The 64,862-nt window shown below is 41.6% G+C and overlaps 1 protein-coding gene across 1 annotated transcript; it reads left to right on the plus strand.

Annotated features, from left to right (window-relative positions):
* The first annotated feature begins 433 nt into the window (after positions 1–433).
* Positions 434–23,380, plus strand: ZBTB8B (zinc finger and BTB domain containing 8B). Its single transcript, XM_043995389.1, has 4 exons — positions 434–609; positions 2,039–3,090; positions 16,521–16,699; positions 19,607–23,380. The coding sequence occupies exons 1-4, from the start codon at positions 545–547 to the stop codon at positions 19,913–19,915; spliced, it is 1,605 nt and encodes a 534-aa protein (XP_043851324.1). The 5' UTR covers positions 434–544; the 3' UTR covers positions 19,916–23,380.
* The last annotated feature ends 41,482 nt before the right edge of the window (positions 23,381–64,862 follow it).

Consider the following 64,862-nt stretch of genomic DNA (forward strand, 5'->3'; position numbering starts at 1 on the left):
TTGTGGTGGAATTGTGAGCTCTTACAGGTTAGGTCTTAGGCTTCCTTTCCTTCATAAGGAGATAAGCATACGACAGATGTGGAATGAATTTTTTTTAATTGGACAGAAAGTTGCTGTGTCTCTGCGCTGAGATGTGTACACTGTAGTTAGTTTATAGGCCTGCTTGAATGAATACTGATAATATAATTTTGTGCTGTCCAGTCCAAGATGAAGGCCAGCCACGTTACAGGTTGTGCATGTGAGATATTAGGCATGGAGACACATAGGAGCATCATTTCGTCCCTAGCCCTGGTTCTTAACCTCACTGCATCCTGGGATTTGTAGTCCGGTCCTCGAACTTCTATCCCGAAAACGAATGTTGAAACCACAACTCCCAGCAGCCCTCTCGCCTGGGGCAGTTTCAGAGCGCATCTTCTTCGCGGGAGGCCAAGAAAGGGACAGCGACCTAGGCGAACAGACTGGCCAGAGGACCCGCCTCCCGGAGCCTAACGGCGCTGCGTGATTGGCTAGAGCCTCAGGATTGGGGGGAGGAGAGGGAGCCCCGATGGCCGGAGGGGGGCGTGTCTGCGCCTGCGGTTCGGTGGTGGCGCGGCCGGGGCCGGCTGCTAGGTGAGAATCGGGGATGCTGCTGAGGGCCCCCTTTTTGCGGGGCTGAGGGCGGGCTGGTCTGTGGGACATCCCGAGGGCTGGGGGTCGGGCTCTCATCCCCGCTTGTCTCCTCGCGCGGTGCTGCGCCAGTGGAGCGAGGCTGGGATACGCCCCTCTCCTGCCCCCTGCGGGCGGGTCCGGCCTTGGCCGAGGCTGGCGCGGAGCCTGGGGATGAAGATGAGGATAAGGATGAGCATTGGTCTGGGGATGAGAACCTAGAGGCGAGCGCTGGGGCGCGTGCTGCTTGCCAGAGAACCTGGGGGCGGGGCTCAGACACCTGTCCTTTTACTCCCCTCCCTCCCATCCCACACAAGATCCTTTCAGCTATACCAGGGGCTCTCTCCGCCCCGTCCAGCCCGAGTCCAGAAGCCTCACCAGTACCCGAATCCTGAAGCTAGTAACTTGGAGTTACTAGCCTCACGTACCTCCTTGCACCTTCGCACACCTTTAACATGGTTCCCCGGGTGTGAAGACGCGGGCTGGTCTATGGGATGTCTTCATACCTCTTCCCAGGTCCCTTTCTACACCGTATAAAGGGTAGGCTTGGCTTCTGGGGTTTTATCCTTTTAACAGTACCACAGATGTGGGGTGGGAGGGGCTGGGGGCCTGGACCATAGGATAAAGGAGGATTGAACTAGAAAGTGTATCTGCTTGCAGGGAACCAGTGTAATCCTCTGAAGCACCTAAACGTTTTACTCGGACCATTTTGGAATAATAACTGGCATTTCTATCTTTTGAACAATATGAGAAGTATGGATAGAGAGCTGATCTTGGAGCCAGCACAACCAGGGTTCAGATTTCCCATCTGACACGTGGCTGTGTGACCCTGAGCAAGTCATTTAATCTCTTAGTGCTCTAGGCAATTCTCTCAGCAATAAATTGCAAAGGAGGTATTGACCTGCTTTAGTAGAAGGAGTTTCCTTAGTGGGGGAATTCTTTACTCCAATGAAATCACAAGTCCAATCTCTATCACCTATTTCCTGGCACAGTTTATGAATTTGTTTTATTTGATTTTCACAACTCTGGGAGCTTATTAGAAATTATTCCATTTTTTTATGAATGAAGAAACTGAGATTTTGAGAAGGTAAGTGATTTACTCAGAGTCCTAAAGCTAGTAAATAATTCAGGATTCCATCCAAGTAGGGGGGTATTTCTGCTTCACAGAAGCACATCAGGAGACTGTGGGGGCCTCAGAGGAGTGGTGGGACTAGGCAGCCTGTCAGATGACTTCAAAGGTCCTTTCCAGTTCTAAAACATATATCTCCACAGAACCTCTGGCCCTTTGAATGAGGTGCTTTTTAAAGGTTACTGTACATCAAATCATAGGAGGAAATGCTTTAAGAAACAACTTTTATAAGGTAGAGTAACTTTTCTGTCACCTTTTAAAAAGTTTTGACAGGGATCACACACAGGCAGCTTCCTTAGCAGCAGCAGCAACAGCTGTAGCTGTGGCTATAGCAGAGATGGAAATGCAATCCTATTACGCGAAGCTTTTGGGAGAGCTGAATGAGCAACGCAAGAGGGACTTCTTCTGTGACTGTAGCATCATCGTGGAAGGAAGGATCTTCAAAGCCCATAGGAACATTCTCTTTGCCAACAGCGGATACTTCCGAGCTCTGCTGATCCACTATATTCAGGACAGCGGGAGGCATAGCACAGCCTCTTTGGACATTGTTACTTCCGAAGCCTTCTCTACTATCCTGGACTTCCTCTATTCAGGGAAACTGGATCTGTGTGGGGAGAATGTGATTGAAGTCATGTCAGCCGCCAGCTACCTACAGATGACAGACGTGGTAAACTTCTGCAAGACCTATATCCGCTCCTCACTTGACATCTGCCGGAAGATGGAGAAGGAAGCGGCAGCGGCAGTGGCTGCAGCCGCAGCGGCAGTAGCTGCTCACCAGGCTGATGGAGGGAGTTCTGCATCTGTCCGGGAGATGACTGCTTGTGGTCCCAAAAGTCAGTGCCCCATCTTGGTGCCCTTAGCAGAGGAAAGAGAAGAGGTTGGGGACTGCCCCCAAGATACCCCTTGTGAGGATTGTACCAGTTGTCACCCGCTGGAGCTAGTGGGGAAAGGCCCCCCAGGTAGTGATTCTGTGGATGACTTCCCTTCTCTGCCCAAAGGGACAGAACCCAAAGTAGAGTTTGACCCCGATGAAGCAGAGGTTGAAATTGACGTTGGTGACCGGTTGCAGCAGTATTCAGCCCCACTGGCCCTGGAACCCATGGAGGGAGGCCTGCCTGGGAGCCAGGCCTTGGACCTGGCCTGTAATAATTACCACATGAAGCAGTTTTTGGAGGCCCTCTTGCGCAACAGTACAACCCAGAGCAAAGAGGATGCTGCCCCCTTTTCTCGAGGTTTTGAGAGTAGACCAGAGGATGCAGGAATGGCAGTGAGCTCTGTGATGGACATCCCAAGTGACTGGTATGGAGAAGATGCAGGTGAGATCATCATCTACTTCTGCTAGCCTACCATCTGTACCTCTCATCTGGCACTTACCACACATAGCCATGTGTTCTTCATCACCCACATTTACTGAGTGCCTGTGAGAGCCCTAGAGTCCTAGGTTCAACTTTATAAATGTTTATTGAGTGCCTGCTATGGGCAAGGCACTGTGGTAGGCACTGGGAATACAGAGATACCCTCAAGGAGCTTACATTCTAGTAGGCAGAAGCAACATGTATACAGATAAGTAAACATTAAGAGTAAAAAAAAAAATAAGGGAGGGCAGATTGGGGGAGGGGCAGTCAGAAGCAAAACACTTTTGAGGAGGGATAGGGTAAAAGAAGATTTTTAAAAGAATAAGAAAAGTAACAGTTCTAGATTATTAAGAACTTGGGGGCAACTAGGTGGCGCAGTGGATAGAGCACCGGCCTTGGATTCAGGAGGACCTGAGTTCAAATCTGGCTTCAGACCCTTGACACTTACTAGCTGTGTGACCCTGGGCAAGTCACTTAACCCCAATTGCCTTACCAAAAAAAAAAAAGATTATTAAGAACTCGAAGGGGTCTTAAAGATCATTTAGTTCAACCCTTTCATTAGACAGATGAGGTAAGTAAATTGAGGCTAAGGGAGGGGAAGTGACTTACTTAAGACCACTGAATGCCAAAGCTGGGACCAGAGGCTAAAGTCACCAGACTGCTAGTCCTGAGCTTCTGGAACTGTACCACATTAGCTCCGTCTTCTCCAGGAGCATTTGCTTACATACCCTCCATATTATTCTTTTTTAAAAAATACATTTTTATTTATTTCATTATTTTCCAATTACATGTAAACAAATTTTTAACAATCATTTAAAAAAATTTCAGTTCCAAAATTCTCTTCCTCCTTCCTGCCCCTTTCTCCTCCTTGAGAAAGCAAGCAATTTGATAGTGATTATACATGTGAAGTTATGCAAAAACATATTTCCATTTTAGCCATGTTGCAAAAGAAAACACAAACTAAAACAATCAAAACAAAGAGTCAAAAAAAGTATGTTTCAGTCTGCATTCAGAGTTCATCAGTTTTCTCTCTGGAGGTGGAGAGCATTTTTCATCATGAGTCCTTTGGAATGGGCTTGGGTCATTGTCTTGATCAGAGGACCTAAATCTTTCATAGTTGATCAGTCTCACAATATTGCTGTTATTGTGCTTAATGTTCTCTGGGTTGCACTCACTTCACTTTGCATCATCAGTTCATATCATGGTTTTTCTGAAATCATCCTGCTCGCCATTTCTTATAGCACAATAGTAATCCATCATAATAATCCATCACAATTTATTCATCCATTCCCCAATTGATGGGCATCCCTTCAATTTCCAATTCTCTGCCACCACCTTATTTTTACCACCTACTGGGACAACTGCAGCAACTGTCAAACAGGTAAGATTCTCTATGCATTCCAGTTCATCCTTCACATGCTGCCAGATGGATGTTTCTTATGTATTGATCTGGTGATAAGATCCTTGATCCATTATACATCTAGAACTAGGAGGGACCCTACAGGTCATTTAATCCAACCCCTTCATATCACAAGCAATCAATGAATAAACAGCTGTGAAGTGCCTTGGCATTGTGCTAAGCACTGAGGCTATTAAAATGAGGCAAGAGAGGGCAGCTAGGTGGTGCAATAGATAAAGCACTGGCCCTGGATTCAGGAGTACCTGAGTTCAAATCCGGCCTCAGACACTTGACACTCACTAGCTAGCTGTGTGACCCTGGGCAAGTCACTTAACCCCCATTGCCCCCCCCCCACAAAAATTTTTTTAAAATGAGGCAAAAATTTAGTCCTTGCCCTCAGGGAGCTTACAGTCTAATGGAGAAGACATGTACAGGATAAATAGGAAATAATTAACATAGGGAAGGCACTAGAATTAAATAGGGTTGGAGAAGGTTTCTTGTAAAATGTGGAATTTTAGTTGGGACTTAAAGTCAGTAGTTGGAATGGAGGAGGAAGAGCATTCCAGGCATGGGGGACAACCAGAGAAAATGCCTAGGGGCAAGAAATGGAATATCTTGTTCATAGAACAGCCAAGAAGCCAGTGTCACTAGATCAAAGAGAATATTGGTGGGGAGGGTGTCACATGTAAGAAGACTGGAAAAGTGTGAGGGGGCTAGGCTAAAAAGGGCTTTGAATGCCAAACAGAGCACTTTGTATTTGATCCCTGAGGCAATGGGAAGCCACTGAAGTTTACTAAATGGGATGTGTGTGTGAGAGAGAGAGCGAGACAGAGAGAGAGAGAGAGAGATAGAAAGAGAGAGAGAGAGAGAAAGAGAGAAAGAGAGAGAGAGAGGCAGCTAGATGGCACAGTGGATAGAGTACAGGCCCTGGAATCAGGAGGACCTGAGTTCAAATCCAGCCTCAGACACTTGACACTTACTAGTTGTGTGACCCTGGGCAAGTCACTTAACTCCAATTGCCTGAGCTCCCCCTGCCCCCCAAAAAGAGAGAAATGCTTTAAGAAACAACTTTTATAAGGTAGAGTAATTTTTCTGTCACCTTTTAAAAAGTTTTGACAGGGATCACACACAGGCAGCTTCCTTAGCAGCAGCAGCAACAGCTGTAGCTGTGGCTATAGCAGAGATGGAAATGCAATCCTATTACATGAAGCTTTTGGGAGAGCTGAATGAGCACATGATTGCACCTGCACTTTAGGAAACTCACTTTAGTGACTGAATGCAGGAGGATGGATTGTGGGAGTGGAGAGAGACTAGAGGCAGGCCGATCCATCAGCAAGTGGAGATGAGGGCCTGTGCTAGAGTGGTGGCTACGTCAGAGGAGAGAAGGAGGAGTATTTCAGAGATGTTGCAGAGGTGAAAGTGACAGGACTTGGCGACGGCTTGGATATACAGGGTTGAAGAGAATGAGGAGTCCAGGATGACTTCTGGGTTCTGAGCTCGAAGGACTGAAAAGATGGTATTGCCTTCCACAGTAACGGGGGATTGGGGGAAAGATAATAAATTTTGTTTTGTACTTATTGAGTTTAAGATGTCCACTGAACATCCAGTTCAAGATGTCTGAAAGGCAGGTGGAGATACAAGATTAGATGTCAGCAGAAAGGCAGGATAGGTAAATTTGAGAATTATTAGTATAGACATGATCATTAAATAAAAAATATGGAATACTTTACAAAATTGCATGTCATAACCCAGTGTTTGATAAGGTGGAAAACATAAATTATCTAGGGAAAAACTTCATATTTATTCAAAACTGTTGAGAAAACCAGAAAGCAGGCAGGCAGAAATTGGGCTTAGACCAACATTTAAAACCACACTCCACAATACATTCTAAATGGATCTGACCTTAATATTAAAGATTGTACTATAAAAATTAAAAGATAAACAGATTACCTCTCACAGCTATGGGTAGGGGATATATTCCTAAACAAACAAGTGATAGAAGCAATTAATTACAAAAGATAAAATGATAACTTCGATTACTTGAAACCGAAAAGCTTCTGCATTTAGGATAAGAAGGGAAGTGACCAAATGGAAGAAAATCTTTATATCAAATTTCTCTGATGAAGGTTTGTTATATAAGGTAGGTAAACAATGACTAACTATATACACACATATATGACTATTAGTGATTCCCCAATAAATATATGGTCAAAGGATATGAACAAATAGTTTACAAAAAAAGAACTTCAAAGAATTCAGAACCACATGAAAAAAATTCTCGAAGTCACTAATAATAAATGAAATGCAAATCAAAACAACCCTGAGGTTTAACAGCACATCCAGCAAATGGGCAAAAATGACAATAAATGGCAACAGTCAATGTTGGAGGGGTTGTGGAAAGATAAATATACTAATACATTGTTGGTGGAGCTGTGAAATGGTACAACCATTTTGGAAATCAGTTTGGAATTATGCAAATAAAGTGACTTTAAAAAGACCCTCTTGTGGCTCTCTATTGCCTCCTGAGTAAAGTCAAAATTCCTTAGTTTGAATTCAGTATTCATAGGCTTATAGATTTAGAGCTGGCAGGGACCTCAGATAGGACCTTAGACAGGATATCTAGCCTGACCCTTCATATTACAGATGAGGAAACTGAGGCCCAAAGTGCTTAGGCAACTTGCTCAAGGTCATGCATGTAGTGACAGAAGCAGGATTTGAACTCATGTCCTCTGACTTGAAAGCCAGTGTTCTTTTCACTTTACTATGTGCTATCCTATTTCTCTAGGCTTATCTCATATTATTTTCTTCTATGTATGTTACAGTCCAGCCAAACTATACTACTTCATGTCTGCCACTTTCTGTGCTTTCCTGTCTCTGTTTTTGCTCATGCAGTTTCCTATGCTGAGGATGCCCGCCTGCTGCACCTCACTCTTTGAAATCCTTTCTATCTTTTAAAGCCCAGCTCAGATTCTTGCACCTCAGTGAAGCCTCTCGATATCCTCCATCCCCAACTCTGCTGATTGATAGTGACCTTTCCCTCCTCAAACCTCACATAATACTTTATACATACTGTTCTTTTCTTTTCTTTTCTTTTTTTTAGTGAGGCAATTGGGGGTTAAGTGACTTGCCCAGGGTCACACAGCTAGTAAGTGTTAAGTGTCTGAGGCCGGATTTGAACTCAGGTCCTCCTGACTCCAGGACTGGTGCTCTATCCACTGCGCCACCTAGCCACCCCTATACATACTGTTCTTAAGGGATGGTCCTTAATGTGTGTGTTTTCCACTAAAGTCCTCTGAAGGTTCACTGAGGCATGGAGGTGAGCCAGCATTAATAAAGACTGTGCTAACCAAAGCACAAGCTCTGGCTGGCTCCAGCTCGGAAGGTTTGATTAGGGGCCTGATCATGGGCTGTGGTTCTGTTATCTGAGGACCAGCCTAGTTAATGTGACAGCAGTTTATCCCCAAATGGTCAGTCTCCAGGTAATAGGTCTTTTTAGCCACAGCCTATCCATCAAGGTTTGCAGGGGTTGTATCAGTAATGGTGCAAGAGTACCCATACCAGTGAATCACAGATCCCTTATGGATCTCTGAGGTATTTGTGATGTATCAAATTCTCCATTAGGTGCCTTATCAAAACTTTGTACATTTCCCAGGGTCTACATGGAGTACTTCACACGGCAGTTGCTGCACTGCTTGTTTGTTGAACTGAATTATTGAGTCAACATGGCCCTCACTTTACATGCTCATGTCTTATCACCACAGCTAGATCATGCCCTCCATAATAGCAGGGACTATGTCTCTGCCTCCTTCACCTAGCAGGTAGCAGTAAAAGGTGGTTGGTTGATTGATAGTTCTCCCCAGTTGAGGGAGTTTCTGAACTTTGCTTTTTTGGCTTTAAGGTAATAACATGTCATTTGATGGGGTTGCAAACATTTCTGATATGACATTTGCAAAGTTTGTCAGTTCATTTCCTGTGAGTGCAAGAGAGGTGGGTGAATACTGCCTCCCTACCTTAGTCACTGAGAACTTAAAGTTAGAAGAGATCCTTGGGGGGCAGCTAGGTGGTGCAGTGGATAAAGCACTGGCCCTGGATTCAATGAGGACCTGAATTCAAATCCAGCCTCAGACATTTAACACTTACTAGCTGTGTGACCCTGGGCAAGTCACTTAACCCCAATTGCCTCACTAAAAAAAAAAGACTTCAAAGGTGGCCTCAGACACTTGACACTAGCTGCATGCAAGTCACTTAACCTTCATTACCCTGCAAAAAACCAAAACAACAACAAAAAAAGAAGAGATCCTTGGCATCATCCAGTCCAATCTCTTCCTTATGGATGGGGAGAGTAAGGTTCAGAGAAGGGCAGGCTCTTTCCCAAGGTCACACTCCAAGTTAGCAGTGGCATTAGGATTTGAACACAGGTCTCCTTGACTGCTAGTCTGATGTTCTTCCCATTACACCAGACTGGATTTGATCTAGCATTGACAGTCATTTGAACAGTGAAGAGTCCCTTTGGCCTTACAGCCTTTAGGCCAAGAAGTCAATGAAATCCATTTCTGAGTCAGTGAAGACAGTCACTTAACCCTTATTGCCCCACCAAAAAACAAACCAAAAAACCCCCAAAACCAGGGGAAGGAGAAAACCGCTTGTGTATATCTAACAAGCTAGAGAGTAACTACAATGAAGGAATACCAAGAACACTTGAGACACTCAGATGTTAACAGCATAAAGAATCAAAGAAAGGAGCCAGTATTAAAACGCATGGCTTTCAACATGTAAATGTAAATGTCCACTTTAACAAACGAATAAAAGGAACTGAAGCTTATAATGTGAGAGCCAAATTTAACCTCAAAGATGTTGCTAATTAGTGTGGTCAAATCCATTTTTGGAGCGTAGCTCTAGATGAGCACACCTGATTCAGAAGACAAGACAGGCTTTGCAGATACTGCTGTTGGGAAGCAAAATTTGTTTGGTCCACTAGACACTGACCCACACTACCATTGCCCCCATCAATGTTTCCAACCCAGCCATCCATGTCCATGACCAACCTCATTTTGTACTTCAACTTCTTGGTTGATAATGAGTTACTAGGCTGAGTTACTTTCCAGCTCTTTGCAGTCAGGTTTCTAAAGGCAGAACATTTTCATGCTCTGAGCAATGAAGAGAAGGCATTTTATTACAAGGGATTCTGCTTTTCCTGAAGCACACTGGTCCTGGCACCTTGTCCATGGCAAATGCTGGGCCCAACACAAATAGCTCCCATTTATGGTAGCCTTGGGGTGCTTTGGATCCCAGGAAAGCAAGAGTTCATGTTATTATTGTTAAACAAAAACCACATTATTAAAAATCTCAAAGAAATGAGACAGAAGAGGTGAACCAGCATCATATAGTAAGAAGTTGTACTCATATGAGGAAATCTGGGAATTTAGGGGAGGAAGCATGGTGGGAACTATTTGGGTAAAGTCCAATGGAGGGTAAAACAGAATTGATTTTCTCTTTGGAGTATACCAGTCAGTCAGTAAACATTAATGTACCCTTGATGTGTTCAGGAAATGGAATTCCCTTATTTGATCACAGTCTTTTAGCATTACAATGATTCCTCTGCCTTTCAATATCAAACCTTTTTCTTTGTCTATATTATGACCTCCAGTCCCCTGACCCCTCAGTTCTCTCAATTAACCATCACATAACTGCTTGTCTCCCCTAACACACACATACATTAGCCACACTCTCTTTCTCAAACTTGACCCCTTGGTGCACCAGTTCTCTTCTTTTTTAAAAAATTTTTTTATTGAATAGAATTTTATTTTCCAAAATATATGTAAAAACAAATTTTAACATCAATTTTAAAAAAATTTGTGTTCCAACTTCTCTTCCTCCTCCATTCCCACCCCCCACCCATTAGAACTCAAGCATTTAAAAATAAGTTATACATGAGTAGTCATGGAAAACATTCCCACATTAGCTAGGTTGTGAGAGAAAACAGTCAACCCCCCCCCCCAAATGACCAGTTCTCTTCTACTTGAGTTTCTTGACTCTTTATCATATCACTAATAGTGCCCTACTAAACCTCAGCCTTGGATCACTCCCATCATCTGAAGCTACCTTTGCCTGCACACCTGCTGCTGAACAAAGGTGGAGAAAATGATGAAATCCTGATGCTTGTGTCCACTACAAAGTTGTTACATAACCTCAACTGGGCTCTCGCTGCTGCTAGGCAATCCTTTTTATACCTCCATAATAAACTCATTATACCACTCTCCACAACAATTCTTCCAAATCTTTTCATTCCTTCTCAAACTTCCCATGGCTCCCCTTCCCCCAACCTTCTCAGCTGAGAGCCTTGTCTCATATTTTACTGAAAAAATTTGGGGCAGCTAGGTGGCGCAGTGGATAGAGCACCAGCCCTGGATTCAGGAGGACCTGAGTTCAAATACAGCCTCAGACAGTTAACACTTACCAGCTGTGTGACCCTGGGCAAATCACTTAACCCCAATTGCCTCACCAAAAAAAAAAAAAATTGAGGCTATTTGCCATTTTTCCTCCTCATCTTCTGCCACTATCTCCTCCTTTACTTCTGTTTCACATGATGAGGTGATCCTTCTCCTTGCCAAGGCAAACTCCTCTACATGCACAAGTAATTCCATTCCATCCCATCTTCTCCCATAAATTGACCCCTCTATTGTCTCTACTCCTTCACTTATCTTCATTCTCTCCATGTCTACTGGATGATTCCCTGCTACTTGCAAACATGCACATGTCTCCCCCTCCTCAAAAAACCTTCACTTGAACCATTCATCCCCACTAGTTATTGTCCCATATTGTCCCTCCCTTTTGTGGCTAAACCCCTAGAGAAGACTGTGTGCAATAGGTGCTTCCACCTCCTTTCCTCCCACTCTTCTTAACTCTTGATGGTCTATTTAACTGAAATTGCTCTCTCCAAAGTTACCAATGATCTTTAAATTGCTCAATCAAATGTCCTTTTCTCTATCCTCATCCTTCTTGAACTTGATACTCTTGTTCACCCTCTTCTTTTTGATGCCCTCTTCTCTCTAGGTTTTCAGGACACTACTCTCTTCTGCTTTTCATCCTACCTTTCTGCTTCTCCTCAGTCTTTTTTGCTGGATCTTCATCTAGATCGTGCCCCAGGATGATGTCCTGAACCCTTTTCTCTTCTCCCTCTGGACTGTTTCTCTTGATGATCTCATCAGTTCTTATGAATTTAAATGACCATCTCAAAATCAATGGTCCTCAAATCTACCTATCCAGTTCTCTGTTGATCTCCAGTCTTACATCTCCATCTGCCTGTTAGACATCCCAAATTAGATGTTTGACATCATAAACTCAACATGTCTAAAACTGGATTCACCTTTTTTTCTTAATTTAATTTTCATTTGGGGGGCAGCTAGGTGGTGCAGTGGAAAAAGTGCCGGCCCTGGATTCAGGAGGAGCTGAGTTCAAATCTTACCTCAGACACTTGACACATACTAGCTGTGTGACCCTGGGCAAGTCACTTAATCCTCATTGCCACCCCCCACAACCCTCACCCCCAATTTTTTTTCAATTACAAATTCTCTCCTCTTACTCATTGAGAAGCAAGAATAACAAAATCCATTACAAATATGAAGTCATGCAAAAGAAATTCCTGCATTAGCCATGCCTCTTCTCCAGCAAAAAAAGAAGAAAAAGAAAAAATATGTTTCAATCTGCACTCTAAATCCTTCAGCATGTTTCATTGGAATTGTCTCTAGTCATTGTGTTACTAAGTTACGAAGTCTTGAACTCATCTTTTCCCTCCAAATCCTTCCACTTCCAAAATTCTCTATTGTTGTTGGGGGTGCCAGCATTCTCCCAGTCACCTAAGGCTCCCAAACTAGGAGTCATCTTGGACTGCTCACAATCTTTCTTTCTTTCTTTTTCTTTTTTTTGCAGGGCAATGAGGGTTAAGTGACTTGCCTAGGGTCGCACAGCTAGTAAGTGTCAAGTGTCTAAGGCCGGATTTGAACTCAAAAGGTCCTCCTGAATCCAGGGCCGGTGTTTTATCCACTGTGCCACCTAGCTGCCCCTCTGCTCACAATCTTTCACCCCTCACTCTATATCCAAACTGTTTCCAAGACCTGTCTGTTGATTTCACCTTTGAAACAGCTTTCAAATAGACTCACTTTTCTCCTCTGATACTGCTGCCTCCCTGGTGCAGGCCCTCATCACTTCACATCTGCATTACCGCACTACCTGCTGGTGGGTTTTGCCTGTCTCAAGTTTCTCCAATCCACTCAGTTATCAAAGTGATTTTTGTAAAATGCAAGTCTGACCATGTCACCCTCCTACTTGACAAACCCTTGTGACTTCCTATCATCTCCAGGATCAAATATAAAATCCTCTGTTTGGCATGCAAAGCTTTTCATAAATAGCCCACCCACCCCTTTCCCATCTTCTTACACCTGTAAGGGGCTAAAATTCTAGCTGGTCAGTCTAAAATATCTAATGAGTGATTGCCAATAAATTATAAGCTTTAGCAAGAGTTAGACTTTTAAGCATTTATTAAGGAGAATAAGAATTTGGTGAAGAGAAAGAGAAAGGCCTAGATTCATCTATCTATCAAAGGAGAGCGCATCTTTAGCTCCGCTCTCCACCAGAGTCCTCGCGCAAGAGAGCCAGCCTCTCCCTTCTTCCTCCCACAAGCAAACATCACTTCCTGACCCAAAAGAAAAGCCACATGTCTTGCCCTCAGACGCCTTCTCCTCATGGCAGAGCTTTCCTACTGTAAGTCTCCAGCAGGTAGCGTCATTCCAATTGTTACACACCTTATGCCTAGCCCTTTCCTCCATCCCTCCACCTCTGGCTCCTGCCCCTGACCAAGCACTTTGCCATCCAGTGACACCAGACTTCTTGTTCCTCAAACAAGACACTCCATCTCCAGATTGAGAGCATTTTCACTGGCTGTCCTCCACATCTGAAATGCTTTCCCTCTTCATCTCTATCTACTGACTTCCTTCAATTTCTTCAAGTTCCAACTAAAATATCTTTTACAAAAGGCCTTTTCCAATCTCTCTTAATTCTAGTGCCTTCCCTCTGCTGACTAGTTATCCTGTGTATAGATTGCTTGTGTGTAGTTTTTTACATGTTGTCTCCCCCATTAGATTTTTCATTTTTCCGGGGCAAGGACTGTACTTTGCCTTTCTTTGTACCCCTAGCATTTAGCACAGTGCCTACCACGTAATAGATGTCAATAAGCAACAAACATTTATTAAACCCCTACAACCATTCACAACCTCCTGGAGCAGTCTGTTCTACTTTTACAAAGCTCTAATTGTTAAGAATTTTTCCTTTCTATCAAACCTCACCCATGCAACTTCACCCATTGCTGTTGATTCTGTCCTTTGTGCCAAGTAGAACAAGTTTAATCCATTTTCTAAATGAAGACACCCATCACTTCTCCTCTAAATCTTCTCAGTCAGTCAATAAACATTTATGAAGTACCTACTATGAGAGCCATGAAGAGTAGTGTCCTGGAAACCTAAAGAAAAGAAGATGTTAGGAAGAGGGTGATCATTGGTGCCAGAGGATGCAAAGAGGTCAAGAAGGGTGAGGACAAAAAAGAGCCAATAGAGTAAGCAATTTAGAGATCATTGGCAGGGGGTAGCTCAGTGGTGCAGTGGATAAAGCACTGGCCCTAGATTCAGGAGGACCTGAGTTCAAATCTGGCCTCTGACACAACACTTACTAGCTGTGTGACCCTGGGCAAGTCACTTAACCCCCATTGCCCTGCAAAAAAAAAAAAAAAAAGCATCCATAAAGATCATTGACAATTTGAAGAGAGCAAGTTCAGTCGAATGATGAGGTCAGAAGCCAGACCATGAAAAGTTAAGAAGAGTGGGAGGAAAGAAAGTGGAGGCCCCTATTGTAGAAAACCTTCTCAAAGGGTTTAGCTACAAAAAGGAGGAGAGCTATGGAACAATAGCTATTGGGGTTGAATGGTTCAAGTAAAGGTTTTTTAAGGAGGAGAGAGACATGTGCATGTTTGCAAGTAGCAGGGAATCAACCAGTAGACATGGAGAGAGTGTATATAAATGAAAGAGTACAGACAATAGAGAGGTCAATTTGTGGGAGAAGATGGGATGGGATGGAATGGAATTACTTGTGCATGTAGAGGAGTTTGCCTTGGCAAGGAGAAGGGTTACTTCATCATGTGAAACAGTAGGGAAGGAGAAGATAGTGGCAGAAGGTGTCAGGGTGTTGGGGTGATACAATTTGGGGAAGACAAAATGATGATAATAATGTTATTATTATAATAATGAAGAAGAGGGGAAGCTAGATGGTGCAGTGGATAAAACACCGGCCCTGGATTCAGGAGTACCTGAGTTCAAATCCGGCCTCAGACACTTGACACTTACTAGCTGGGTGACCCTGGGCAAGTCACTTAACCCCCATTGCCCTGCAAAATATATATATATAATAATGAAGAAGGAGCTCTCAGTGAAAGGCTACAATTTTTTCAGTGAAACACAAGGCAAGGTTCTCAGCTGAGCGAATGGGATGTTATGGAGGATAAAAAGGTTTGGAAGAACTGCTGTGAAGAGTGGGAGACTAAGTTAATCAGGCAGGTGTAAAAGGATCACCTTCCTGCAGTGAGGGCCCAGTTGATAGAGCCTTCATCACAGTCATGGCACGGTACTCTCTGTCTTGTCAATATCCTCCAATTTAATGCTCAGAACTGAACACAATCCTCCAGATGTCATTTGACCTGAGTCCAACAGAGCTGAGCAGAACTCTCCCCTCCCACATTCAAGATCTTATGTGCCCTTTTGTGTGGCAAAGGTTACGTTAGCTTTTTGAACTTTCATTTCATCTTGTGGAGTCGTAAGGAATTTGCAGTTTATTAGAACTCCTAGGTGTCGTTCAGATGAGATTCTATCTGACCATGCCTCTCTAGCTTTTAACCTGCGAAGCTTTTTTTTTTAACCCAAATGTAAGATTTTACATTTATCTTTATTAAGTTTCACCTTATTTACATTCTAACCCATTACAATCTTTTTAGATCCCAATTATTTTATCTAATGTGTAGTCAGAGATTATGACACATACATAGATAACTATAATATATAGGAATTAACAGGGACCATGGTACATTGGAAAGAGAAGTAAGTTTGAATCCCAGCTCTTTCACTTGCTCCCTTTGTGTCCTTCCTCATCTATAAAACGAGGGAGATAAACTAGATAATGTCAACTCTAAGATCATATGTTCCTAAGTGCATTAAGAATGTAAAACAAATTGCTATAACGGGGCCCAAGGTAGAAAAGGCCATAGGTCATATTTCTATTTTTAAATTTTATTTATTTATTTTTTTGGTGTGGGGCAATGAGGGTTAAGTGACTTGCCCAGGGTCACACAGCTAGTGGCAAGTATCTGAGGCTGTATTTGAAATCAGGTCCTCCTGACTCCAGGGCCGGTGCTTTATCCACTGCGCCACCTAGCTGCCCCCTTGGTCATATTTCTATATCACTTCAAGGTTTACAATGTACATTCCTTACAAGAACCTTTGGAGGTTCGTTAATCCAAATATTATTATCGCATGTTACTTATGAGGAAACTGAGGTCTTATTTTCCTGCCTATGGGCAAGCTACTGAAACTCCCTGAGCCTGTTTCCTTATCTGTAAAATGGGGACAATGACACTTGGGATTTTGAGCTGGAAGGGACTTTAAAGATCACTCAGTCCCACCTGTCCATTTTACTGATGAAGAAAAAGTGAAGTGACTTACTCAAGGTCACACCTTTCACAGGTGACAGAGCTGGAATTATACTACCTCCCCCCACCAAGATTTGTCACAAGGAAAGTCCCTTAGAGAGGTCAGAGGGCTACAGAAACATGAGCTATAACTAATTCTTACATCTACAGTTCCCAGCCCTAGATTGGTGCATCTGTGATCATCCAACTGTCTGCTGCTTCTGCTCATCTTATAGAGCAGCTTAAACAACTCCTTTGCTTTTCAAGGTGACGTGCTGGTGGTTCCCATCAAACTCCACAAGTGCCCTTTCTGCCCATACACAGCCAAGCAGAAGGGCATCCTCAAACGGCACATCCGCTCCCACACCGGTGAGAGACCCTACCCCTGCGACACCTGTGGCAAGAGGTTCACCCGACAAGAGCACCTGCGGAGCCATGCCCTGAGTGTGAGTCTGGGAGTACCCCTCCTTCCTGCAGGCATGGGTGGGCCCAGGATCATCTGGTAAAGGGTTACAACATTCTGGGTCTTGCCTTTGGGGCCCCCTCAGTTGTGTATGACTGTTTGATAGCCACAAGTTTCTGGTACTAAGACCCCAGCTTTGAGGAACGCTTTTTTTTCTTCTTCTTTTTTTTAGTGAGGCAATTAGGGTTAAGTGACTTGCCCAGGGTCACACAGCTAGTAAGTATTAAGTGTCTGAGGCCGGATTTGAACTCAGGTACTCCTGACTCCAGGTCCGGTGCTCTATCCACTGCGCCACCTAGCTGCCCCTGAGGAATGCTTTTTAGAAGGGAAATAGATGAGATGGCAAAGAAAAAATAGTCAGTGCTTAATAAATGCTTGCTGACTTTATCTTGTCTAAGATAAAGCTAGAGGTTGTCTAGAACAGGACTTCTTAAACTTTTCACCTGAGAAATTTTTACATGACCCCAGACATATAGGTATATAAAATTAGTATACAAATCAAACATTTACTGTCAAATGTTTGCAACCCCCACATTCAGTTACATGACCCTATATGGGGTCATGACCCACAGTTTATGAAGCTTTGGTCTAGAGCTAGGGGGACCAGGTTGGTAAAGGAACTGGAAATACTATTCTATGGGGATTGGATGAAAGAACCGAGCACATAATGTAGCTTGAAATTTAGAGGAGGCATGGTGGCTACCTTTAAATATATTGGCTGGATTGGTCACTCATTGGGAATATTATAGAGGAGATTCCTACTTCTGGTAGGGATTGGCCTGGATGCCTTCTGAAGTCCCTTCTAGCCTTGAGAGTCTATGGTTCTTCCATCTTTTTTCTCTTGACTCTCAGCTCATCTCATAAGTCCCCCAACTTGTAGAGATCCTAAGGGGCAGCTAGGTGGCACAGTGGATAAAGCACTGGCCCTAGATTCAGGAGGACCCGAGTTCAAATGTGACCTCAGACACTTAACACTTACTAGCTGTGTGACCCTGGGCAAGCCACTTAACCCCCATTACCCACAAAAAAACAAACAAAATAGAGATCCTATTCCCTAATAGATTTAAAATGCAGGTTCTGATGGCATTTGGGTGGAGGTGACTTTCGCTTTAAACATTATAGGATAATAGATCTGGAGTTAGAAAGGACCTCATATGTCATCTATTCAACCCCTTCATTTTTAATTTTTTAATTTTTGTTTGTTTTTTTTGGTGAGGCAATTGGGGTTAAGTGACTTGCCTAGGGTCACACAGCTAGTAAGTGTTAAGTGTCTGAGGCTGGATTTGAACTGGGGTCCTCCTGACTTCAGGGTTGATGCTCTATCCACTGTGCCACCTAGCTGCCCCTCAACCCCTTCATTTTACAAATGAAGAAACCAAGGCACAGAGAAGCTAAATGATTTGATCAGCATCACATAAGTATCAGAGACAAGATCGTAGGTTCCTAGCTTAGCTCAGTGCCTGAGATCTAGTAAGTCTTTAATAAATGCTTGTTGGAGGCAGCTAGGTGGCTCAGTGGATAAAGCATCAGCCCTGGAGTCAGGAGAACCTGAGTTCAAATCCAGCCTCAGACACTTGACACTAGCTGTGTGACCCTGGGCAAGTCACTTAACCCTCATTGCCCCACCAAAAATAAATAAATAAATAAATAAATGCTTGTTGACTTGACTTCTGTTCCCAATATCCTAACCCCATAGTGGCAGAGCCCCAGCTCAGACTTGGACTGGAGGAGAAGGAGACTTGGGGGTGAAGGGAGAGCATGCAGGAGGAAGACTCCTTAACTAAGTCCAAGTAGGAGAATTCTGTCAGCCGGGGCAGGATAGAGCATGTTCTATGGTCCAGGAATGGCTTGAGAATTACACTTCATAACTTCTTCCTTCCAATACCCTTCCCTGTGTTGCTGTCAACTGGTGGTTTTTTGATCCTTCTTTGTAACTTAACTTATCAAAAGATAAACTCCCAAAGAACATAGCTACATTTTCTGACAGTAACATCATCAACAACAATAAGCATGATGTAATAGAGATTTCCTCAGAGGCAGGAAGACCTGGATTCAAGTCCTGCTGCTGACACATCCTGGCTGTGTGACCCCGAGCGAATCACAACCTTTCAGTGCCCCAGACAATTCTCTAAGACTATAAATTGAAGAGAAGGAACCAATCCCGACTAGTGGAGAGAGTTTCCTTATCTTGGAGTTCTCTCACCAATGAAACCATGAGTCCAGTCCCTGTCCTAATAATAGTGATAACAATAGTTCATGGTATCTCACAGTAACCTGGAGGTAGGTGTTATTATTATCCCTGTTTTACAGATGAGGAAACTGAGTCTGAGAGAGGTTAAGTGAGTTGCCCTGGGCCTGAGGTAGGATTTGAAGGCAGGTCTTCCTGGTTCCAAGTCTAATGCTTTCTACTACTCAGACTCTTCAATCACAATATTTATGAATTATAAAATGGATTATCAAAGATCCTCCTTCTTGTCCTCCTCCTAATTATTGTGTCTTGCTTCAGCTCCTCCATCTATATGATGCTTCAATAAGATCAGAGTTCTGTGGGGTATTTTTTGCAGGGCAATGAGGGTTAAGTGACTTGCCCATGGTCACACAGCTAGTAAGTGCCAAGTGTCTGAGGCCAGATTTGAACTCAGGACCTCCTGAATCCAGGGCCGGTGCTTTATCCACTGTACCATCTAACTTCCCCCTATCATGACTCCTTTTGAAGTACTGAGGTCAGAATATTAAATTTTTCTCATGCCCCTGTTCATTTACACTTTGGGGAACTACTTCCTTTGCTCTTGCCATCCCCCAACCCTAGTTCTGCCACCATGTCTAAATACCACTTTCACCACTGAACTCATCCAGTCTCTTCACTGGGAAATTCTGTTCTTTGTTTTAGGTCCATCGCTCCAATAGACCAATCATTTGCAAAGGTTGCCGGAGAACCTTCACAAGCAGCCTATCTCAGGGGCTGCGGCGTTTTGGTTTATGTGACAGCTGCACATGTATCACAAATCCACAGGATGACCCGGTACCCATCAACCTGAGCCAGATGGAGGCATCCTCTGAGGGTCAGGAGAAGGGTGACCATGACAATGACTGGCCAATATATGTGGAGTCTGGGGAAGAAAATGATCCCACTGGGGATGATTCTGATGACAAGCAACAACTGCATCGAAGCCTTCTGGACCGAGAGGCACTGATGTAGCAATAAATGGGGAGAAGGAGGATTTTTAATGCCCCCTTCATGACTGGTCATTCTATGGTTCAAAACCATCTATGGACTCAGTTTTATGGAACCCTGAGAGGATTTAAAAAACAAACAAACAATAACTACATTTACATTTTTGATAGAACACAGGCAGGCTTTTGTGATTCTGAAATGGTTTTTTTTTTTTCTTTTTCACTTTTCAGTGCTGTGAACTCTAATTTTGAGGTATTTCTATCAGCCAAATCCTCATTCTGGTCAAGCTGCAGCTGTGTTTTTCAGCTCCCTTTTTCTTGCTGTGGTGTGTTCGAATCCTGACTAGGAGAGAAGGTGATTCTCTTAGTAGGTAGGAAAAAGCTTCCTTTTTTTTTTCTTTTTTTCTCTCCCCAGGGAGCTACCAGAGCCTCTGACCCTCCCTCTCCTCCATACACATGTGAACACACATATACTGCCCCTCGTCCCCAGTTTGATTCTGCAACTACTACACTTTTTCTGAGAAAAGATGGCTAAGAAGACATTTTGCTTTGAGCCTCATTTGGCGTTTAGCCAAACTGTTCAGCTGTAACCTCTCTTTGGCTGGTGCCTCCATCAAATAGAGGTGCTTTCAATTCAGATACTATGAATTCTAAATGATATTTTGGAGTGAGGGTTTAAATGAGCAGTTAATTCTGGAAACCAGTAAAACACTCGAATGTAAAATAAGATATGTATCCATAGGTGATGGACAGGGAAGCTATGTGACATCCAAGTCTCTTTACAACTCTGAGATTCTAGGATTTTAAGATTTCAAGATCCGAAGGGTCTAAGATCCCAGCATTCCATGGCTTTGTGGCTCCAGGATTCCATTTTTCCAAGGTTGCAGAGGAATCAAAAATTCTCAAACTCAGATTCTGTGAGATGTTTATTAGGTAGGTAAGCATGGAAAACACATTATGAACACGGAAAACACTGAGTGCAATTTTTAATAATAAATCAAAGGGCTCTACTGCTCTCTCTCTCTCTAAGGACAAATTATAAAGTCAGCCCTATGGCGAGAGCCTGGGAGGCCCTGCAGTAGTTCACAGAATGTTAAACCTGAATGGGATCTTAAAGATCATCTATTCCAAACCCCTCATTTTACAGATGAAGAAACTGAGGGCTTAAAAGGCCAAGGGATTTGCCCCAAATCACACAACTGATCAGTGATAGAATTCTTCCAGCCTTTGATATTTAGTGGCACCATGCACATGGTGCATGTTTTGTAATACCAAAACACATCATATCATAGATTTAGATTCCATTTTATAGATCAACAAACTTGAGTCCCAGAGAATGTTACCCAAGGTTACACAGAGCAGGGGTTCCAACCCAAATGCTCTGACTCCAAACCTAGCAATCTTCCCTTTGTACTGTGCCATTCAGGCCATTGTCACAAGAGCCAAGATACTAATCTGATTTCCCTTTCCACTTCCTACTTCAAAGACCTATTGTTAGGTAAGCTTAGAAATATAGCTGCCACAGAAATTTAAGTCCAGAATGTTAGAACAAAAGTATAAACCTTTTTTTTTTGGCGGGGCAAAGAGGGTTAAGTGATTTGCCCAGGGTCACACAGCTGGTAAGTGTCAAATGTCTGAGGAAGGATTTGAACTCAGGTCCTCCTGAATTCAGGGCCAGTGCTTTATCCACTGCGCCACCTAGCTGCCCCCAAAAGTGTAAACTTTCAAAAAGAAAGTTTCAGTGCCCTGTCCCTGTCATCTTTTCAAAGGTTTCACAAGGGAGATAGGGAAGTGCCCAGGGAGAAAAGAAATACTTCTGAGATCCACTATACTCTTCCATCCTCTTTGGAATCTTCTTGGTTACTTTGGTGAATGTGGCTGTTTAAAGGATTAAGGAAATCTTGGGTAATAAGGCCATCAGTTGTAATTGGGCCCACTGGTTAAATTGACATTGTGGCCTCTTTCTCCGTCTTCTCTGGAGGTACAAATGCATTCTCCTGAAGGTAGTATAGTCATTTTGTTCTCTGCTTCCTGAGTGCAAAAGCAACTATATTCCTTATGGAATTATCTAGGAGCCTAGAAATGATTTATTGGTAAATTACTTTGAACTAGCAAGTCACTGTAAAGAGGTTAGTATGGTGTGGGCTTAAATAACTAGACAAAGAAAGAGCTAGAGTCATGGCTGTTGGAAGAAAGGATTGGACTGACATTTGCTATTAAAAAATGAGCCGATACTAGAAACATTTTCCTTAAATGTTTCCTTAAATGTGTGTGTGTATATATAGATATACATATACACACACATATATAATATAAAATCCCAGAGACTCTTCCCTGTTTTAAAGAAGAGATCTTAGACAGAAAGAAGATCTTAGGCAGGTCTAAGACAGAAACCCTAAACTGGTGGTGGTGAAGGGATATAGATAGCAGTTTTCAATGATAAAACTCTTTAAATATTTGAGACTTTTCTACCTCACAGTCCCGTTTTTGTACCTATATTGGCCTGTAATAAGTTCACAGGCCTATTTGGGATTTTATAACCTGTCTGTATTCCTAAGCATAAAGACATGAATGCCCGCTGGGGACTTCTCTGTAAGATCCAGTAGGATTGGGAATATGTCCTAGAAATGGAAGAATGTTGATATTTCATCCTTTTCATATCCTGAATTCTGCCTTCAGAATCAGAATGCTTCACAGACCCTCCCCAATTCTGCCCCTCGAAAGCCTTAGGAAGTGGCTGGCTCCCCGACCCTTTTTGTTTTTTATGAAGGTACAAATGGAAGGTAACTAGCCAAAGGCAATAGTTTATTTCAGGTGAAGAAGTAGAATTGAAGAAATCCTGGTTTTGGGGTGTCTCATCAGACTGGTAAACGGATCATTACTGAATTGGAAACTAGCAGAATGGCTAGGAGAAACCGCGATGTGAAATTTCATCCTTGAAAGATTTCTCCAGGTAGACGTCCTTTCCATAATAATGTTTCAGCCTGTTATGGCCATGGATGGCCCATTATTTCTCTTTCATCTCAGTTCTGGAGAGCAGTATTTTCACTAAAAGCATTGGCATTTGTAATTATACTCAGCTCACTGGGTTCTGTCATCTTGCTGGAGGTGTGTTTTTTATCTACACTATTAGAACGTAAGCTAAATGTCTATTTATTTTAAATTACTGTCCACATGATAGTAGGAGATATTTCTGAGTATTTGTTATTGCCTTTAAACTGTCACTCAATGGAACTGGTAATGTTTTTAAAAGCAGCTAATTCACAACTGTGCCAGCACAGGCCAGTAGTAATTGAGATTTTGTGTCCCACAGGGAAGTCTTGATGATCCCTTTTCCTTCTGTACATTCAGTCCAAGTTCACAATGAAACTTAAAAAAAAAAAAAGTAATTGTAGAAATGATGAGCAGAAGAGAAGAAAGAGGATTTGTGTGTATAATGGAATTTGAAATGGGGTCCATGGATAGTGGGAACTCTTGGGGAGAGGCCTTCCCAAAGATGGGGGTGGGGTGGGTGGGTTTAGAATGTAAATACAGATTAATTGTACTAGACTAAGGAATCCTACTGTCTGGTCATTTGGCCAAGAGATGCTGCTAGGTGTAAATATTTGAGTGGTCACTAGACATTGAACATCCCTAGCAAGGTGCTGATCCATGGTCCACAGTTTTACTGTAGAATGAAAATTTCTGACCATCCTAGGTCATGTCAAGCTGACCATGGAGAACCTCCTGGGGAGATGGTGGAGTCATACCAGACTCACAAGAAAGAAGGGAACAGGCAGAAAGGCCTACATATGGTGGAACTGAGACTACAGGGGAGACAGGAAAAAACCTATCAGGCCACTCAGATGACTTCATTTGGGCCTAGAGATTTCCTTGTGTACAGAGAGAGCAGGACTGTGCTTGTGAAATCTTGTGGTGCTGCTGGGCCAAAGGCTTGGGTTAAGATAAACATTCCCATGACACTGATCAGAGAGTCCTATAGCTCCGCTTCCTGGAGGCCTGGCTGGGTTGGCCTTGCATGTTTCTGCAGAGGCCATCATCCTATTTGGGAAAGGATGCACTTTACTATCCTGTTTGGCCTGGGACATGTTTGAATTGATTTGTTTCCTTATACTGTTTGCTCAGTCTACCAAATTCTCTTGCTTCTAACCAAGCTGTACTGCATCTTTTTCATAGGGTTGGAAAAAGACACCCTTCCTCTCACTTTTTGAGGAAGGAGGAAAACTATCTTGAGTGTAGGTGGGTTGTTTTGTGTCCAATGTGCCCTTGTTCTGAGGAGATGGCAAAGAAAGCCGCTTCTATTTGGCAAATGAAAAGTATGGTGTTTTATGAAGGAGAAAGAGGCAGCTAAGTAGTATATTGGACTTAGAGTCATAAAGAGCTGAGTTCAAATCTTGCCTCAGCCACCATCTATGTGATGTTAGGCAAGTATCTTAACTGCCCTCAGCCTTAGTTTCCTTATCTGTAAAGTGAGAACATGATAGTACCTCCCTTGCAAGGTTGCTGTGAGAACAAAATGAGATAACACATGAAAAGTCCTCTGCAAACCTTAAAGTCCTCTGAAAATGTTAGCTATTGTCATCAGTATTCACAGTGAACATTTAAGGGTGTCTAAGCATGGTATAATAGTAAGGACATTGCACTTGAAATAACAAGACCTGAGCAGTGGATAAAGCAATGGCTTTGGATTCAGGAGGACCTGAGTTCAAATCTGGCTTCAGACACTTGACACTTACTAGCTGTGTGACCCTGGGCAAGTCACTTAACCCTCTTTGCCCCACCCAAAAAGAAAAAAAAGAATTCTGAATTCTGAAATAACAAGACCTGGGTCTCATGGTTATTAACTGGATGGTTATGGATAAGTTGTTTTCACTGTCTTGATCTAAGTTTCATCATTAGAAAAAGATATTAGGCTTAGTCTTTGTGGCTCTAGAAGAACAGAACTAAAAGCAACTGGGAGAAGGTACAAAGAGGCCAATGTAAGAAATGCTTTTGGGGAACACTTCCTAACAATAAGTGCCGTTCAAAAATGAAATGGGTGGGTTCACCTTCCTTGGAGCACTTTTGGCAGAGGCTATATGACTACTTGTCTAGTATATTTTACTGCAGATTATTCTTTTTGCTTAAGTATAGGGTGGATCAGATGGCTGGTGAAGTCCTTTCCAACTCTCAAATTCTGTGGCTCATTTGGAAAATGTTTCAAACAGTAATGTCTACTAGTACTCCCTACCTCCCAGAGTTGCTGTGAGAAGGATGATTTTCATAATGTAAAGACTATAGAAATGTGACCTATTATTACTATTACTATTATTACCACTCATGGTCTATTGTAACATTGTAGAAATGAATTTTCTGCTGATTCAAGGATTCTAGTGAAATGATGGCCCTGAATAGTCATCAAATACTGTACACTTTGTCACAGGATGTCAGAGCTAGGAGCTTCTTGTTGTTTGTTGTTTAGTCATGTCTAACTCTTCCTGAACTCATTTGGCACTTTCTTGGCAAAGATACTGGAGTGGTTTGCCATTTCCTTCTCCAGCTCATTTTACAGATGAAGAAACTCAGGCAAACAGGGTTAAGTGACTTGCCCAGGGTCACACAGCTAGTAAATGTCCGAGGCTGGATTTGAACTCATGAAGATGAGTCTTCCTGAGTCCAGGTCTGGTGCTCTATCCACAGAACTACCTAGCTAGAGCCACTTAGGATACAGTTATTTCTAGAAGGGGAATATGAATTCCAGAGAAAAGAAGGGACTGTCCTATAGTCACACAGAGCTACTTAGTGGAAGAGCTGGGACTAGAATCTGTCTTCTGTGACTGCTAGTATAGTACTTCCCATCACATTGCGTTGCTGTCACATAAGTATATCAGTGAACTCTTTTGGGAAGAGGAGGCCAGGTACTGTGCAGAGGAAAGCATGATTGGGGTCCCATATAATTACATACAACTTGTCTTGTGTTGGACATGGCTTGGGTCAGTTTTAAAGTTGGACAAGGAAGGTGGAGGTGAAGAATCAAATAATAATAGTTTACATTTCTATAACTCTTTGAGATTCCACTGTGCTTTCCTCCTACTAATCCTATGAGTTGGGTAGTGAAAGTATTTTGGGGGGGGGTTGGATGGGACCTGTGATCTCTTTGGTATAGACATCAGCACCTGCTCTGTGACTTACTCCTTTTGAGAGCTATATGGGGCACCAGGAGGGTAAGGGACTTGCCCAGGATCAAACAGACAGTATCTATCAGAGGCAGGATGCAATCCAAGTCTTCCTGACTTCCAAGTGGGATCACTGTCCATTCACCCAAATTGCCTCTGGTGAAAGTATCTTTATCCCCATTTCAGAGATGAGGGAACTAAAGCCCAGAAAGAGGAAGTGCCTTGTCTAAGGTCACTCCTCTAAGTAGAATCAGAGCTGAGACTAAAATCAAGGAAATTCTGATTCTAAGACCAATGTTTCTTGCCATTGTGCCATGCTATGCCCTTCAGTACTGGGGAATTTATTTAGTTCTGTTGTGTTTTGGTGCCCAAGCAGATCAGCAATCAGCAAAGTCCAAGCTCTGAATGAAATAAGGACGTCAGAATCAATGTGAGCTATTTGCTTTAAATAAGTATTGCGGGTTGTTGTGTGCATGTGTTTATGGTCTTGGTCTCAAAAGGCTCCAGTGGAAAAAATGGTGAAACAAGATCCTTAGATTTCCCTTGGGACAATGTTACAGGATGAATTCAGTACTCACTGAGAGACATTAATTGTGCATGTTTCAAGAGGCTGGGTGGGGCTGCCTTGTTTGAAACCAAAAAAAATGAGCAGGCATTTCAGCCAATACCTCCCATTTTATTATGGTGTCCAAAGTAAAAATGTATCTCCAGTGTTTGGGGGTCACAGTGCATCTGAGTGACAACATCTCTGACAGCATCTTTTATCTAAAGTTTTGTCTTTATAGTAGTTGCTTCGACTATCAGTGAAAAATGTATTAGTCTCTTTTTTTTTTTTATGTGAGGCAGTTGGGGTTAAGTGACTTGCCCAGGGTCACACAGCTAGTAAGTGTTAAGTGTCTGAGGCCGGATTTGAACTCAGGTACTCCTGACTCCAAGGCCAGAGCTCTATCCACTGCGCCATCTAGCTGCCCCTATTAGTCTCTTTTTAATACCTACTCCTCTTTACTCTTTCTCCAAGCAGTATTCCATGTGTTAGAAGAAGGCTCTATTTCTTCTGAGATGAAAATAAATCTGGGGCCAGCAAGTTTCTAAATTAGCACCTCATTTAGTAAATGAGCCTGGGGAAAAAATGGAGATAATACCTGCTTGGCTTATGCTGAATCTGGTTATGAAGCTGGGACAAAAAGCTTTGAATAAGAACCTCTCTAGCCTTTATCAATAAAAAGACTTTCCTTATCTCAAAAACCAGTGCAGGTACAGGAATGTCCCGTTCCTTCTATTACTGGATATTTAACTTAAGTAGATCACTGGAAAGCTTGGGCTGAGGAAGGAACTTAAACATTTTTGACAGGATCACAGGTTTAGATTTGGCAGGAACCTTTGAGGTTCCTACAAGGGAGCCCCTTGTTTAATAGACGAAGAAACTGGGGCCCAGAAAAGTGAATAACTTGCCCAAGGTTATGTAGGTATTAAGTGGCAGAGATGGGATTTGAACACTCAGGTCTTTTGACTCCAAATCTAATCCTTTTTTTAAACTGGACCATGCTGCTTCTATGATAATGTTGTTAGTCCATTATAAACAAGTTCCATGGGAAAGTTGTGAGCCCCTGCAGTAATGCCCTGTGTCTCGTCACTGATTGACAGTGTCGTTTTGATAGCACTAATTGCTCTCTACTTCACCGCTATATTGGTGGGGCCCATAATATGTAAAAGGTAGCTGTTGCTTGTCATGAGTGTGAAATTATAGATTCTTTGCTGTGCATCTTTTATTTACTTGGGCCTCATTGAGATCCCAGGCTTTGAGTTTGATTTTCATAACCGAAATGGGGATGACACTTGCTTTATGAGAAAGACTAATGAAGTTTTCTGAGGACCATCAATTAAATGAGATAAAATGTTAATCACTTTGCAAGCCTTAAGGCACTATATACATGCTATCATTATCACCATTATCATCACTTTTATTAGACTAGTTGAGGAAAAGCAACACATCACAAAACGGAGTCATTCAGTCAGTCAAGTAGTATTTATTAAGCACCTACTATGTGCTAGGCACTAGATAAGCACTGGAGATATAAAGAAAGGCAAAAAACCCAAACCAACAGAAAAACAGTCCTTGCTCTCAAGGAGCTAAGTCTAATGGAGGGGATAACATGGCAAACAAATATGTACAATTGATCTATCTAGGGTAAATTGGAGATAATCTCAGAAGGAAGGCACAAAGATGAAGGAGGCCTTCTTGCAGAAGGTAGAATTTTAGCTGAGACTTGAAGGAAGCCAAATGGAGGCTATTTTTATTTACTGTACTTGGAAAACAAAAATGATTCCATTAATCATCTCTTTTCATCTCTCGGTCCAACGGTGTAAGAGACCAGTATCCCTTTGGGGATGCAATTTTTGCTAATCAAAGTCTCTCCAATGAGGTTATTAGAGATTTTGATTGAGGATGGCGGCTTCATTCTTTGCCAATACAATGCATAATGATAGAAACCACAACTGTGGCAGATGACCCAGAAACCAGAGGAGGAGCCCAGAGCCACAGCTGCAGATCTCTGGACCATGACAGCTCCATACTTTCCATAAACCATCTAAAGGAAAAGGAAACTGACATCTAGTCTCTGGCTGCCAAGTTTCTGAGTTGGCCGGTTCCTCTGATAAATGCATTTGTTGTCAGAGAGCTGAAGACATTAGAAGGGAAAAAATGTCAAACCAAAGCTGGAAATGATCTGGACCATCAGATAGCAGTAGCAGGCACCTTGCTCTCAAAAAGGTGGGAAATAATTTACAGTGGCACATTCCTGGGTTGGTCTGTACTGTGTGTTTTTATGTACTTGATCTGTGCCTATTGTTGTTATGTGGTCCAATTTTGTTTCGTTTTTTACTGGAAAAAATACAAAGTGGAATAAATGACTCAGCTGAACAAGAGAATTTGAGTCTGCCTTTCCCTTCTGTCTCCCCCAAAGCATACTCTTGGTACATTATTGTTCTATAAAATAATTTTTTGGGGCTACATACCAATGTGTAGCATTCCCTTTCTTGTGGACAGGGAGCATGTTCAGTTTGGCAGCAACAAAGCAATGATCCAAATGCATATTTCATCATTTGAACGGGGTTTTCATTTCAGGGTGGGCAACTTGATTATCTGCATGAAGCAAATACATCTTCCTCTAGCATGAAGAAAACGACTTTATCACAAAATAAACCTGAAAAATCTGAAATCCACTTTCTGTTTAAAGGTTTGGAATGGCTGATGAGGAAATATTCACTGCTGGAAAAATAATCATTGACTTTTAGTATGTTGGGCCTGAGACTACAGTTCTGGAGTTCTGTGTGATATGATGCAAATAGATGTATTAAAATTAATTCAAAGCAGTATTAACAGTGTGACTAGGATGGGGCCACTGGGCTTTTACCTAATGGGCACTGATAGCACTTGTGGTTCTCTAGAAGTATATAAGCAGGGGCAGCTAGGTGGTGCAGTGGATAGAGCACCGGCCCTGGAGTCAGGAGTACCTGAGTTCAAATCCGGCCTCAGACACTTAACATTTACTAGCTGTGTGACCCTGGGCAAGTCACTTAACCCCAATAGCCTCACGAAAAAAAAAAAAGAAAAAAAAAAAGAAGTATATAAGCAGCAGAGCTTTGCCTCAGGTTAGTGAGAATAATTAGTTAAAATAGAAAGCTACCAGATGGCCCTAAGGTGAGTTCCCCTCTCCCACCCATTACAGTCCAGCTCCCTTCCACTTGTTCCACTGTAGTTTGTAGTACTTGTCTATGATATAAAAATTCCCAATTATAGTTAGGCTGTCTGTATCCATCCCAAAGTGCGTATTTGTCAAATTGCATGATTCCAATATTTGGAAGTTTTTTCTAGTGATACAGAGAACAACTCACCCACAGTTACTCATCCCATGTGATTTGTTCATCTTCTCCCATATGGTCCCCACAAGGGAATATGTCCACTGTGTGAAAAAATAATTATTAATAATAGACTTTTTGGGGACACAGGTGATGTGGGCTGGAATTTGGGGTCAGATTGATTGTGAGTCATCAAAAAAGAATTACAAGATTCAGTGACTCAGTTTCCCAAGTTTTATTGCAATACTGTGGGTGACCACAGGGAGAGAACCAGAATAGTGGAAAGGTATCTCTTGAATAGTGAAAGAAAAGACAGTTATATTTATAGTATAGATAAATTGATTATCAATCTCATTATAATAATCTCCACCTTGGGGAGGTACAAGGGAGTGCCTGTCCTACTCATTATAATATTCTCTACCTAGGGGTGTTACAAGGGAGGGCCTATCCTAATTTGGAGTTTCTGGGGTCCTAAGCCAACCCCTGAGGTAGGTACCTTTTTCAGTGGAGGTGTGTTTTGGGGGTTTACACGTCATAAGGTGAATCTGGGGACAAATTTGGCCTTTTCTGTGCATGTCTCTTTCTGATTCCCATGGCTAGTTTCAAAATATAATCATTTTTCTTTAGAATTTCTATAGCCTTGTCATTTCCTTTATTGTTATTTTGACCTGACCCGTTTTGGTCCATTATGAATGCTGATCACTGTGGGTACAAGAACCTAGCATTTTGACTTGTAAGTTATCATACAAAAGGGATCTGACTTCCCTTTGGACTAATATCTGAATTAGAGCTTGGATCTTAGTTTTTTTCTATTAACCCCTTTTTGCCTCCTACATCATTCCCCTCTTCTCATATACCCCGGGAAAAAGGACGAAGATCATCTCTTCTGTTACTGCTTCCTGCTGAGTGGGGGTGAAGTAGGGACCCACAGGGGGTTTATGAATTGAGGGAGATGTAGGAACTAGTGTTACAAATGCAGGAACCACAACACAAAACAAATGATTTACAAACAGACCAAGAGGCAACAGGGACCCTAATACAGAATAAATCTAAGAGTTCCATGAAAAACTGGACGAAGCAAGCAGTTGTGAACAGTTTCAGCCATCCGGGTAATCTCTGCAGGGCAGCTCAAACTTCAGGAGGTGTTCTGAACCATACAGACTCCACCTCTGTCCAGGACCACATTTGCCAGAGAGTTAAAGCACCCTTCCAATTCTTGTAACCCTAATGCAGTAAAATTAGAAACTTATTTCATTATCAAAGTTAAATTTGTAAGCATAGTTTCATGTTCAAGTTACCCAACAAAAGGAATAGTGAGGGCAGCAGTTTTCCAGACCCACCCAAGAAAATTATCCCAGGTTGTTCTCCACTCATAGGTAAAGCTCATTTTAATATGGACTACCCTGAGGTCATGTCAAGCCAATTAGCTTTGAGTTAGTGTATAAGAGCTGCCCCTACCTTAGGAGGAGGCGGGGAGGGCCTGGGGTGGGATTGCAGGATGCTTGCCCTTTGCAGGTTCTCTCTCTTGGACCAGAGACACTCAGGAGCTAGGCAAACTTTCTCTTCTCTCCTTCCTGGGACTCCATGCTGGTTATGTAATTGCTTAGGCCTATAACTAACGGGAAAGTTTTTCAAAATAATAAATGCTTGCTGCCAAAACTGGTGCAATAGCCTCTAATTTATAAGTAGCAATATCTCAGAAACTCCAGCTAAGTTCCCCAATATTTCAAACAACACAACTGTGCTTGAGGAGCCCTCTGGCTGTCCAGCAGACATCTGCCATTCTCATCACATGAACAGCCTATATGTCCTTATTTATTGCCACTATACTAGCAGTAAGTAATTTTAAATTGATGCAATTTCAAGGAATTTTTTAAAGCCAAACACATACTTCTTTTCTTTTTGATAGTATTTTATTTTTTCCCCAATGACATGTAAAGATAATTTTCAACATTCATTTTTGTAAGGTTTTGAATTCCAAATTTTTCTCCTTCCTTCCCTTCCCTCTCCCCTCCCAAAGCCAGCAAGCAATCTGATATATAGGTTATACATTACAATCATGTTAAACACATTTCCACATTAGTCATCTTGTGAGAGAAGAATCAGAACAAAGGAGAAAAAGCAGAAGAAAAAAGAAACAACAAAATAAAACAACCAAAAAGTGAAAATAGTATGCTTCAATCTGCATTAAGTCTCCATAGTTCTTTTTCTGCCTGTGGAGAACATTTTCTATCAGGAGTCTTTGGGATTTTTCTTGGATCATTGTATTGCTGAGAAGAGCTAAGTCTATCACAGTTGATCATCACATAATGTTGCTGTTACTATGTACAATTTTCTCTTGGTTCTGCTCACTTCACTCAGCATCAGTTCATTTAAGTCCAGGTTTTCTAAAATCTTCCTGCTCATACTTTCTTATAGCACAATAGCATTCCATTATGTTCAAATACCACAACTTGTTCAACCATTCCCCATTTGATAGGCCTCCCCTCAATTTCCAATCCTTTGCCACCACAGAAAGAGCAGCTATAAGTTTTGTAAGTGTGGGTCCTTTTCCATTTTTTATGATCTCTTTGAGATACAAATCTAATATCTGTATTGCTGGGTCAAAGAGTATGCACAGTTTTAAAGCCGTTTAGGCATGGTTAACAAATTGCTCTCCAGAATGGTTGAATCAGTTCACAACTTCACCAACAATGCATTAAATTTTCCCACATCTTCTCTGACATTTATAATTTTCCTTTTTTATTATATTAGCCAATCTCATAGGTGTGAGGTAGTACCTTAGAGTAACAAACACGTACTTCTTGGGAAAAAAAAACAACAACCAAACCTGCCTCTATTAAGACAGTCCCTGACTTTTGAATATTTCATCTAAAAAAACGGCCTGGATATAGGAACAGGAAGTAGTCTGCAGAATTGATCTCTCATGGAGACAATAATCTCATAATCTCCAATTCAGAACTGGAGTGATGGACTCAAGCACCTTCTCTTATGCATGTATAGTGGCATAGAGAACTAAAAAGGCCCAGTGGCCAGCAGCATCTATCCTGATGCCCAGGGAGGGAAGAGATATATTCCTGGGATACCAAACTAGAACTTGAAATACACTTTCCCATGTGAAAAATGAATACAGGGGAAGGAAGTATCAAGATGGTAGAGTGAGGGGCAGCTAGGTGGTGCAGTGGATAGAGCACCGGCCCTGGAGTCAGGAGTACCTGAGTTCAAATCCGGCCTCAGACACTTAACACTTACTAGCTGTGTGACCCTGGGCAAGTCACTTAACCCCAATTGCCTCACTAAAAAAAAAAAAAAAGATGGTAGAGTGGTAGGAAGCAATATAGTCATGTTCCACTCCACAGAACTCCAAACAGACCTAGAAATTGCACCATAACAAATTCTGTTGGGATAAACCAGAAAAAGTTACAGAAAGTCATTTGTCCAACCTAGGAAAAAATAAGGGAAGATCAAAGTGGAGCCTGAAATTCTGCCCCTCTGAATCAGTAAGGAGCCTCCCAGTTGGCAGAGAGTGGCTGAGTCCAGCAGCAGTCTACTGTTTTTTTTTGTTGTTGTTTTGGTTTGTTTTGGGTTTTTTGTGGGGCAATGGGGGTTAAGTGACTTGCCCAGGGTCACACAGCTAGTAAGTGTCAAGTGTCTGAGGCCGGATTTGAACTCAGGTACTCCTGAATCCAGGGCCGGTGCTTTATCCACTCACTGCGCCACCTAGCCGCCCCAGCAGTCTACTGTTACTCAGACGGGTGCCACTCCTTACCCCCTCTACTTTCTCAGGAATGGAGATCAAAATCAGAATCCCAGTCTTGGGGCAGGCACTCTTGCTACTGAGACAGGCTGGCTCATCTAGATGGAAGAGATAGACGCACAATTCTTTTATATATATATATAAGCTGTGGGGGAAAAGGGAGTCCTCAAGTGGGTAGTGTCAGGGCAACCAGTGGCATTCTTTCCAGATCTCCTGTTATTCCATAATCAGGTGTGGGCCTCTCCCAGAGGAGATGGGGCAACAGGACATCAATCTGGGTCACAGAGTTGCCTTACTTTTACTGGTGACAGGGAGGTATGGTCCACAGATCCCCGGGGACAATTGCCCTTTCAATTCCCTGAAGGTATAATGGTCCCCCAGAAACTTAACACTTTCTAACTCTCAGAACACTGGATCTTAAGTAATGTTGATTCTAGTAAACCCTAGTCTCCATCAGGGAGCCCATGGTTTATGGTTTTTAATTTTAAAAAATTATTTTATCTATTTTTAATTTTTCTGCAGGGCAATGAGGGTTAAGTGACTTGCCCAGGGTCACACAGTTAGTAAGTGTCAAGTGTCTGAGGCCATATTTTAACTCAGGTCCTCCCAGCAGGACCAGTGCTTTATCGACTATGCCACCTAGCTGCCTCAAAGAAGGTGTTAGAACAAAATGACCTCATTGTGGGGATAATTCTTCCCCATGGAGTGTAACGATTGGAATGACGCCACCTGCTGGAGACCCATGAAGCAAAGGTTTTTGAGGGCAAGACCAGGAGTCTTTTCTTTGGCGTCAGGAAGTGATGCGGGCTAGTGGGAGGAGGAAGGAAGAGACTGGTGCTCGGTCTCACGCTCTTTTTCCTGGGGATGCTGGTGAAGAAGGCAGCTAGAAATGCACTCTCCCTTTAATAGATAGGAATCTAGGCCTTTCTTTATCTCTTTATCAAATTCTTATTCTCCTTAATAAATGCTTAAAAGTCTAACTCTTGCTAAAGCTTATAATTTATTGGCGACCACTCATTAGATATTTTAGACAGACTAGCTAGAATTTTAGCCCTTAACAGGAGCTCTAGTCATAATTGTTTTTCCCATCTCCCTGTCACATCCTATCATGGAGATGGACATTCTGGGGCAGCAGACTACCTGCTGATTTCTCTTACAATGAGAGCTCTTTGTCTTTCGAGTCTATTGGATTTTGTGTTGTCCAGAAGTGTGTACACATTTCATGTACAGATGGTGACTAGAATCATCTTTGCAAAAGTTGTTGTATATTTTTTGTGTTTCCACCACAGGGTGGGATTTCCACCTGCCATAGTAAGCGGGCTAGGGTTGGGTAAAGCAGATAATTTTTAGGGCACTTTTTCTAGCCCCTTCCTCATACCAGGAGCTGATCAGTGTGGTTCTTCAAGAAGGCTGCTCAGAACCCCAGGGAGCTGCCAAACCTCACTGTTGCTTCAGTCCAGTGAGAAAATAATCTCGTGGACTGGCCCACCTGCAGGGTTGTGACTATAATTCCCAGTGTCTCCATACCTGCTGCTTTTTCACTTGGCTGTCACTACAGGAATCTGAGGTAGGTAAAAATAGTAAAATGGTATGGGTCAGGGGCAGCTAGGTGGCGCAGTGGATAGAGCACCAGTCCTGGAGTCAGGAGTACCTGAGTTCAAATCCGACCTCAGACACTTAACACTTACTGTGTGACCCTGGGCAAGTCATTTAACCCCAATTGCCTCACTAAAAACAAAACAAAAATGGTATGGGTGATGTCTTTTGATTTGCACATAAATTGGATTTAAAGAAAGAAGCTTGCAGGAAGTCATTGGCCTCAGTATCTCTCTCTCTCTCTCTCTTTTTTTTTTTTTTTTGGTGGGGCAATAAGGGTTAAGTGACTTGCCCAGGGTTACATAGCTAGTAAGTGTCAAGTGTCTGAGGCTGGATTTGAACTCAGGTACTCCTGAATCCAGGGCCAGTGCTTTAACCACTGCGCCACCAAGCTGCCCCCTCAGCATATCTTTATTGGGCTCCCTATGGGATACCTGAATAGCCCAGGCATTGCCCATGGCCACTGCAGGCAGGACCTTGAGCAGTTGCCACTGATCTCCAGAGTGTAGAGGTGGCATTATATAGATGATATTTTACCAGCCAGATCCTCAGTTGACTCAGTACAAGAAATCTTGGGTACCACAATTTCTCATTTAACCTGGGGCAGGTGGGCTATGCCCATCATAAGATAGAGAGGCTAACCCAGACTGGAGTATATCTGGAATGCCCAGGACAGAGATATCACTCAGATGGTCAAAGATCAGCTTTTGGTACTGAAGCCACCTAGGGATGTCAAGGAGACCTAAAGACTTGTCAGACTTCGAATTCAGAAGACGATATACAGTTAACCTTTCCACATTGTGGGGATTAGGAGTGTGGCACCCCTGCGATCTGAAAAATCCACTTAAAATTTTTGGCCTTCCCATTGTACCAGAGGGTTTTTTTTTCTTTTTGTCATATAGGGTGTTTACAGTACCTTATTGTAAAATTTATGTTAAGTATTTGCTTATAGCCTATGTGTAGGTCAGTGTTAAGTAAAAATAACATACTGTGGCTTCTGCAAAACTCCCCCCAAATTCCCATTTACAGTAATTTCTTATGCTGACATGCGATATATCAAAAACTGTGATGGGGGAAAGTTGCAATGTGGAAGGGTTATATGTATCCCCCATTTGCAGAACCTCCTTTTCCCCATATGTTGGGTGACAAGAAAATCTGCCACCTTTCACTAGGTCCCTCAGCAAGAGGCTACCTGGGCTGTCATTGAAGTCTTACCCCTACTGCCTCAGGGTAAAGTCAATGTTTCCCAAGATCTTGGAGCCTGTAGACCATTGATGGGGTAAGAGACTCCCCATGGCTTTTTGGTGCAAATGGCTGCCTGATAGCACAAGTTGTTACATACTCCTCATGCCAATTCCTGGCCAAATCCTCTGAGGCCTTCCTAAAAACAGAGGCCTTTACTGGGAGTGAGCCTGTTAAAATTCAGAGTCAAACCTTTTTTATGCTATGGGTAAATGTGAGATTCCCTTGAAAGCTGGGCTCTGCCTCAGGCCAAATGCTGGTCAAGTAGAAATAGTACCTTCAAGATAGAGGATGGGGGGAGGCACGGGGAGCAGCTAGGTGATGCAGTGGAGTCAGGAGTACCTGAGTTCAAATCTGGCCTCAGACACTTAACACTTACTAGCTCTGTGACCCTCAGCAAGTCACTTAACCCCAATTGCCTCACTAAAAAAGAAAAAAATTAAAAAAAAAAAAAGAGGATGGGGGCAGCTAGGTGGTGCAGTGGATAGAGCACCAGCCCAGGAGTCAGGAGGACCTGAGTTCAAATCCAGCCTCAGACACTTAACAATTACTAGCTGTGTAACCCTGGGTGAGTCACTTAACCCCAATTGCCTCACCAAAAAAAAAAAAAAAGATGGAGGATGGAGTGACCTAGCAGGTCTAATCCCATCCTCCATGAAATGGTCTCAAATGCCCTCCTTTGCCCAAACCACTGGCATCCTTGGTGTCCAATGGCCAGCAAAAAGAGGTCTACTTTACAGATGGGAATATTACTGGGACTGGGGTGGGAGCTAAGTGGGCTGCAGCCACATACCATTGTGAGAACATAATGGGATTTGGCAGATACTCAAAAGCTCAACAGGAGATTAATCTAAACTGACTGAATTGAGAGTGATTGACTTTGCTGATTAGCCTACTTAAAGTTAATTAGTTTGTAACCATACATTTAGATTTTAAACCATTCTACCTTTGGGAAGAAGTTTCAGACCACTGGCTTTGACCAGTCTATTTAATGGCCGAGATGCATGCAATGCCGTTTCCCCTGAAGAAATGTGTCTGCTTCTATACTAATGCAAGGGTGGTGCCCAATGGGCTGAGGGTTTGGTCAGGAAGGTGGTCCTGGGATGACTAGATGTTCTAAGGCTGCCCGTATGGGAGAGGGAGCTTTGCATAAACTTTGTAAAATGGTGGTTTTAAAGGTGCTCCAGGTTTACCATGTGTCTGCCTACACTGGCTGTGACTACCCTGAAGCCCAGGACACCATAGCACATTCTTTAACCTGACCCTCAGCCACTTCAGTTGCTTTGACCACCCCAGGTCTGGACCTGCCCTTTGTTAGATGGACCCATCCCTGTGCTGGACACGTGGGCTTCCCTGGTTCCTAAGCCTTATCCACCCATTGTGACTCCCTCTTATCACTAGCCACTGCTAAAGCTGCAGCAAAGCACTCTTCTGCTGGCCAGCTTCGCCTTATTGCAGCACTCCCTGATTGGTTCTGTCACCAAGGGAGATTGGATATTCACTATTTTGGAGTTTCATTTTATTGGCTTCCTGCAACAAGCAGTTGGAGCCATTCACTATACTTTCGAAGCAGTAGAGACTTACTTGGTGCATTCCTGTCCCTGCTTATACCTACTACAATAGAAGGACTTACTAAACTTGTCTTATACTCCCTAGGTCCCCTAGTAGCTTTTTTTCCTTTTTTTTTTTTTCAGGGCACTTGTGCGGGGCAGTGAGGGTTAAGTGACTTGCCCAGGGTCACACAGCTAGTGTCAAGTGTCTGAGGCCAGATTTGAACTCAGGTCCTCCTGAATCCAGGACCAGTGCTCTATCCACTGCGCCCCCCAGTAGCTTTTTATAGCAACCAGAAGAACCACTTCACAAGCCTGACAGTGCTAGCATGGGTGTGAAGCATGGGCATTACCTGCCCAATCACCACAGGCCACAGGATACATTGGCATAATGTACTATTTAAGATTCTTATGCTTAAGCACTTCTGGGATAGATGATGCCCTCATTGGGTGAAGGAATGACTTGCTATGTTGTGTATGATGAATGACCAACCATGTGGTCCCCTTCCACTGTTCAGAAATGCGTTGTGCCCACCCACCCAACACCTCCTCCTCCTGAATGGTAATATCTGGGGGCTGACTATGGAAGAGGGCTGTGCTGCTGCTCTCTCCCCCAGAGGAAATCAAACTAGGATTATTTGGTTTCCAATCAAGAGGTGGTTGGGAATAATAGGGTACATGAGAGGGAAATACATGGGTGGTGAACAAGAGAGAAGGTTAATTGGAACACTATATTGATAAGAGGGAAGCCTGGGGAGCTGCCTACATCAACTTGTCATTCTCTGTCCACAAGCAGCAAGGGCAGGATTTAAGGCCATGTTAGCACTCTGGTGCCAGTGAGTCATCTCTTTCCATGACAAGTGTAGCACTCATAAAAATCTGGGGGGGGGGGGAAGCTGATTGCCTCAGGACCAGGAAAATCCACATGGACCCTTCTGGAATGTACAAAGAACCCCAAGTTGATACCAGATAAAATGCTGTGGTAAACTGGTGATGACAAGTGACACTAGGATGACCTGACACTGAAATGGGAGCTCCTGCTGCTCGATAAGAATTGATCACTGGGCATCAGCCAAAGGTGGAAGACAGTCATACATACTACCAAGGGATGAGCAGTGATTGCTCCACTGATGGAATTTGAGTGGGGTTTTTATAGGCATCTTGAAGGACATTCCCACACCCATCTGCACATCTTCCAGGTGGGTAAGTGAAGGCTTTCTGACCTTGGCCATCTCAATGATGAGGGCCTTATTCCAGGGTAAGAGATGGTCTCTTATCAGGTCAGGGAAGGCCAAGGTATAGGGTGAGAGGGAAGAAGAGGAGTCAGTAAACCAGCTGGTATGTTTCTCCAATAAATCAAAACTGTGTCACAAGTCAGTTACAAGATGTATTTAGGTTACAAAATAGGAGTTTAAGAAACATGAAAGGATGGGGCAGCTAGGTGGCACAGTGGATAGAGCACCCTCTCTGGAGTGTGTCCAAGGTCACACACTCAGGAGTACCTGAGTTCAAATCCAGCCTCAAACACTTAACCCTTACTAGCTGTGTGATCTTGGGCAAGTCACTTAACCCCAATTGCCTCATTTAAAAAAAAAAAAAGAAACATGAAAGGATCTCTTGGTAATATATTGTTTCACTACAATTGTCATATGGAAGAATTCTACTTGTTCTACTTCAGCCCAGGAGGCAGAACCAGAGACAATGGGTGAATATTGCAGGGAGCGTCATTGCCACTCCTCTTTATTTTCTCCTTGCCTACTGGCTGCTTCCCCCCTGCCTGCATACATGTCTCCCCCCTCCTCAAAGAACCCTCACTGGATCCATCCATCCCCACTAGCTATTATCCCATATCTGTCTACAACGGGTGCCTCCTCTTTCTTTCCTTTCACTCTCCTCAACTCTACAGTTCTTGCTTCCGGCCTCATCATTCAACCAGAACTATGTTCCCTCTTGAAGCTCTCCCTGCCAGAGGCCAGTGCAGGCCAGGAGCTGGGCACAGGCCGGGAGGGGGGCGGGGGGCAACGCCATTTGCAGTCCCAGAGCCTCTGAGGGGCTGGAAATGGCCGCAGAGCCAGTAGGGAAAGCTGGAAACAAGAGCGATGTTTTGGCGAGGAGGCGGCCGAGAGGTCCCAGGCGCGGAGCTGAGGAAGGATGCTGTGGTGGAGCGGCTCCCGCAGCCTCGGTCCTCCGGGGCCAGGCCGGCCCGGCCCGTCCTCTCCCCTGGTGGGGTCCAGGACGCAGCTTGGCTTCCTCGAAGGTGAAGGCGGGGCGGGGAGCAGCGGGCAGAAGCTCAGACAATAGCTGGCTCCCCTCCTCTGCAGCCCCAGCGCACGCCTAGCGCCTCGCTCGCCTACCTGCACGCTCACTCTAAGGCAGCTGGTGCCCGGGTGGTGAGTGTAGGGCGTCCCGCGCCCAAAAAGTGGGCTTTGATGCTCACTCCAGCTGACGAGCCAGTGGGCGGCGCCCGGGATAACGGTGCTGCTCCTGCCAGCCCTTGGAACAGATCTCCGGAGCTGCGCTAGAGGGAGGGAGGATCTTGAGTCGGGGTGTAGCGGGTTATTTCCACGATAGAATCGCTTTGGCCCCGTTTGTAATAGAACCATTTGCGGCAAGGAGGGAATAGTGAACAGCCGCCAAGCTACTCTAATTTCCTGGCTCTCTTAGGTCCCCTAGGATACAAGTTTAGTTTCACCCTTAGACTCGCCCAGAACTGTAATCAACACTAAATGTCACAGTTCTTAGGCTACACAAAGGTTGTTGTTTGTCCTTCGTTCTCGGAGAGGACCATGACATTGCGGTGATGTCACGAATTGTCCTCTCTCCTCCAGAGCCATATGGGTCCAGTGGCAAGATATATATCAGGACGACTGGAGATGGCCCCGGATGTTAAGTGACTTGTCCAGGGTCACACAGCTACTATAATATCTAACCAGGGGATGAAGGTGACCATGGGTTTCAAACAGCTGTCAGTAAAACACAAGCTTTGCAGGATCCTAAACAGAAAAAAAAGGTTAGAGGTATGGATCCAGTGTAGCCTATCTATCTATCCTCTGAGGGCCAGCATTGCTAGGTTCTGAGACACTCATCTCTTGAAGGCTGACTAATCAAGTGAAGACTATTTTTTTTGTCCAGAGACATGAAATTGAAAATTCTTCAAGTGTTAGTTGTTGAAAAATACATAAAATTCACTGATTTTGATGGGGATAGAAAAAAGACTACTCTTTAAATTAGTGGGATCCTCCAGACATTCTTAGAAATTACTAAAGTGAGGGGGCAGCTAGGTGGCCCAGTGGATAAAGCACTGGCCCTGGATTCAGGAGGACCTGAGTTCAAATCCAGTCTCACACACTTGACACCTACTAGCTGTGTGACTCTGGGCAAGTCTCTTAACCCTCATTGCCCTGTAAAAAATAATAATAAATAAATAAATGAAGGGGCAGCTAGGTGGTACAGTGGATGAAGCCTTGGATTCAGGAGGACCTGAATTACCCCACAAAATAAATACATAAATAAATAAATGAAGTTCAAGAAGTTTCCTGACAGTCATATGGCTAGTCTTCGGCAGCACCAATTTAAGTGTAAAAGGTTCGGCAAGAAGTTTTAGGCAAAAGAGACTTCAACAGGATTTATTATCCCTTAAAAAACATACTGAGAAAAATCTTTCCCTCAAAGTCTCTCTCGCTCTTGCTCTTTCTTTCTTGTGCGGGGCTCTGAGGGTTAAGTGACTTGCCCAGGGTCACACAGTTAGTGTCAAATGTCTGAGGCTGGATTTGAAATCAGGTCCTCCTGAATCCAGGGCAGATGCTTTATCCAAGTTGCTTTCCCCAAAGTCACTTTCAAAAATGTAGAGAATACAAATTTAAACTTTTAACCCACTAGTCTTTTTAAAAAAAGTATTGAGGGGCAGGTAGGTGGTGCAGTGGATAGAGCGCCAGTCCTGGAGTCAGGAATACCTGAGTTCAAATCCAGCCTCAGACACTTAACACTTACTAGCTCTGTGACCCTGGGGAAGTCACTTAACCCCAATTGCCTTACTTAAAAAAAAAAAAAAGAGAGAGAGAAAAAAAGTATTGAAATTTAAACTCATTCAAGGCTAGCAAAAGCACAAACAAACCTAGAACAACTTAGTCATTAGAATCAAAGCCTGGGACTTTGGAGTCACTCAGTGTGGATAGCCTGTCTTGGGCAGCCCTATTCAGGATGAAAGCACCAAAATATTGACATAAAATAATGGACTTCCTCTGAAGTTAAACATCACTTAATCTCAGAAGCAAGATTTAAGTTTCAAAAAAAAGCAACTTTCCCAAAAATTTCCTGCAAAAATAAGCAACCAGGAATTATTTCCATATTCTTATGGGTGGGCTCTCACACGAAGGCAATCTATGCTGCCAAAGCAGGTTATGTCAGTAGACATAGGTTGCCTAAATGTGGCTGGTGGGAAGTCAGTGATGACAGGTATCTCTGGAATCTTGCCCACCCCTCACCAAAGGAGACTTTGATCTCTGATCTCTACCTGGAGGAGTACAGGAATGAGGTTGGGGAGGGAAGGAAATTGGCCTTTCTGTTCCCTGAGATACTGGTACCAGACCTAGAAGTATTTTTGTTTGCCCTTCTAGATATTGCTCATTTAAGAGCAAATGTGGTTTTTCTGGCCACTCCCTCTAATTGGGGAAGAATAGCTCAAAAGTTTATCCCCATAGTCTAGACTACTTCCCACCAAATGCTAATTACATAAAAGATCATAATAAATAGTGTTTGTTTGGGGTTTTTTTGTTTGTTTTTGGTTTTTTTTGCAGGGCAATGGGGGTTAAGTGACTTGCCCAGGGTCACACAGCTAGTAAGTGTCAAGTGTCTGAGGCCGGATTTGAACTCAGGTACTCCTGAATCCAGGGCCGGTGCTTTATCCACTGCACCACCTAGCCACCCCCATAATAAATAGTGAATAGGGAGAAAACCCATTTATCCAAGCAAGTAACAAACAGAAATCAGAGAGGTTATACAGATGAGAATAGATCAGATAATGCACAATGTAGATGAGTTCTTCAGATGGGAGTGAAATATCTCACCTTAACCAAGAAAGAGGCCTCATTTCACCCAGGTGGAAATTCCTCAAAGCCCTAGGGAGGTAAGATAGAAATTAGGAACATATTGAGGCACCAGCTCCTCTACATTTCTACCACTTCTCAACATGTCTTTCTCTTTCCATGGGTCTCTCCTTGAAAAGAGTCAGAAACCATGTGTGTATCTCCTAATAAGAAATGAATGTCTTTCTTCTCCAAAGCTCTAACTCCATCTCTCACCCAAGCACACAATTAAGTCATTGTTCTCTCCATAAAATTAGGAGTCATGTAAGTGTATGTATACACATATACATTGATAACCGCAATTTACTGAGAACTGACTGATGTGTGTATGTACACATCATGGGGAAAATGAGGTAGGGGATAGGGGTTTGGGGTCCTTAGGAATTCCTTTTTAAAGAATTACACCCTCTTGCACACAAAAGCAATTAGAATAAGTTAGTAATTTATTTCTGGGGCTGAGGAAGGGAAGGGAAACCATGAAAGAAATCCTTGGACTTCTCATGGGGAGAAAGGCATAACAGAGTGTGGTTCTGAGATACCAATCTTCTTGAGCAGGAGACAGGCAGGTACTTTTATAGAGGACTGATGGGGGTGATCATCTGACTGAGGAAAGTTCCCTTAGTGAGGGAGGACCATCACCCACTGATAGTGGTCGGGGTAATTGGGGGAGGGGTGGCTGCGGATCTCTCAAGCCATTTCTCTCCTCAGGACACAAAGGAAGCAGTCACAGGTAATCTTATTGCCCCAGGGTTGAGGGAGACTAGAATGAAGGGTGGGGGTCCCAGAGCTAGCTCAGTCTGATCTGGTTCCACTTATCTTTCTAGTCATGTCTGTCCTCTGGTTTAGTTTCTCAAGGAGAAGGTTCTTTGATGTGCCCCAGAGAACTTCTGGGGTGTTATGGACCCATAACATACACACATATACATTGATAACCACAATTTACTGAGAACTGACTGATCCCACCTACTCCCTATTCCCAGGCCAATGAATTGCCTGGGGCTAACCAATTTTGGTCAATTTTTTTTTTTTTGCAGGGCAATGAGGGTTAAGTGCCTTGCCCAGCATCACACAGCTGATGTAGGAGGCAAAAAAGGGTTAATAGAAAAACCTAAGACCCAAGCTCTAATACAGATATTAGCTCTAAAAGGGAGTCAGATCCCAGTTAATGGATAATTTATGTTAGGTTCTTCAAATTAGGCTAAGCCCTCCCCTGAAATACCCCATGGTGGAGAATATTATAATGAGAAGGACGGGCCCTCCCCTGTACCTCCCCAAGGTGGAGATTATTATAATGAGACTTATAATCAATTTATCCACACTATAAATATAACTGTCTTTTCTTTCACTATTCAAGAGATACCTTTCCAATATTTTCGTTCTCTCCCTGTGGTCACCCACAGTATTGCAATAAAACTTGGGAAACTGAGTCACTGAGTCTTGTAATTCTTTTGGGACAATAAATTTGACCCCAAATTCTAACCCACATCATTTGGTGCCCTGTGTGACTTCAAGTCCCAGACTCAGTGGGGTGAGATATCATTAAGGTAAGTTTGGGATCTGCCTTTAACTCCTGCATCCAGGTTTTTGGCTCATTTGGGAGTCTGGCCAGCTCGCCAAAGCGAGTGGGGGCATTTCTCCTTGATCCAGGATCAAGCGATTTACCCTGAGGGATTTCATTTTTTTTTCCTGAAAAGGGAAGAAAGGAATTGCCCTGTTGGCAAGACCCAGCAGTCTGGGGGACGCCCTGGATTGGGTTCTTTGCTGTTTTAATGGACACCCACGTGGATGCAGGTGCAGTGTTGGTAACCTATGGGATGGGTCAGGAAATTTTGACAAATTGGGAGAAGGGAGTAAGGAGAAAATTGGATGTAGCCAAAAAGAAACAAATGACTTTAAGAGAAAGGAAAATTCCAAAAGCACTGACCTGGAAAAGAAAATGGGTGGTGTTTTATTGCAATACCGTCTGGCCACAGTAACCCCCACATGTACAAAAATATTTATAGCTGCTCTTTTTGTTGTGGCATGGAATTGGAAAGTGAGAGGCTGCCTATCAATTGGGGAAGGGCTAAATAAGTTGTGGTATATGAATGTAATGGAATTCTATTGTGCTGTAAGAAATGATGAGCAGGCAGATTTCAGAGAAACCTGGAAAGACTTGCATGAACTGATGATGAGTGAGATGAGCAGAACCAAGAAAACATTGTACATAGTATCATCAACATTATGTGTTGATCAACTGTGATAGACTTGATTCTTCTTCTCAGCAATACAAGATAGTTCCAAAGGACTCATGATGGAAAATGCTCTCCAAATCCAGAAAAAAAAGAACTGTGGAATATGGATGCAGACTGAACCATACTATTTCTTTTGTTTTTGGTGCTGTTGTTTTTTGTTTTTGAGGTTTTTCCTTTTTGCTCTGATTCTTCTTTTATAACATGACTAATGCAGAATTATGTTTAATGTTATTGCACATATATAACCTATATCAGATTACTTGCTATCTTGAGGAGGTGGGGAGGGAGGGAAAAAAATTTGAAACTAGAAATCTTATAAAAACAAATGTTGAAAACTATCTCTACATGTTACTGGAAAATAATAAAATACTATTATAATTAAAAAAAAAGAATACTGCCTTCTGGTTAGTTAGTTTTGCTAGTTTTTGTGTGTAGATTGTAACCCTTGAGTAATCGACCAGTGATGAAAAAGGGGAGGTTCCATTTATATTAGGGACTAGAGATTAAAACAGGATTTCAAGCTGCCATTCTTTGCACCCACCAGCTGCACACTGGGGTGCCCATTCTCGTGAGAATGAGAATAAACGAGCCTTTGACACATTGCTGCTGCTGAGTTCCAGAGAATTATTGAGCAGGAGTCATTTTCCTTTCACTCCCTGATCCAGGCCACAAATCCTCCCAAACATGCAAACCTAGAAAACCTAAAGTAGTTACTTCTAAAGTCCAAATATTATCCCTATACCATTCTTCATATAACCACTCATTTAGGGAATACAAAGATTTTGTTATGGGGTTAGAACACTGGTCTGAGGTAACTCTCCTTGAGAAGACAGATACACCTTGAAGCAAGAGAGACAAGCCTATTAGGCATGGCTGCTGCCAAGGGGGACAGAGATGGCTCAAGAGTTCAGAGCCTTTCTCACCCACCTTCCCCGAAGCCTACCACTAGTGGTAGCCCCCAATAAGGGAGCTTTCCACAGTCAGATGATCACCCCATCTGTCCCTCCACTAATCCATCCTCTATAAAAGCTATGGCCTTTCTCCCATTCAGGGAGATAGGTATCTCAGGGAACCATGTCTCTGAAACTATCTCCCCATGAGAGAAGTTTGGCTTCTCTCTTGGTTTCCTTTCTCTAGCACCTAAATAAAATATTATGTTATTCTAAATGGATTTGTGTGCAAGAGGGTGTAATTCTTTAAAGAGGAATTCCCAAGGACTCCTAAGCCAATTTCCCCATGACATAATTTTGGTACCTGATAACTACAAATTTACTGAGAACTGACTGATCCCCACCCAGGCAAGTGAATTGCCTGGGACTTGTGAGAATCAGAGCACCACCACCCTGCTGAGAAAGACATTGTGAGAACCAGGGCAGCTCTGCCCTGAGGAGAAAGCATGAGGTGATCTTTCTGAGATTTTGAAGGTCAGATTGGCATCTGGAAGTTATGTCTACCGACTATAAATCATGCCAATCAATGGACCAGCCAATTAGCTTGGAGCTATGTGTGTGGACTGCCCTCTTCTGGGTCAACAGGGGGTTTCCAGTGGACCTGAGGACACTGACTCTCTGAGATAGCTAGATGAAGGCAGCTTTTCCTCTCTCTCTTTGCTAACCCCTAATATACTTTAATAAGTGCTTAATGCCCAAAGACTGGTGCTAAAGCTTCTAATTTAAGGCAATCACACATTAAATTTTTAGACATCACAGTTAGATTTTTAAGCTTCACAGGCTGACTGGTCTTTGCCAATTCCAGACTCTTGATTGACTTATGGACCAAGCAAAATGATCCCCCACCTCCTTACTCCCTGAATTTTATGATGTTATGTAAAAGGGTCCACCTCCATTAAGTAGTTTCTATTTAGAGTTAAGTAGCATCTTTACTTAACTCAGGAGCAGTTCTATAGTTTCTTTTGCTAAAGGTTCATTTACATTAAGTAGTTAGTACATGCCTCTGGAGCAGTCTTTTGTTCCCTTTTATTCTGATACCCCATAAAAACCCTGTCCTTGGTTCTCATATTTGTGTATTCCTAGCTTCTTGCTTTGTGATAACACTAGCTATAGTTCCTCTGCCCTGATTAAAGACCTTATTTCTCCTACATTGATTGTTTCCTTAATTTCCAGGTTAACACACCCAATGTTGTAGTGCATAGGAAATTCCTCTTTCCTCTTGCCACACAAAACCCAGAGGTAAGAACCTCCCTTTTGTTTTATTCTCTCTCTTCCACCTGACTCTACCTCTTGTCCACATCATTTTATAAAAACAAATGTTGAAAACTATCTTCTTTATCTAACTGGAAAATAATAAAATACTTTTATGATTAAAAAAAAAGTTCTAAAATTTTAATGTTCAGTCTTTGAAAAGAATATTTTTCTTTTCAGGGAGTACAGTGATGCTTTTTTGTTTGTTTTTAGTTCAACTTTTTTTTGTAATAAACATTTTTATTTAAAGTTTTAAATTCCAAATTCTATCCCTCCTTCCCACCCTCCCTTGGTCCCTCCCTGAGGCAATAAGCAATCAGGTATAGGTTATACATGCGCAATTATGTAAAACATTACCATATTAGTCATTTTGTACAAGAAAACTCGAATAAAAGAAAAAAATGAAATAAATAAAGTGAAAAATAGAATGCTTCAGTCTGTGTTCAATCAGTATCAGTTCTTTATTTGGAGGTGGATAGTATGCTTCATCATTAGTCCTTCAGGAGTGTTTTGGATCATTGTATCGCTGAGAATAGTTGTCACTCACAATTCTTCATCAAAAAAATATTGCTGTCACTGTGCACAACATTCCCCTGGTTCTGCTCACTTCACTATATGTCAGTTCATATAAGTCTTTCCAGGCCTTTCTGAAATCATCCTCCTTGTCATTTCTTGTAGTACAATAATATTCCATTACAATCATATACCACAGCTTGTTTAGCCATTCCCCAGGTGATGGACATTCTTTTAATTTCCAATTCTTAGCCACCATAAAAAGAGCTACTATAAACATTTTATTTTATTTTTTTTTTTTGGCAGGGCAATGAGGGTTAAATGACTTGCCCAGGGTCACACAGCTAGTAAGTGTCAAATGTCTGAAGGCTGGATTTGAACTCAGGTCCTCCTGAATCCAGGCCCAGTGCTTTATCCACTGCACCACCTAGCTGCCCCCTTACTATAAATATTTTTGTACATATAGGTCTTTTTCTCTTTTTTGGGATGTCTTTGGGATATAGCATTTATCAAAGCTAATTGCATCTCTCTATATATCAAACAAATCTAATTAGTTAGCATTATTCAAATTTATTGGTTGACATGATTTGAAGGTGTTGTATATTAAAGTGAACTACAGAAATAACATCAGGAGGCAGTGGGGAGAACTGATTCCCTGGGTCCCACAAGAAATCGATTATTAATAATTATTTTCTCACAAGTCTTTCCAGGTTTTTCTGAAATCATCCTGCTTATCATTTCTTTCTTTTTTCTTTTCTTTTTTTTTTTTTTTGCGGGGCAATGGGGGTTAAGTGACTTGCCCAGGGTCACGCAGCTAGTAAGTGTCAAGTGTCAAGGCCGGATTTGAACTCAGGTACTCCTGAATCCAGGGCCGGTGCTTTATCCACTCACTGCGCCACCTAGCCGCCCCCTTATCATTTCTTATAGCACAATAATGTTCCATTGCAATCATATACCACAGCATTTTTGCCATTCCCCAATTAATGGGTAACCCTTTGATTTCCAATTCTTAGTTACCACAAAAAGAGCTGTTATATTTTTGTACAAATAGGTCCTTTCCCCCCCTTTTTGGATGTTTTTAGGATACAAATCTAGCAGTGGTATTGTTGGATCAAAGGGTATGCACAGTTTTATAACCCTTTGGGCACAGTTCCAAATTACTTTCTAGAATTGTTGGATCAGTTCAAAATTCCCCAAACAGTGCATTAGTGTCCAGTTTTCCCACATCCTCTCCAACATACAACATTTTTCTTCTGGCTGGGTAAGTCTTGCCCAAGATTTCCCACAATGGTTAATTTCTGGATGAGGAAGAGAAAAAACCCTTTGGTCCTAATTCAATAATTGGTTATTAATATAGGAAAGGTATAATCATTTCTCTTGGCATGATGCTTTCAGCAATGTTGTCAGATGCCCTCAATAGGGATAAACATGGCATTAAGGTCAGCTACTGCACTGATGGTAAATTATTTAACTTGAAAAGACTACAAGCCAAGGCTAAAGTGGAGGGACAGTTGGTACATGATTTTTTGTTCATAGATGATTGGCACTCAATGCAGCTTCTAAAGCTGAGATGCAACAAAGTATAGACGGATTCTCTGATTCTTGGGCTAATTTTGTCCTAACAATTAACACCAAGAAAACAAAGGTTCTCCACCAGCCAGCACATGGAACCATTAGTTATAGAAAATGGAGAAATGTTGAATACTGTGGAGAAGTTCAATTATATTGTAGGATTCTGGTTTTTAATCCCCTTTGATAGTATCTTTCATTTAATGTGTGAGTTCCTCTCATTCACACACAGGGTTATAATTACTGTATTATGTGCTTCCCTCTAGCCTATTTTCCCCATTTCTTCTTCTTCTCATCCCTCTTCCTCCCTCTCTCCCTTTCCCACCCCACCCCTTCATCGGAATTGGCTCAAAGACCTTAATCTCATCAGAATTGGCTCAAGGAGGGAATAACATACACACTCAATTGGGGGGAGTAATCTATCTAACCCTGCAGGAAAATAGGAGGGGAAGGGGATAAAAAGAGAGGGGCAGGGGCAGCTAGGTGGCGCAGTGGATAGAGCACCAGCCCTGGAGTCAGGAGTACCTGAGTTCAAATCTGGCCTCAGACACTTAACACTTACTAGCTGTGTCACCCTGGGCAAGTCACTTAACCCCAATTGCCTCACTAAAAAAAAATGAGAGAGAGAGAGAGAGAGAGAGAGAGGGGCAAAAGAAGGTAGATGTAAGGAATTGTGATTTGGAGTTATTATAACCCCATCTTTGCTTCATCATGGTCAGACTGAAAAGATGCAAGCTTTAAAAGCCTAAGAGAATATAGGTGTGTACTTTAAGAGATTATAGAACAAACAACACAAAGAACATTTATTGAGTCAAAGTATCAAACTAAAGTAACTAACCCCCACCTAGGAGTTCCCAGAGGCCCATGTGGGCCTTGCCAAATTATAATGGGGACAGCCCAGGGGGTATGTTAAACCAACTGGAGACTCAGCCTGGCTATAGAACCACCCTTCCTGTGAGAGAGGCAGGAAGGAGTGGGGAAGACTCTCAGAGAGAGAGGGGAAGGAAGGTTAAGAGAAAGAGGAGTTGGTGGTGTTTGATCTTCGGACCTAACCAGGAGAGACTGCAAAGCTGATTCTCCTTAGAACTACAGATTCCAGGGCAGCTAGGTGGTGCAGTGGATAGAGCATTGGCCCTGGATTCAGAAGGACCTGAGTTCAAATTTGACCTAGACACTTGACACATACTAGCTGTGTGACCTTGGGCAAGTCACTTAACCCCCATTGCCCTGCAAAAAAAAAAAAAAAAAAAGAACTACAGATTCCAGGTGGTGGTGAGTTTGTGTTGTTGAAGCAAGGCTGGCTCGTTAGGCCAGCTGAGCTGGAAAAAAGTTTAGGGTTTGAGTTAGTTTTTGCCAGACCCAAGCTATTCTGAGTAGCTGAGGAAACAGAGTTTATTGGCGGTACCTGGGGGCCTTTTTACCCTGGAGATTTAGATTCTAACTATCTGGGAAGTGGGACATATTTTTCCCTTACTCTATCCCCTTTCTCATTGTATCTGGCTTTATTAACTCCACTTGTGTTGTAAATTTTGTTACCATTAATAAAAACTGATGTGTTTGTGAAAAAGACGCTGTTAATCTCCTTTCTTATTAGTCTGGGAGATATAACTGAAAAAGAGGCAGTTTGGACAAGGGGAAACTCTGGAATTAGAGGTCCCCCATTATTTTCTGAACCCCAATATTATGGCGAGCCGCTCAATTAACTCTCCCCATACTGAATTTGGCCCTTACAGAGGGCAGATTGCAGGAGGGGACAGTCAGAAGCAAACCCCTTTTGAAGAGAGATAGGGTCAAAGAAGATAGATAATAGAGTAAATATCATGGGGAAGGGAATAGGATGGAAGGAAACAGTTAACAATAGTAATCATGAAAAAGAGAAAAGGGGGGAAAATTGTACAAAAAATATTTATAGCAACTCTTTGTGGTGGCTAAGAATTGAGAATCAAGGGAATGTCCATCAATTGAGGAATGATGGAAGAAGCTGTGCTATATGATTGTGGTGGAATGGTATTGTGCTTTAGGAACCTGCAGGATAATCCCAGAAAAACCTGGAAAGACTCATGAACTGATGTATAGCGAAGTGAGCAGAACTGGGAGGACATTGTACATAGTGACAGCAGTATTGTTCTATGAACAATTGTGAATGACTTGACTGCTCTCAGCAGTGCAATGATTTAAGACGATCCTAGAGGACTGATGATGAAGCATACTATCTACTCCCATAGAAAGAACTGATAAAAAGTACACTCGTGGATTATACATATATAACATATATCAGATGGGTTGTGTCTTGTGGAAGGGGGAGGAAAGGGAGGGAGAAAAATTCAGAACTCTTAATTTTATGAAAATGAATGTTGAAAACTACCCTTACATGTAACTGGAAAAAATAAAATAAATGTTTGTTGCATTGAAAAAAAAAGTTTTAAATATCATCTTTCCATGTAGGAATGTAAACAATTTAGCCTTATTGAATTCCTTATCTTTTCTCTTTCCTGTTTACCTTTTATGCTTCTCTTGAGTCTTATATTTGACAGTCAAACTTTCAGTTCACTTGTTTTTTTCATCAGAAATTCTTTAAAGTCTTCTATTTCATTAAATTTCCTTTTCCCCCCAAAGGATTATACTTAGTGTTGCTGGGAGGGTGATTCTTAGTTGTAATCCTAGCTTCTTTGCTTTCCAGAATATCATATTCTATTTATTTATTATTTTTTTTTTTAGTGAGGCAATTGGGGTTAAGTGACTTGCCCAGGGTCACACAGCTAGTTAAGTGTTAAGTGTCTGAGGCCAGATTTGAACTCAGGTACTCCTGAATCCAGGGCCAGTGCTCTATCCACTGCACCATCTAGCTGCCCGCCCCCCCCAGAATATCATATCCTAAACCCTCTGTTTCTTTAAAATGTGGAAGCTGCTAAATCCTGTGTAATCCTGATGGCTAATCATGGCTCCAAGATATTTAAATTCTTTTTTTCTGGCTGCTTATAGTATTTTCTCCTTGACCTGGGAGTTCTGAAATTTGGCTGTAAGGTTCTTGAGAGTTTTCATTTTGGGATCTTTTTCAGAAGGTGATTGGTAGATTCTTTCAACTTCTGTTTTACCCTCTGGTTCTAGAATATCAGAGCAGTTTTCCATGATAATTTCTTTTCTTTTCTTTTCTTTTTTTTGGCAGGGCAGTGAGGGTTAAGTGACTTGCCCAGGGTCACACAGCTAGTAAGTGTCAAGTGTCTGAGGTATGGGGGCAGCTAGGTGGCACAGTGGATACAGCATCAGTCCTAGAGCCAGGAGGACCTGAGTTCAAATCCAGCCTCAGACACTTGACACTTACTAGCTGCGTGACCCTGGGCAAGTCACTTAACCCTAATTGCCTCAAAAAAAAAAGGAAAAAAAAAGAAAGAAAAATGATGTATGGGTTCTTTTTTTAATCATGGCTTTCAGGTAGTCCAATAATCCTTAAACTATGTCTCTTGGATCTATTTTTCAAGTCTGTTTTTTTTCCAATTAAATATTTCACATTTTCTTCTTTTTTTTTCATTCTTTTGAATGAAATTCAATTATTCATTTCTTTTTTTTTAATTTTATCTATTTTTTTAGTGAGGCAATTGGGGTCAAGTGACTTGCCCAGGGTCACACAGCTAGTAAGTGTTAAGTGTCTGAGGCTGGATTTGAACTCAAGTCCTCCTGAATCCAGGGCCAGTGCTCTTATCCACTATGCCACCTAGCTGCCCCCCAGTTATTTCTTGATGTCTCATGTAGTCATTAATTTCCCCTTGTTCAATTTTAATTTTTAAGGAGTTATTTTCTTCAGTGAGCTTTTATACCTTCTAACCCTAACCCTAACCCTAACCCTAGGCCAAATCTACCCTTTTTTTTTTTAGTCATTGGTGGTTTATTTAACACAAATAAAAATGTGCAAATGTTTACTCATTTTCTTCACTCCTCAGTCTAGCATTTGGATTGGTGATCTTGATGGCTATCTGAGCTGCTCTCTCAACTATGACTTTCTTATTCTTCGGTGGAAACATTGTGAACAATCTCAGCACAATAAGATTTGTTGCACATCAGTAGCACTTCTAGCTCTTTGACATTGTGCACCAAAAACTTCCTGAATCTACTAGGTAACATGTGTTTTGGCTTCTTATTGCTTCCATAACCAATATTGGGCATCAAGATCTGGCCCTTGAATAGTCTTCACACTCTGTTGTCAGTGCCTCTTGGTTTATGCCATTTTCTCTTGATCTTGACATTGTGATGCTTAAAATCTAATGTGTGTCCTTACCTGCCCCCCCCAGTTTTGGGGGGGGGAACTAGCTAATATTTACTGATAAATTCAGCAACAATTTAGGCTTTTAAGCATTTATTAAAGTATATTAGTGGTTAGCAAAGACAGAGAGGGAAAGCCGCCTTCACCTAGCTATCCAAGAGATAACACATGAAGTTCCAAAAGTTAGGAAACCTGTGTACCTTCCTCCTTCATCTGCCACCATGAGCTTGTTCCCAAACCAAAGAGACTGATCCTGAGTCTCCTTGAAGCTCTTTGGGCCGAACCGGAAGAGGGGCAGTCCCCACACACAGCTCCAAGCTAATTGGCTGGTCACATTCAAGCCCATTGATTGACATGACCTAAAAGTGGTCTATGAACAGAGGCAACTTCTGGGATGCTAGTCTGACCTTAGAAACCTAAGAAAGGTCACATGCATTCTTGTCAGGGGGTGGTACGCTGGTTCTCACAAGGTCTTTCTTGGCAGGGGGTGGCACCCTGATTCTCACAACATATGGGTCTGACTGGTGGTGGGTGAACTTCTTGGTCCTCTTCTTGATGATCTTTATCTTCACAAGCAGTCTGAGGACAGGCATGATTCCAGCGAAGGGAGAACTGCCCCTACTCGGGAAGTACAAGGGAAAGAGCCAAGTCTACTTTTTAAGGAGTTGTTTTCCTCAGTGATTTTTTTTTACATCTTGTTCAACTTCTTTTGTGCTTTCTTTACCAATCTATTGACTTTCGTTTTTTATGATTCTCTTACATCACTCTCATTTCTTTTCTTTCTTTTTTTTTCTTTTTTTTCTTTTTTTAAGCAGGGCAATGAGGGTTAAGTGGCTTGTCCAGGGTCACACAGCTAGTAAATGTCAAGTGTCTGAGGCCAGATTTGAACTTAGATCCTCCTGAATCCAGGGCTGCTGCTTTATCTACTGCTCCACTTAGCTTCCCACTCTCATTTCTTTGGACAATTTTTTTTTATCTTTCTTATCTGATTTTTAAAATCCTTTTAGAGTGGGGCAGTTAGATGGCGCAGTGGTTAAAGTACCGGCCCTGGATTCAGGAGTACCTGAGTTCAAATTCGGCCTCAGACACTTGACACTTACTAGCTGTGTGACCCTGGGCAAGTCACTTAACCCCAATTGCCTCACTAAAAAAAAAAAAAATCCTTTTAGAGTTCTTCCAGAATTCTTTTTGATGCTGAAACCAATTCACTTTTACTTTGAGGCTTCCATAGCCATTTTGACACTGTTGTTTTCTTCTGAGTTTGTGTTTTACTCTTCCCTGTGTAAGGAGCTAAAATTCTAGCTAGTTTGTCTAAAATATCTAATGAGTGGTCGCCAATAAATTATAAGCTTTAGAAAGAGTTAGACTTTTAAGCATTTATTAAGGAGAATAAGAATTTGGTGAAGAGAGAGAGAAAGGCCTAGATTCATCTATCTATCAAAGGGAAAGTGCATCTTTAGTTCCGCTCTCTGCCACAGTCCTGACGAAAAAGAGCGAGAGAGTCAGCCTTGCCCCTTCTTCCTCCCACAAGCAAATGTCACTTCCTGATGCCAAAGAAAAGCCACATGTCTTGCCCTCAGGTGCCTTCTCCTCATGGTAGAGCTTTCCTACAGTAAATCTCCAGCAGGTGGTGTCATTCCAATCGTTACACCTGTCATCACAGTAAATTTCTATGGTGAAGTTCTTTTTTTGTCATTTGCTCATTTTTTCAGCTTATTTCTTGACATTTAATTTTATGTTATGGTTACGCTTTTCTCCTGGGGCAGAGGGAACATAATTCCAAGCATTAGATTTTTTGTGTTGCTGTTTTCAGAGCTAATTCTGGGAACCTATAAATTTTCAGTTCTTTGCAGGTGGTATGATCTAAGGAGAGGTGTGGTCACTGCTCTCCTTGCCTTTGCTCTGGTCTGTGAGTGATAATACTCTTTTCTGCACTTGACCTGTGACCAGGATCCCCACAACCATTCAAGCCACACACTCTAATGTGCTAGTGCTCCTCCTCACCCTTGGACTGCAACTGTGGTCTGTGACCTAGGTCCCTATTTGGGCAATGCAACTGAGTCCTGCATCCAGTGCCAGCAAACTGTCACTGACCAGTTGTCTGACTCCCTTACCATCTGTGTGTGGGTTGTGAACTCAGGGAATCCCTGATGCTTATTCAGTTGGCCCAAAGGCAGGGACTAGCTTTCTGCCGCACAGCCTGCTGCTGACTTGCCCAGGCCACCTGCACTGGACTATACGCTATTCTCACCTTTGTGAGACAGACCTTCCCTGTTGACCTTCTAAGTTGTTTTGTCACCCTGTCCTTTTCAGGGCTTTGCCACTCCAGAATTCATTTTGAGGTAGTACTTTAAAGTTGTTTGGAGAGAAATTTGAAGAGCTCAGGCAAGTTCGTGCTAACTCTGCCATCTTGACTCCACCTTCCACTTGTTGGTGTTTTCTTGGATTTACTCATCTCTACAGCTTTAATTCCTGAATTGGGACTTTGTGCCAAGGCCAGGGTCTATTCTCCCCTTCCTTTTTGGGTGAGGTAGTGGAATCTACTTGGTCTCACCCTGAATCATCTTGTTTCCTGCTCTGACCTTCGCTGCTTAGTTAGCTCTCCATCCCACCTCCACCTACCCTGGATCTTTAAGATTCAAAGTGTTCAATCTTCGGGGATCTCTCTATTATCTGAAGACAGAGTATTAAGGACCTCAAAACCACAGCATCTGGGAGCTTTTGAGTTTTGCTGGTTGTTCCTTTATGTGTTGCTACTCCTATGGCTTTTTGTTGACCCTGGATCTTTGTCAGAGGAGCATTCCTATCTCACTGTCCCAGAACACAGAGCCTTGTAGGATATGAATGTTGCTAGTCAATCTAGGAAGCTACCCTGTGCTGGCATTAGCTTTGATAGCTCCCTTTCTTAATACTCTCAAACTTCTGGTTGACCTCTCTTTTTTTTTTTTTTTTTTTGGTGAGGCAATGGGGGTTAAGTGACTTGCCCAGGGTCACACAGCTAGTAAGTGTTAAGTGTCTGAGGCCGGATTTGAACTCAGGTACTCCTGAATCCAGGGCCGGTGCTTTATCCACTGTGCCATCTAGCTGCCCCTGGTTGACCTCTTACACAGTTCTAGGGTAAAAGAATTCAGTTACATTAGATTCTCACTGTATTTCTTGATCACTATTCTGTGTATGTGTACTTCAAATTTCCAGGCTTTGCTGGACAAAATATAAGGGACTTGGGTAGTTGGCTTCCTGTTCAGGAAGCCATCTGGGATGGAAGTCCTAGGTCATTTTTCCATACCCAGAGGCCCATGTTAGCAGAATGTCCTTTAGCTATGAAGTACCCATTGTATTAATGAGTTTAGGATACTTAACAGGCTGTTCAATCACTTTTTCAATCTCCTTCACTGTTTAGGCCACTAATCATCTCTTAGGTTGAGTGATATTTTTTCAACCATCAACACCACCAATGTTGGGCATTGGTACTTTGCTGGGCACGATGTTGTACAGGATATATCAATCATTTACAATTGGTTGCCACATTATCATTGTCAACATTCTCATGTTCTTTATGTTCTATCATAAACTTCCCCCTCAGAATATATCTCAAGCAGAACTTTCCTTTAATCCTTTGCCTGAACTACTTCCTCACCACTTCCTGTAACAGCTGCATCTATTCCTAGAGCAGGCACATATTTGCATTAATTCATTCCTTTGTGCTTGCATGCACCAGAGGTTATGTCCCTTGTCATTCACAATCAGCTGCAGTTCCCTAATTTTGGATTTGTAATCCTAACTCAGCCTCCTGCCTACCCTGCTCTCCTCCAACTCCATCTGCTGTTTTGTCCTATCCAGTGCCATCTTTCCTTTTCAAAGCTGGTAATCATTATTTGAGCAAGACTCAGGGCCTTTTCTTGAATAATTTCTAATTATTTTCCAGAATAGTTCAACTGAATCACAGCTCAACAGTATATTATTATGTCTGTCTGTCTTTCTTTCTTTCTTTTTTTTTGTTTGTGTTTTTTTTGGCTGGGCAATGGGGGTTAAGTGACTTGCCCAGGGTCACACAGCCAGTAAGTGTCAAGTATCTGAGGCCAGATTTGAACTCAGGAACTCCTGAATCCAGGGCTGGTGCTTTATCCACAGCGCCACCTAGCTGCCCCCTATGTCTGTCTTTCTAAAGCCCCTCCAACACTATTACTATATTTTGTTATTTCTATTAATTTAATAGGTTTGAGGTAATTCCCAAGAGTTGTTTTGATTTGTATTTCTATTATCATTAGTACTTTGGAGCCATTTTTCATATAGTTGTTAGTTTGTAATTCTTCCTTTGAAAGCACATATCCTTAATGACAGATCTGTAAAAGTCATATCCTTTGAGTACTTTTTGTTGGGAAATGGGTCTTTACCTCATATTTATGTTGTTGAATATTAAAATATATAGTTTAGGGGCAGCAAGGTGGCTCAGTGGATAAAGCACCGGCCCTGGATTCAGCAGGACCTGAGTTCAAAGCTGGCCTCAGACACTTAACAGTTACTAGCTGTGTGACCCTGGGCAAGTCATTTAACTCCCTTTGCCTCTCAAAAAAACAAAAAAAACAAAAAAAGTTTTAAAAAATATATAGTTTATTTTGCCTGTCTCCTACAAACAGATCAGATAAATTAATCTTTAATCTCTCTTATAAAATTAATAAACAGATCAGAGAAATGATAATATCTTATATATTTGTTTCCATACCTGTCCTCCTACAAAAACCCAGATCAGAGAAACACAAATCTACTAAAACCAGATCAGAAACAGACAAAAAACCATAATACCAATTTAATTTTGTCCCAAGAAGAAATATAACATGATCATGCAGGAGACTCACCTCCTAAGAAGGGAGCTCGAGGACTCTCCCCCTTTCTTAGGGTATATAAGATTTTTTTCCATGGGTTACAGTGTTATCAGTTTCAATAGTATGATACAGAAGCAAAGGCAGTTTAACAATTTCAGTTATAACAAGTATGGAGGAAATACTGAAGCATCATGATAAGATTACAGGATTCCAAAAAAGGGTTTGGCAAGGATGAGGACACCCAGATGTCACCATAAGATAGGGACTTACTATCCTGAGGCAAAAGAAGTCACTAGGTAGGGTCTTTTAGCTGCTAGCTATCTGGGTTCAGTTTGGAGTTCAGTTAAAAGACATTTTATTCCTATTAATCCTATTAATCCAGCGTTTCATAAAATATACTTTTGGATAAGAAGGCACCTCCATCAAATCCAGGTGATCCATATATTCATATTAACAACGTTAATTCCCTAGAATATCTGGAAATAAAGTTTTATCAGCTATTTGATATAATTTTCTTTATTAGTTGAGTTTCCCTTCTTAGTTACAATGATTTTGTTCATGAAAACCTTTTCAATTTCATGTAGTCAAAATGGTTTTATTTTCTCTTTTGTGATCACCTCACACATTGTTAAGGGCTGTGTGTATGTGTGTGTGTATGTGTGCGTGTCTGTCTGTCTATCTATCTGTCTCTCTCTCTGTGTCTTTCTCCCTGGCTAAAAATTCACTTAATACCTATTTATATATTTTTAATTTAAATTTTCAATTCCAAATATTCTCCCTCCATCCATACCCCCCTCCTCTGCCAATTTAGAAGGCAAGAAATTTGATAATCCATTATACATATGAAGTCATGACAAATATATTTCCACATTAGCCATGCCCTGCCCCACCAAAAAAAAAAAGCAAGAAAAAGAAAGAAATAGAAGAAAGGGGCAGCTAGGTGGCGCAGTGGATAGAGCACCGGCCCTGGAGTCAGGAGTACCTCAGTTCAAATCCTGCCTCAGACACTTAACACTTACTAGCTGTGTGACCCTGGGCAAGTCACTTAACCCCAATTGCCTCACCAAAAAAAAAAAAAAAAAGAAAAAGAAAAAGAAATAGAAGAAAATATGCTTCATTCTGCACTCTGAGTCAACCAGTTCTCTATTTGGAGTTGGATGGCATATTTCCTCATGAGTCCTTTGGATTTATGACTGGTCATTGTGTTGATCAGAGTTACTAAGACTTGATTTTTTTATTGATTATTTTTTACAATATTGTCGTTGTTATATAAATTGCTCTGGTTATACTCACTTCATTTTACATCAGTTCATATAAGTGTTGCGAGATTCTTTTGAAACTATTCCCTTCATCATTTCTTTTTTCTTTTTTGTTCTCCTTCCCCCCACCAGCCATGGGGCAATGAGGGTTAAGTGACTTGCCTAGGGTCACACAGCTTGTAAGTGTCAAGTGTCTGAGGCCAAATTTGAACTCAGGTCCTCCTGAATCCAGGGCCAGTGCTTTACCCACTGTGTCACCTAGCTGCCCCCCTTCATCATTTCTCACAACACAATCATATACCATAAATTGTTTAGCCATTCCCCAATTGATGGGTATTCCCTGAGTTTCCCATTCTTTGCCACCACAAAAAGAACTGCAATATATATATATATATATATATATATATATATATATATATATATATATATATATATATATATATATATATATATATATATATATATATATATATATATATATATACTTTTTTTTGAGTTTCATTCATCTTGAACTTAAATACAAAAAGAGAAAAGAACATTTCCCTGTACACAGCACAACATAAAATGAGAACAATATAAAACCATGAATGTCCATTTCATACTATTTACCTTTTAAAAAAAACCAACCCAACTATGTAATACATACTACACATAATTTTCAAAGCAACCCTGCTTTTCAGTGCTTCTACATTTTCTTTTGCTCTCTGCTGTGCACTTTTTAGTTTTTTTTCTTCCTCCCTCCCCACCCTGTCCTAAAAACGGCTACCATCAGACACAAGCAAGCAAATAAATACATAAATAAATGAACAGATAAACAAATAAGTAAATGTGTGTGTGTGAAACTATACTATATATACTTCTACATATCAGTTCTTTTTCTGGATATAGAGAACATCCTCCTTAGTTCTTTTGTGGTTGGTTTGAAAATTTATTTATAATATTCAAAATGACTTAGTCATTCAAAGTCATTTTTAGAACAAAATTGCTGTTACTGTGTACAACATTTTCTTGGTTCTGCTCATTTCAATCTTCATTATTTCACATAAGTCTTTCCAAGTGTTTCTAAAATCTACCAGCTCATCATTTCTTATAACACAGTAGTATTCCATTACAATCATACTACAACTTGTTTAGCCATTTCCCAACTGACAGGCAACCTCTCAGTTTTCAGTTCCTTGCCACCACAAAGAGGGCTGCTATAAACATTTTAGAGCATGCAAATTCTTTTCATTTTTTCCTAATCACCTCGAGAAACAGACATAATAGTCAAAAGGTATACATAGTTTTTTATAACTCTTTGGGCACAAATCCAGATTGCTCTCCATAATGGTTCAATCAGTTCATAGTTCCACCAACAATGCATTAGTGTCCCAATTTTTCCCACATCCCTTCCAACATCTGTCACTTTCCCCTTCTGTCATTTTAGTCAATCTTATAGGTATAAGATGATATTTGAAAGTTGTTTTAATTTGTATTTCTCTAATCAATATTGATTTAGAGCAATTTTTTAATATGACTATATAAGTTTTGATTTCTTCATCCAAAAAACTGACTATTCAAATCAATTGGGGAATGACTCATATTCTTATAAATTTTACAAAGTTCTCTATATATTTGAGATATGAGGCTTTTATCTGAGAAACTGTAAAATTTTCCCTCCAACTTTGTTTTCTTTCTAACCTTGACTACATTGATTTTATTTGTACAAACCTTTTTAATTTATATAATCAAAATTACCCATTTTGCACCTCACAATGCACTCTATGTCTTGTTTATTCATAAATTGTTCTCCTATCTATAAGTCTGATAGGTAGTATAGTCCATGTTCTAATTTTTTTGTGATATCTACCTTTATATTTAGGTCATGTATCCATTTTAACCTTATCTTGGTAAATGATATATGATACTGATCTATGCCCAATTTTTGCTAGATTCTTTCCATCTTTTCCAATAATTTTCACCAAATAATGAATTTTTATCTCAAAAGCTTAAATCTTTACACTTATCAAACATAAGTTTGCTATAATAATTATCTCTACTCAGTTCTACTGATCCATCTTTCTATTTCTTTGCCAGTATCAGATAGTTTTGATAATTATTATCTTATAGTTTAAGATACAATACTTCTAAACCTCTTTCCTTTACAGTTTTTCATGAATTCCTTTGATATTCTTGACCTTTTTTCCTTCCAAATGAATTTTATTATTTTTTCTAGCTCAATAAAATAATATTTTTGTGATTTAATTGGGATGGCATTGAATAGATTAGTTTAGGTTAAAATTGTCATTATTATTATATTGACTCTACCATGAACAATTAATATTTCTCCAATTATTTAAAACTGACTTTATTCGTATAAAAAGCATTTTATAATTATCTTCCTATAGTTCCTGGGTTTGTTTTGGTACATATAATAACAGGCATTTTATAGTTATTTTATGATTTTTTGGGTAAGTGTTAAGTATCTGAGGCTGGATTTGAACTCAGGTTCTCTTGACTCCAGGGTCTGTGCTCTATCCACTGCGCCACCTAGCTGCCCCTACAGTTATTTTAAATAGGATATCTTTTACTATCTCTTCTTGCAATGTTTTGTTGGTGATATATAGACTTGCATCTGATAACTTATGTGGGTTTATTTTATATCCTGCTACTCTGCAAAAATTATTCATCAACTTTTTAGTTGATTATTTATTAATGATTTGGAGCATTTTTTTATTTGACTATTGATAATTTTGATTTCTTCTCCTGAAAACTGTCTGTTCATATCCTTTGACGATTTATCTCCATTATTTATTTATTCTTTTTTTTGCTGGGCAATGAGGGTTAAGTGACTTGATCAGGGTCACACAGCTAGTGTCAAGTCCTCCTGAACCCAGGGCCGGTGCTTCACCACCTAGCTGCCCTCCTTTGACTATTTATGAATCTGATAGTTATAATTGTGAAGGTACTTCCCTCCATTATCCTCTTTCATTTACTACCCAGGACGAAATTTCTGTCTTAGGGCCCTACTGTCTCAATTAATTGGTTACTTTGCCAGGACCACTATTTCTGTAAAGTCCTAATTTTTATGCTCCACTTCACTACTAGTCTCTCCCTCTCCTCAAGACTTCCACAGCTCTTCTTGCCTCCAGTTCTGATACTATGAACTGGGGTCAAATCCATTAGAATGTAAACTCTTTGAGGGAAGGGATTCTTTTTGCTTTTGTTTTTGTATCCCTAACATTTAGCACTGTGTGGTACATAAGTACTCAGTGAATGCTTTTCCATTCATTTTTTCATATAAACTTTTATATTAAGGTTTTAAATAATATATATATGTATATAATATAATATGTATATATGTATATAATATAATATATTATATAATATATTATATAATATATGTATATAATGTGTATATATATATATATATATATATATAAAATATGTGTGTGTAATTAATTGTTGTATTTGTAAGTTACTAGCCTAATTCTGTTTCCTATTGGTAAGAGAATTTTCAGGGTCCTGACTGCACAGGATACAGACAGGTAAATTGCAATTTATTTATCCACGCAAGGGTGTGATACATACCATCAGGTCACATATCTAAGTGTATATACATATGAATACATGCATATATCTATATCAATTATTTTCTCTCCCTCAGAGACAGTAATAGAAGAGAAGATACAAAGTAATTTTTAGTAAGTTAGTCTGGAAAAGATTCTTATTAGGATGCTTAAACTGTTTTAGAACAAAGAATGTCTTTTAGCATAGCTATTTAAGGGGGACAGAAGAAAATAGAATCTCCTTTATCAGTCAGTTAGCATTTGTTAAGCTTCAACTACTATTTTATTAGATAGGACAAAGAGAAAGAGGTGAGTTCCTAGAACTATTCAAAGTCCTGAGTTTTCTTTGGTAATTGGGGGAAAGGAGGTACCTAAGGAGACACAGTCAAAGAGGTGTCCAGGGAAAAGGGAAAGAAACATGATAAGAGCAAATATAGTACAAAATTGAATCAGTTATGTTCTGCTCAAAATTCACTTTCAATACTGCCAATCTGCTTTTTTAGTTTTTGCAGCAGCTCTTGTTAAATAAATGAAAGAAACTTCTTCCAGTAGTCTATGTTATCAGTCATTGGGTTCAATTTTTCTTATTCTTGCTTATCTAGACTCGTCTTATTCTATCTAGGGGGCAAACAAGCTAGCCTAGCTGAAGTATTAAGGTATCCTGAGAAAAAGGAAGTGCTTTATGCCAGACAGGTCAAACCATCTTCTCTCAAATCCTCTTGGAGATATTTTAGGACACCGAGTCCAAGATCCCTAGGAATAGTGATTCCTCCCCACCTTTACCCCACCTGGCTCTGCTCCTAGATTCCCTTGCAGCCAAGTAATGTATACTGAAGCTAGAAAGATTAGGCTGGGGTCAAATTTTAAAAGCTTTAAAAGGTAAGCAGAGTTTATATGTTATCTGGGAGTTATTTGGGAACCACTATAGTATATTGACATGGGGTTTAGGATAAATCAGAAATAGCTTCTCCTGTGACAAGCAAAATGGAAGATGATTAGATAACAGGACAGACAAATTGAGGAATCAAGGGACTATTAAAGTTTAGATATCAGGACAGACACACCTAACAAGTAAGGGGAGATAAAATTCTATAGCAGGAAAGCCAATTAGGTGTGGCTACTACCTGAGGGCAGAGATAATCTCAAAGGTGAGGACCATCATTTCAAAAAAATCCCCCTAGATTCTCAGGAATATGACAAGTATCCAGGCTTTCCCCATTCCATCCCCAAAAGGAACTTTCCACTTTCAGGTGGACACCTCATCTTTCCTCTAAAAAAGCTTTTGCCTTCCTTCTGTTCTGGGAGGAGAATATTTCTAAGCTCTC

This window comes from Dromiciops gliroides, chromosome 3 (assembly GCF_019393635.1).
Source record: "Dromiciops gliroides isolate mDroGli1 chromosome 3, mDroGli1.pri, whole genome shotgun sequence".
In the NCBI taxonomy this organism is placed as follows: Eukaryota; Metazoa; Chordata; class Mammalia; order Microbiotheria; family Microbiotheriidae; genus Dromiciops; species Dromiciops gliroides.

Excerpts from the sequence above, each read along its gene's own strand:
- ZBTB8B (XM_043995389.1), top strand. The coding sequence starts at position 545 with ATGGCCGGAGGGGGGCGTGTCTGCGCCTGCGGTTCGGTGGTGGCGCGG. Across the intron at positions 610-2,038 it reads CGGCCGGGGCCGGCTGCTAG|TTTTGACAGGGATCACACAC; the intron begins GTGAGAATCGGG and ends CCTTTTAAAAAG. Across the intron at positions 3,091-16,520 it reads CTGGTATGGAGAAGATGCAG|GTGACGTGCTGGTGGTTCCC; the intron begins GTGAGATCATCA and ends TTGCTTTTCAAG.